We start from the raw sequence: 71,181 nt of genomic DNA on the forward strand, positions 1-71,181 counted from the left end.
TTTGGAGTCGCTGCTTCCTCCTACTGCTCTCAGTTCTAGAGAAGTTCTAGAGAAGTTTGGCTGGGGGCATAGCAGAAGGGGGACCACAATGTGGCCCAGGGAGAGAGCTAGCCAGTGGAGAGTTCAACTGAGATACCAGATTCCTTACCTGAGTGCTAAGGGGTTCATTCAATATTCAATTAGAGCCCCTTCCTCCCTAGACTTCCAGTCCTCCAAGAAATCTAAAGAGATTAGAGGGTACTTATTGGAAGTAACCCCAACTTTTGGGAGACCTATAACTAAACCTTTCCAGAGTTCAAGCTTCCAAATTTCTTGTCTGGAAAGTGTGAGGGTCATCTTGACTCATGTTCATTCAATATAGCACACCAGAATCGTCTGGGCAGGGGGAGCCTCAGACTTGCAGATGAAGTGACAAAGAGCATTCTGGTAACCTGCTGTTGCAAAAGAGGATGATGGCAGCTCTCACCAAGAGAGAGAGAAGTGGCTGTACCCTTCCGCAGAGGCCATGGAGATTGGGCTTTACTTGGGGAAGGGGGACGGAGGCAGAGGTGACTTCCAGAATTTAAGCCTGTGCCTGTGGCCTGAGGCCCTGGAGCAGCAAGTTCCAGGTGTTGAAATTAGACCCCTGGTGTTTGAGAAGAGAGCTTACCCCGTTGTGATTTTATTATCATCTTTGCTATCATTGTGGGAAGTCTGAAAAAGATATAATAACACCCCCTCCCTCCATTTTGAGGACCTAGCAGTGTCTAGGGCTTACTCCTGGCTTTATACACAGGAGTCCTAGTCCTGGCAGGGGACCATATGTGGAGTTCAGGATCAAATCAATACCTTATCCAATGTATTAGCTCTATGGCCTCTCATTTAATTTTTGGCTTGGAGGAACACACCTGATGGTGTTAAGGACCTACTACTCCAGGCTCTGTGCTCAGGAAATTACTGTTGGTAATGAGATCACTGGTGTGTGTGTGTGTGTGTGTGTGTGTGTGTGTGTGTGTGTGTGTGTGTGTGTGTGTGTGTGTGTGATTAAACAGGTCAGGCAAGTGTCCTATGTCTCTGGCCACTCGGTGTGAAATCTCCTAGAATTAAGCAAGGCCGGCCTGATTGATTGCACGCAGAGCCGAGTTGGGTGCCCGCTAAGCGCCTCGGGGTTCCCGCCGCCCGTGTGCCCTCCGGGGTCCCGGCATCTCATCACCCCCACCAACCCACCCACCCACCCACCCATCCACCCATCCACCGTCCCGTCGGTCCTAAAGCCCCCCTGGCTTCTGTCTGTCTTCGGCACTCGGGCTTCGCGGGGAATGAGGGGTTAAAGCCCCGTGGCCCGGGTGGCCCCTTCCCCCGCGCCAGCCCCCTCGCCGCCTCTCGGCGCCGCGCCTGGAGCGTGCGTCCCGGCGAGCCCTGGGCAGAGGCGGGGGAAAGTGGGCCTGGTGCTCGGGTGGCCAATCCACCGAGCCCGCGGTGCCCCAGAGGAGGCGCCAGCGCCGGGCCAGCGCCAGACGGGGGCTGCCTGCTTCCCGCGGCAAAGTACAAATGCGCCCGAGCGCCCTCGTTGCGCACCGCCCGCCCGCCCGCTCTCCGCCTGCCCGCCCGCCCGCGCGCCTTCGCCTCTCCGGGCCCCCGCACCGCACCGCACCGCACCGCACCGCACCGCGCGGCCGGAGCCCGAGCCCCGAGCGCCGGGTCCCGCGCCCTGCTCTCGCCTGCCTGCCCCGCTCACCCCCTCGCCCGACGCGCCCGGCTGTGCCTGCCCACCTGGCTGTCCAGTCCTGCGCCTTCCCCGGACTCGCAGCCCACTCGTGCCTCAGTGTCCCCCCTCGTCCCCCTTGTCCGGGTCGGGACGCCGCTCCCGGCTCGGCCCCGGCAACGGCAGGATGGTGCCCGAGGGCAGGGTCCTCTCCTCCTGGCTGGGACTCGCGCTGCTCTGGTTCCCCTTGGACGCCCACGCCCGAGCCCGTAAGTCGGGGACTGGGTGGTCTCTGCGGTGGGCAGAGGAGAGATGGGAATGGATGTGTTTTGTGCTGAGATTTCGAACCCTGGACCTTGGTGGCCGCTTCTGGGACAGCACCTGTGCCCGGAGGGTGGAGATTCGGGGAGCTCTCCACGCTGGAAGGAATTCGCCAGGTTCAACCAAGGGGTCTGCTGCCCAGTATCAGAAGATGGGAAGAACTCGGGAGAGAACCCGGGAGAGAGGACGGCGGGCTGTGTTAGGGGGAAAGTGGGGGCTGGTCTCGATGGACCCAGTGGAGAGTATTTTTGAAAGTGTGTTTTCAAGGGTTGCCACAGGTAAAAGGTTTATTGCGTTTAAAGGGTTCCCCGGGTAAGAACTAACTCTCCAGGGAAGCCTCCCCCTTACTCCATCGCCTTTGAGCCTCACAAGACTCCCTTGAGGTGGGGATCTGCATTTGCATCGGACTGTGGGGGAGATTTCAGGCTGAGAGAAGAAATATACTGCAATCTCTCTAGCTAATGAACTGCTCCACGCCTGAGTGCTCCAGTCCCCAAGGTGGAGCTCTCGCCTGCCCAGCCCAGCCCAGCCCTGCTTTGCTTTGGGACTCAGCTTCTGGAAGGCAGCAAGGCTCAGAGAGAGGGAGACGCTAGGGGGTTCAGGGGGCATGTCAGCCCCTGCTGAGCCCCCTATAAGCTAGTGAGGAATATTAGGAGGGTACCTCACTGCACCTCAGTTTCCCAAAACTATAAACTAGGAGTTGGTTCCCAGGGCTCTTGTGAAGCAGCAGGCACTGTGGACTGAGGGAATGGTCCAGGGTAGTTTCTCAACCATCCCTGTCTAGATTCATCCATCACTTAGACTCAACCCTAAACAGGTTCATAATCTTTCTGAACAGACTTCCTCACTGCTCTTGCAGGAGGATGGTGGACCCCTCCCCATCCCACCAACCTCCTTAGAAGATGAGGAGCAAGGGAAGGCATTTGATTCAAACTCAGAGAAAACAGATGGATAAAGGAATAAGAGACTGAGGCAGAAAGACAGTGACTTAGTCCCATTGGTGTGGGCTAATGAATAGATCTGGGCAGCAGCTCCACTTCCACGCCCTGCCTGGCCTAGCGGGCTCTCCTGTCCACATCTCTGCATCCCCATATTGGCCTTTCTTTGGTATGTGACTTTCTGGAGACGTTGGTGCTGCATTTTGTTCCATGCCTGTTTGTGCGTGTGAGGGCGTGCCTCTGAGCGCCTTTGGGCAGAGCAATGGAAAGAACTTGGTGTTGGATTCAAGTTCTCCTGACTCTGCCTTTTAGAAATAGTAACATTTTGGGCCGGAGAGATAGCACAGCGTTAGGCGTTTGCCTTGCATGCAGCCTAACCAGGACCAATAGTGGTTTGAATCCGGGCATTGCATATGGTTCCCCAAGCCTGCCAGGAGTGGCAGAGCCAGGAGTAATCCCTGAGCACACCCCCCCCCAGTGTGACCCCAAAATAAAAACAAAAGCAAAAAAGAAATTGTAACTTTTCATAAGCCACAATGTCTCTGTACCTCACCTGAAACCCCAGGGGGTCTGGGGAAGGGTTGGGCAGCAGCTTTGGGATTTAGTGAATTTTTCCTTTTCCTTGATTCCTTGGCATTTCCTCCTAACACCCGCCTGTAGTTCTTTTGTTTTTGTTTTTGTTTTTGTTTTTGTTTTTGTTTTTGGTCACACTCAGCAGTGCTCAGGATTTACTCCTGGCTTTGCGCTCAGAAATCGCTCCTGGCAGACTCGGGGGACCATATGGGATGCCGGGATTCGAACCACCGAACCACCGTCCTTCTGCATGAAAAGCAAATGCCTTACCTCCATGCTATCTCTCTGTCCCCCCCCACCCCCCGCCTGTAGTTCTTATAGAAGATGCACTCTCTACCTTTAGCCCTCCCACCTGGCAAGTCCCTCTTAATTCCCAAGGTTTTCCATAAGGCAAGATGGGCCTTGGTACCCTAGAAACAGCTAAGTTCGAAGGCTTTTTCAACTTCTGCCTGCTCATCTCCTTGCTACTGTATCTTACCAGCCCTTCACTTCCTTCCTTAGGTCACACATCTCCCATCCAACTCTTCCTGGCCACCTGATTCTGGTCACTCTGAGCTCTCTTCCTCTGTGCCTCCATTTATCCTACCTCTCTTGGTCCTGTCAAGTGCTCCATCTTGCCTACAGCCTGAAGCCTCACTTTAGATGTGCAAGAAGGAATGACAATAGGAAAAGAGTCATTAAGAAGAGGTGGACTGATATTCATAGGAGTGTATTCAGAGTTTGGAATGTCAAAGCTGAAAGAGCTTTTGAAAATTATCTGCCTTCCCCCTCTGCTTCCTTACCTAGCCTTATACTGAAGATCAGAAAAAGAGAGTAATTTGCCCAATGCCACACAACAAAGAGAGACCAAGACTAGAGAACAAGAGCTTTGTCCCTGCCTTGTCACTAATTGGTTGTATAAATAAGCACAAACTAGTTTTCTTTTCTGAGCTTTATTTTTTCTTGTAATGACAATCTACTACTCTGAAAACAATTCTATAGTCATTTATGGAGTTAAAGTCTTTTATGGAGCTCTTCATCTTAGTTTAAGATCCCAGGCCTAGTGTGGGGGAGAAAACTCCTGGTGATGTCTGAGATGTTTTTTGAAATGGTGTCAACAGATGGAAATTCTCCTGTCTTCATGTTTTCAGGCTCCAGAGGTGGCCCGGCCCTGCCAATGCCAAGAGCCTATGAGTAGGAGAGGGCAGCTTTTTCTTCCTCCAAGTACCAGGCTAGTCTAAAATGGGTTATTCTGTATTTGGCTTTGTTTCCAGATACAGACTGAGTCCTCTTCCCAAGTAAATTCTAGCTGTAGCCTGAGCTCCAATACTCAAACCCTGATACAGATGGACACTAATGCTAGCACTAGACTGAGCCACATACATGTGCAGGGTTGGGTCACTTTGGGCATGCATTACTCAGTGGAGTAAGAACCTTCCAGATTCCGGACTCACTCTCTAGTGCTTTATTCGCCTATACATTTGGAGCTCTTCTCTGAGCTTTGAGTTCTTTTCTTTAATAATTACCTACCCACCTATCCTCCCCTGTTTTCAGTGTCCTTCAAGCTTCTGCCTTTCCTTACCTTCATTCTGTTCTGCATTTAGGAGAAAGTCAGTTATCAGGTACAAGGTAAAAACATCAGCCTTGGGCCTAAGATATAGTACAGTGGATAGAGTAGTTGCTGACTTATTGTCTTTCCCTGGCATCACATGTGGTCCATCAAGCCCTGCCAAGAGTGATCCCCAAGCACCCAACTACTGAGTTAGAAGTAAACCCTCAGGACCCAGAGAGATAGCTCAGCGGCGTTTGCCTTGCAAACAGCTGATCCAGGACCAAAGTGGTTGGTTTGAATCCCGGTGTCCCATATGGTCCCCCGTGCCTGCCAGGAGCTATTTCTGAGCAGACAGCCAGGAGTAACCCCTGAGCACTGCCGGGTGTGACCCAAAAACCAAAAAAAAAAAAAAAAAAAAAAAAGAAGTAAACCCTCATACTGCCAGGTGTGGCCCCAAAACAAACAAACAAACAAACAAAAATCAGCCTTTCAATTCTCTCTGCAAGGATTATAGGTATTAAAGCCTTTGATCTCAGGGAACAAAATCCCAGCCCCCACAAAGCAGCAAGAGAAAGAAGGTGGGGAAAAAAGGAAGGAGCATCCATGATGCTAAGCAGTGCAGAGGAAAACTTGGGAGTCAGAAGTCAGGTTTCAGCTCTGGCTCCATCACCAATCCCAACTCTGACACAAGACAGGTAGCCTTTTTCTGCCCCTCAGTTTTCTCAGTTGTAAAGTGAGATAGTGAAACTCAGACAAATCTCTACTGACCGTTTCTAGTTTCTCGACATTTCTTGATTCTAAAATTATGGGAACTGAAGGTGTTAGTACTCTTGGCTTTCTTGTCCACTGACCTTTAGGAAAGAGTGTGGGAGGTGGGGAAGAAAAATGCCTCCAAGCCTGGTCCTCCTGCCCTGTCTGTGGTCAGTACAGGAAGGCCCTGAATCCCCAAGAGAAAGTCCCTGGAGTTGTATAAAGTCCCTTTATATACAACGGGTATAAAGGGGTATTTTCCAGAGGGGACCTGTCTCTCATCTTTGTGGCACAATTATACAGGGCAGGTGGGCAGTGTCTAAAACTGACTCTGGGCCCCTCTAGGGCTTGGCAGGGTGATTCTGCACTGCCTCTCTTCCACCAGTAGAGGTCTCTGTCTCATTCACTCGCAGGCCTACTGCTAAGACCAGCCTAGTAACAGCTGCACAGTTGTTCCAGCTGTTGCACCTGTTCCAGGACTGGCCTCTCAAGTTCCCCCAGCCACAGGCCGTGGCGCCTGCTTTGAGAAGGGACCCTGAATCTCCTCTATTCCTAAAGTAAAGGAGAGGCATAACAGCAGTGTCCAGGAGGGCAGAAAGCGGGGGATATAAGTGCAGGGGTCTTTTCAGGCATCTGTTCGCCTACAAACATAACCCCATCCCAGAAAAGTCTGTTCTAGAACCTTCTCCTTTTACCCATTTTTTTGTGCTCAGGGCTCTTCCTTATGTATCACCTAAAATCCTTTGCAGTTTGTTGCCATTTCTCCTGCTCCTGTCCCTTAGGGACACCCCCCTCTGATCTGAAGTCTGGCCCAGAAGATTGTGCTCACATAAGTCAATGATCACAGACAAATTCCAACCCCTCCTTGGGATTCAGTTCCCATACCAGTGAAATATGGGGTTGGATATTAGTTTTTAGTTCTACATTTTCTAAGATTCTGTCCATCAAAGTGACTATGCCCAGGGCACTAGAATCAAGCATGTTCTGCACCCCTGCCACATAACAAAGCTACCTTTTCTAGCCTGATGATTCTCTCCTGCCAGGCCCTTCCATGCTCCTGGTTCTTTGTAATGGATTAAATAAGAAGAATCTGGCTCAGAGACACACACCCTTTACCTGGGCTGAACAGCCCAGTCTCTCCTCCACTGGCCACTGACTGACCCTCCAAGCGAAGCTTCTCTTCCAGTGCAGAGAAAGTTTATTGGTGTGAAAGGGGGACTATAAATACACATAGAAGGTATGGCTATCTAGGCATGAGGAGAGAGATATAAACATCCTCACGTTCCTGAACTTGCTTCGGCTTCCTGAGTTTTTTCTGACAAAATCCTCAGGCTTCTCTCCACACATAAGAAAGTCCCTCTTGGAACCATTCCCATGTCAGTATTCCAGCCTCCCTTGACTCTCAGAAACTTGCTTTTGGTTATCTTTTATGTTGGAAAAAATTTCACCCACAACACCCACTTCTAAACCCCCACCCCTAGAAACCTTTATCATAGCACATGGATTTCAAGGCAGATTGAGTGAGCCCACAAGGTACAGTTAGGAGACAATGGCTCAACATGAAAAAGTTGAGGAATCATTCACATTCTTACTTGTTTAAACCACTGGCTTTTGTATGCTTGGTGATAATTTGGGAACTGAGATGATAGTAACTGAAAAAGGCAAGGTGAAAGGTTAATGCCTGCTAGGTGTCAAGGTCGACTGAAGAAAGAATTTTGCCTTTGTTTCTTTCTTTCTTTCTTTCTTTTTTTTTGGCTTGCTTTTGAGCTACACCAATAGGAAAATATTCAGAGGTTACTTCTGGTTCTTCACTTAGGAATTACTAGTAGCAATACTTGGAGGACCATAAGGGATGCTGGGATTAAATCTGGGTTGGCCACATGCAAGGCAGACACCCTACCCATCATACTATCAGTCTGGCCCTAGAAGTTCTTTGTTGATAGAGCTTCTGGGATCACAGCCCATCCTTCACCCCTTCTTTACATTCATGGTTACCCCTCTCTAGTGATTATGTGCTTGGGGCTGCCTCCTTGGGGTTCTGTACAAAGCTGACTGTATGTATACTTGCTCCCCAGAAGCCCACAGTCTAGCAAGGAAAAATAACCTTCTGAATCATACTGCTAATCCCATACCATAAGAGCTGTATCAATTCTGGGCTTGGGAATGAATATGACCCCTACACTTACAGCCCCAAAGAAGGACTGGCCAAGAAGACCTGGAGGAAAGGGAGACTTTAGAGGCAAAGAGGGCATTTATTCTGGCTTTTGAGGAATTATAATAAGCAGGTTAAGCATGGAAAATAGGAGGTGAGATGCAGGTAGAGAAAACTGTGATGGAGCCTGGTAGGTGGAGAAAGTATGGGAATGAGAGATGGAGAGGTTAGGTTAGGAAACTGGGCTGAATCTGCATGGGGCCAGCTCAAGACACTGGTGGGATATATGTGTAACATGAAACTTTGGAGATCCACCTGGTAGACACTGCTATCTGACTTCAGAAGGGATCAACAAATCCAGAGCAGACCACCTTGAGCCAGGATCAAACCAGGGGTTGCCCTTGGATGTGACCTCTTCAGTGGCTTTACTTGCAATGTTAGCCCCACCTCACCTGTGTTTTTGTATGAAGGTGTTGTTTAAGAACTTATCTGTTGTTGGCCCCTTCTAACTCCTTCTGAGGCTCTTCCCTCTGAAGACCTCATGTTCAATCACCCTGCCACCCTTCCACAGTACTAGTCACCACACCCCTTGCAGCTGTCATCCTTAGGTTGTGAGCTCCAGGAGTGTGAGCACTGTCTTAGTCAGAGATCAGATCCATGACGCATATTGTACTTCATGTACAAAATCCCAGGAAGGGATTAGCAGAAAGTCACATTATTATTGATCAACAATGACAACATTCAGCTTGTGATAAAAATTTGTATTGTTTATAATGCCAAAGACCCTGCATTTAGTTGCTTTATGAATGCCAGCAACTTCTATCCCATTCTGTATTATTTATTCACCCTATCCCCTCACCTCTAGCCATATATGCCACCCAAACCTCCGCACTGTCCTGACCAACTGTTTCTTCGGTAGGTGCTTTTGCTCCTAATTTGGGTCAGGCAGCATTATCTCCAAACAGATGTCCTCAGGGGCCTCTGTCTATTCCCTCTGCCTCTAGTCTCTTCCTGCCACTGCCATGCTGAACCATGCAACTGATTCAGGCAAGCGCAGTGCAGTGTTCATAGGGTTTTTTGATTTTTCTTTCTACCAGATAAGTTATTACTAAATAGGTAACCAAGTATGCCAGAAGAGAAAAAGACTCCCCTATTCAACATGTTTCCATCACTTAAGGTCTGTGTGTGGTGGGCCATGTGTGCAAGATGCTAGCAGCCTAAAAGCACATGGCATGTTTCATGAGACTCCTTACAGACCCAGCTTCACTCTTTTCCAATGCTGCCTCTTGCAGTTGTATCTGATCTTATTACCAATTTTCATCCGAATCCATTGAGGAATGGGCAAATTTTGCTTTTGTTTCTTGGCCAGGAACCGCTTGGTCCTAAAAGTCTTGTGAGAAGACATGGCTAGGAATGGCCATGTTTGCACAGCAATAATGGCGGAGAAAAGGAGAGGAAATCATAGGGTTTCTTTGGCTCTCTAGGTGCCTCTGCTTCTCTCTAGCCAGACTTCTTTCCTCTTGTCCCTGCCTTTTTGCTCCCTCCTCCAAAGACCATGTTCCAACCATGTTTAAGTCTGGGTCTAGGTTGGTAGCTGGAAGTGGTGGAGATTTGCAGGAGACAGGGAATCTAGGGGACCTGAATATAGAGGAAGGTGATATGGGGCTCTCCCAGAGATCTGAGAATAAAGGGAAAATCACAAGAAATAGGTTGTGAAGGAAGTTTGGGGTCAATTCTCAGTTCTGCTTTAAGTCTGTTTCATGAGGATTTCTTCAACCTACTCACCCCCCCCATTTTCTTTTTATTATTGTTTCCTTATTGTTTTATTTTAAGGGCCATACACATCAGTGCTCAGAACTTATTTCTAGCTCTTCACTCAGGAATTACTCCTGCTTAAGGGACCATATGAGATGCTGGGAATTGAATCCAGGTAGGCTGTGTACAAGGCAAGTGTCCTACCAGCTATAATATTTCTCTACCCCAAACCCCATATTTCCTTTATGTTTTTATGGCAACTCTTGGGGTCCCATGTGGTGCTAGGAATTAGAAGCTGAACTAGGGATTCATTATACAAAGCACACATACACACTCTAGCCCTTGAGCCACCACCTTGGTTCCCTTAGCTACCTGTTAGCTTGACTGTTGTCAGGCACAGACACGTCAAATATATTATTTGATTTAATTTAATAATAATCACAAGAGTAAGAGATATTACTAAGTCCACTTAATAGAGGTGGAAATGAAGACTGGAATGAAGTAATTTGTCTGAACTTGGGTGCCCATGAAGCCAAATTCAGGGCAAACTTGGTATATTCAGTGCCAGAGCAGGGTCTTTAGTCTATATCCACATGTTTCTAAGTGAGGATGTTTTGTGGAAGCTTTGAGGGGTCTAAGACTTATCCATCATTAATTCTTCCTTATTTCTCTCAAGCTGGGAGCAGGGCCAGTGGTCTTTCTCAAAGACAGATGTTCTCTAGTAAAGTCTTTCCTGAGTTAGCTGCCACTGTGAAAGGTCATTAACTCAAAAAGATTCCAGGAAAAAAAGGTCTTTTGACCCCCTCAATTTGAGGAATGAAATATGGGCACAGGTGAGTAGGATAAGATATGGGGAGAAGGATGGGGAGAGGCAGGGCAGACTGGATCAAAGAAAGAGTGCAAAGACCACAGAGAGCAAAAAGATGTGAGATGCAAATGTTTTATGCAAAAGTTTTGGGGGTGCATGGGTCTCTCAATACAATGTAGACCACTGAAGCTTGAAGTGAGCAAATCTTCAAAGTATTAGTCATATAATTCTAGGAGTTTTGTAACCTAAAGAAATATAGGTTCTCTGAAATGAATTTTCATGTCATTAGCCTTAACAATTCAGAACTCTGAAGTGTGGGTCGGAGAGGTAGCACAGTGGTAGGGCATTTGCCTTGCATGTGTGGCTGACCCAGGACAGACCTGGGTTTGATCCTCAGCATCCCATATGATACCCAGAGCCAGGAGCGATTTCTGAGCACAGAGCCAGGAGTGACCCCTGAGCAGGTGTGCCCCCCCCCCCCGCCAAAAAAAAAAAAAGAAGAACTCTGGAGTCTTAGAATTTTGTTTTTTCTTTTTCCTTTCTTTTTTGTTTTGTTTTTGGGGAGGGGGGTTATACCCAGCAGCACTCAGGGGTTACTCCTGGCTCTATGCTCAGAAATCGCCCCCAGCAGACTCGGGGGATCATATGGGATGCCGGGATTTGAACCACCGTCCTTTTGCATGCAAGGCAAACACCTTACTGCTGTGCTATCTCTCCAGTCCCTAGTCTTAGAATTTTGAAACCATGGTTTCAGAAATCATCTGTATAGGAAGCCCTTGAAAATGGCATTTCACTCTTTCCTCCTTTATTTACAGAGGAAAAACAGGCTCAGAGAAGGAAAGAGTCTGAGTATCACACCGTGGGTTTGTGGAGCTGGACCTCTTCCTCCAGGCCATATGCAGGGAGGGCTCTGGGTTCCAGACCCACAGGGCATAGGCACCTCTGCAGTCTTGACTTGGCTTCAAGCAGTAACTCAACTCCCTGGAGTAAGAAACTTTCTGAAGAAGGAACTTCAGGCCATGCCACCCTTCCATGTGCCCCTCACCTTGGAAGGTGTGGGGTGGTGTGTTGTGGTTATAGGTGGCCTACAGGAAAAGGGGGTATGAGAGGTAGCCTGCCAGGCACCCCACATTCCCAGCCTCTCCAGACCTTTTTTGTGGGGAGAAGAGGGAGGGAGCTCCTGCCCTGGGCAGCAGCTGAGACATTCCCTGTCTCTCTGCTCTGAGCAGACAGTGAGATGGGAGGAGAGTGCCAACTGGCACAGGGGCCAGGCTTTGGGGCTGCCCCAAGGAAGGTGGGTCTGGGTTTCTTCACCAACTAGGCTGAGACCTAAGGCTGTAGTGTCGCAACTTCCCACTCCCTGATGGGGGCGGGGCTGAGGGAAGAAAGACATTATTCAGTCCCTGGAGAGTGGGGTTGGCTCACAGCACCCAGCTGGGCCTGTCCCGCCCTCCCCACCAGCAGAGGAGGCCTACAGATAAACACAGCATATTTGATATAGGCCAGCCTGGCACTGCTGGAAGGGCATGTAGGGGGTTGGAGGTGGGGAGAGACAGGGGACTACTAATCCCTATGTTCCTCCCACAGCCATTGAGCTGCAGATTCAAAGGTTCAAGAGACTAAGGATCTCACAACTTTTTTTTTCTAGGAAGCCCATGATAGAGGGAAGATCATAGGGCAGACAGAGCCCAGTGCCTTCCATAGAACTTTACTAAGTTTAGGAATGCCCCCATGGTGAACTGGTAGTGACAGTGAGGGATAGTCAAACACTTCGGTGGTGGTAAAGGCACAGATACAGGGGTCCTCAAACTTTTTAAACAGGGGGCCAGTTCACTGTCCCTCAGACCATTGGAGGGTCTGACTATAGTAAAAACAAAACTTATGAACGAATTCTTATGCACACTGCATATATCTTATTTTGCAATGAAGAAACAAAATAGATACAAATACAATATGTGGCCCGCGGGCCATAGTTTGAGGACCATCTGTCTTCTCAGTAGATGATAATGTGCGACTTGCAGCATCATTGCTATCATCATTCTCATCCTAATAGCATTGAGTTTGGTGTCAGGAACTAGGTTAGAAAAAACGTTTTACAAACATCCTCCAGTTTCATTCACAGAAATATGTTTCACCCAAAAAGTTCCTCTCGGAGAAGATAAACAATAAATGTTGGTTTCTTTTCCATAGTTTAACCTCATTTCATCCACAAGCCCTTTATACACTACATTTGTGCTGGAACTTCCAGGTCTTCCAAGAAAGTTCAGCTAATTCTTTAAATAGGAGCCCTTTTCTTGGGGGAGCAGAGAGCATCTGTTTGGGATTGTGTGTGCCTCAATACCTATAAGGAGGGGAATAGTTGACCAAGACTTTTGGACAGAGTCAGAGGAGTGAAGGTTCGAGGGTGCAAAGGGGCTGCCAGGCTAGACCTGAAACTCTAGTGTAGTTGTGGATGGTAAGATGAAATGATGGAATGTTCTAGAGCAGGGGTCTCAAACTTGTGGCCCGCGGGCCATTTGCGTCCCTCCATACAACATTTTGTGGCCCTGCCCTAGAGAAATCTTTTTTTGTTTTGTTTTGTTTTAGTTGTTTGGGTCACACCCCCAATGTTCAAGGCTTACTACTGACTTTGCACTCAAGGATCACCCCGACTTTGCCTCCTGCGGCCCCCAGGTAAATTGAGTTTGAGACCCCTGTTCTAGAGAGACTTGGAAAGGCTGGACGATTGGCCAGTTATGGGGGATGATAGAACGATAAAGGTTTCCAGAAAGCAGGTATCTACGACCTTAAGAAACTATTGATTTAGGGCCCGGAGAGATAGCACAGCGGCATTTGCCTTGCAAGTAGCCGATCCAGGACCAAAGGTGGTTGGTTCGAATCCCGGTGTTCCATATGGTCCCCCGTGCCTGCCAGGAGCTATTTCTGAGCAGACAGCCAGGAGTAACCCCTGAGCACCGCCGGGTGTGGCCCAAAATCCAAAAAAAAAAAAAAGAAACTATTGATTTCAGCCATTCTTAGCCTCATCTATCTATATTATTGATTTCAATATGACAACATCTTATCATATTGACAACAAAATTTCAAAAGTGAGCAGTCACTGTCCCTAGTCCACGTTGTGTGACAGCAGAGGTCTAACCTGTCCCCTATGCACTTGGTGTTATACCCACTAAGCTCCATCCTGGGTCCCTGCCATTCTCAAGGACAATGAAATGTCCATTTTCTAATAGTGTCTCATGAGGCAACTATTTGGTTTTTTGTTTAGTTTTTGTATTTCTGGCCACACCTGGAAGTGCTCAAGGAGACTCCTGACTCTGAACTCAGTAATTATTCTAGGGAGTGGACCAGATGGAATGCCAGGGATCAAATCAGGGTGCAAGTCAAACACCCTATCCACTGTACTATCTCTCTAGTCCAAGACAATTCTTTATTTCCTAAATCAAGCACTTTCTACTCTTGCTTGTTCACTGTGGTATGAACTTCTGAAGGATTGGAAGGGAGCCTTTGTTCCGAAGCATGACACAGCATGAGAGACAGACTGACAGATAGATGGGAAGGGGCAGTGAGGGAATGAGGTAAGTTAATTAATTAGCAGGGGAGGGGGAGAACAGGGTGATTCTGGGGACAGGAGGAGAACTGGAAAAGGACTCGGGGCATCTAACCCATCATTGCTGCTTATACTTAGTGAAGTTTTTTCTTATGGGGACTCCAGTTCTTCCTCTATCTCATCGCTAACATTCAGACCACAATTTCTTTTTTTTTTTTTTTTTTTTTTTTTTTTTTTTTTTTTGGGCCACACCCTGTAACGCTCAGGGGTTACTCCTGGCTATGCGCTCAGAAGTTGCTCCTGGCAACATATGGGGACCATATGGGACACCGGGGGATCGAACCGCGGTCCGTCCTAGGCTAGCGCAGGCAAGGCAGGCACCTTACCTCCAGCGCCACCGCCCGGCCCCAGACCACAATTTCTATCTGTAAGGTGCCCTCACTACCTTGAGGGAGAAGGGTTAAGATTCAGAGATGACTATTACCAGCCCAAGTCACCCAAGCTTGGTCAAAGTCAGATGTTTTGGCCCCTTGTCCTGGGCCACATTCCCTGATTCAGCTGTCTGTCCTGGACTACATACCCTGATTCTCTTTTTTTCACTGAGCAATGTCCAATGGTGTCTGATATAAAACTCCTGCACTGATAAAGCATGGATTGGTTTTCCAGGTCCGGATCTATTCTGCCTTTTTCATGGGAAGAGATACTCCCCTGGCGAGAGCTGGCACCCCTATTTGGAGCCCCAGGGCGTGATGTACTGCCTGCGTTGTACTTGCTCCCAGGTAGGTTCCTCTAGCTACCTGTGTCAGGTATGTCTGGGGTTTCTAAAGAATTCACCCCCAGGATGGTAGAGGAGATAGCTTTATCCTGAGGTAGGAACACACCAGAGCCAGGTCCCCTTGCCAGCAGCTGAGGGAATTGGGGCCAAGGCATTTCATTCCTGAGTAACCAATACCTGCTTCTTCCCACCTCATACCTCCTGGAGATGAGCAAACCATTGGCTGGGCTGGGCTGAGGACCAGTTTCCATCTCTCCTCCCAGTCTCCCTTTCTCCTCTGTGGCAGAGTTTCCTGCTCTTGGCATTTCCCCTCTCATTCAAATATTTTGCTTTTCAGGCCTTAGATTCATGCTCTTTCCACCATAAACCTTACTTGGATACCTGCTTGGGGTTTCTTCCTCTGGGATCCCATGTTCATTTCTTTGTTCTTTTCTCCTAATCAGGATGGCCAGACAGTACCATTTTCTGTCAGTGTCTGCTCCACCTGGACCAAGTACTGAGACTAGATCTTCCTTAGTATGTCAGGATCCAAGATAGGGATTGGGAGAGTGATGAAAGAGGTGTCTGTATGGACCAGAGGAGAGGCTGGGGGTGGGAGTGAAGGGCTTTCAGAAGTGTGAGGTCTATTTATGGGTGATATGCATGGATCCAGCCCCTCTCTTTCCCTGCACAAAGACCATGAGGAACTCAGAAGGCTTCTTTTAGGCACCCCTGGTCAGCCCGTCCTGGGATGGGAACAGAAAAGAGCTTGAGGAGGAGGCAGTAGGGGAAAGCTATGGGCTGCCTCATTCCTGACACTTCTCCCAGGTCTCATGCTGCACCCCACCCCATTTCTCACTGTTATCTCGGGGCAAGGAGTAGCTCCGATGTCCACAACTTCTCCATGCCCCCCCACTTCCCCTTAACTCCGTAAGCATATCCAAGGCCCGTGCAGCTTCACTGAGGAGAATCTGATGAAATACAGCCAGAGAGCCAAAAGGAAAGCATAACAGAAAATTCCAGACATAGCTGCACTCCTGCTTGACAAGCTCCACGTTTTCTGATGCTCAGGAGTTCCCTCATGTCTCCCTTCCCAGAGCTCATAGCTTTGGTTTCCCTCAGCCCTGCTGATATCTCCAAAATGTGCCCCCAAGCCCTGTGTTTCTCTCCTCCACTGCCACCCCTTGAATCTAGATCAGCTTCATCTCTCACCTAGGCAGTCACAGCAGCCTCCCGACAAGCTGCCTGTACCCCCCTCCATCCCCTTCTCTTACTTTTGCTCATTTAGTTCATAGCATAGCTGTGACCTTCTTTTGAGGCCTTCTCTGGTAGCTGTTTCTGCCTCATTCACTCCATCATTACCCTGGGCCTGGTTGATTGTGGTCCTAAGTTTAACATCTGAAATGATCTTATTCTTATTTGCTTATGTCTACCTTCCTCCTCTTCAATTGTTATTATTTGTTTGTTTATCTACACCTGGCAGTACTCAGAGCTTACTCCTGGCTCTGTTCTCAAAGATCAGTCCTGGTATGCTCAGGATTTGAGGTGCTGGGGATCAAACCTGGTTTGACTGCATGAAAGAAAAGCACCCTACCCACTGTACTACCACTCCAGCTCCAATACTTTCCATTTTTATTTAGGCACCATGATTTATAATTCTGTTACTAATTCAGTTTTAAGCATATGATGTTCCCACATCATGTCCACCACCAGTATCAGTGTCTCTCCATCCCGTCCTGTCCACTTTTGGTGGTTGGTCTCCCACTGGTAGGATGTGCACCTGAGGAGAGCAGCAAATCAGTGGGTCTTGCTCATTGCTCTGTCCCCAGGGCTCAGAAGGGGGGCAGGTCACCTATGGCCGTGGCACCTATGGCAGTCTACACCAAGGGAATGAATGAGTCTGACTCTGTCCACCAGGGACAGTTCAGCACACACACATAATAACACACATACACACGGCATGCACAACAACATATACAACACACACAGCACACGTGGCTTGGACACTGTGCTTCCCTGCCTTACTGTGATCTCAGGCAGCTCAGGCTGTCCTGATTCTTTCCTGACCAGAAAATGTCGATACTACCTAGCATGAGCTCCAGGGCTCTGGAGAAGATGGTGTGAGGTCATGCTTTATTCTAGTAGCCTTTTAGTAAATGATAGCATGGACCTTTCTGAGCAGGCTCTTTGATGACCAAGCCCCCTCCTTCACGGTACAGGAATTGCCTCCTGCACATGTTACTGGTCATCCCAGGCCCTGGCTTCCCCAAGACTGGAATGAAGGGAGCAATTCTAACTCTCTGGGCCGCAGGGCTCCTGGCACCTCCTTGGGTTCCTCCTCTTGGGCTGAGCTCACCCTCTATCCATGCCCATAGTGTTCCATGCCTATTTGGCTTATCACCCCCTGTTTAGGAAAAACAATCACTTGGTGTTCCCCCTGGAAATTTACCTTCTTTATTTACTTTCTCTTGGACATACAGAAAGTACCCACTAATTGCACCGGAAGCTCTCACTGCCCCCTATGGTTCCAGCACCCCCAAGGGCTGTATGACTCACTTTGGGAAGCCCCTGCCTGCTCTCCACACTCAGCACTCCTGTGCAAAGGTCTCTTGTGCCCCTACCCTTAGAGTTGCCTCTCCACTTACATTAATCCATGTGGTCCCCTCTGCCCCCTTTGGAAAAAGTGAGCCCAGGACCCAAGGTTCTAGGGTTTTCCATGGCTATTAGGACACTCAGGTGGGTAAGGACTGGAAACAAATGAGCCATTTTCCAAGTTTGAACAAGGCTGCTTCATTCATGAGAAAGACTATTTTTCCCTCCTCTCCTAGATCTCACTCATTCGTTCATTTATTCATTTATTTCAACTTTAGCAGACACACAGAGTCCAGCTCTAGGCTGAAAATTCCAGAAAAAGTCTTGGTGCTTGTCCTTTGAAAAGTATATTCATGATTAAGTAGATGAGACTGATGTAACTGTTTGTTCCAGGACAGAAGGTCAGCTCTTCTCAGAAAGGATGGAGTGAGGTGCGCTGGCTCAGGCAGGTTGTCAGGCTAGTGGGGAGCAAGGAGAGTGTCCTGGAGGTGGTAGCCTCTGCCTGCAGCTCCTGTCTATGCTGTCCTCCATCCCTTCCCTCAACCTCAGTCCTCAGACAAACAGAATAGCCAGGGGTGCCTCCTTTTCTGGAGCCATTGCCAAAAATCTATTTATGCCCCCTAGGGATTTAGGGAGTGGATACCCAGAGCCCTTCTTAGACTTCCAGTTGTGTTTCTATCTCTGTCCTCTGCTGTGTGTCCCATCCTGGCTCACAGATGAGGCCCAGAGTTAAGAAAGAGCAAAAGCCCCACTTTCATTATCCCATCACCATTCATGATAAAAGAACTCAAGTTTTTTGGTTTTGGTTCACACCCAAAAGTGCTCAGGCCTTACTCCTGACTAGGCTCAGAGAACCCTATTGAGTACCAGGGATCAACCCCATGTTGGCCATAAGCAAGATAAGTGAATCACCTATTGCTCAGGTCCCTCAAGGTTTTTACTTGTATTTCTTAATACAACAAAGGAGATATAGGCCACCATGAAGAGAACAGACTATCCATAACTCCATGGACTCTGCCACCACCACCCATGCTCCTCAGTGGTGAAGAGGCATATGGAGGAGAAGCCCAGCCTTGAAGGAGGGGATGGTTTGGGTGCCAGTATATAAGTAGTAGCTCACTGGGAAGTGGTCTGGGAGGAGGATGGTTCTGTGGGAGGGTGGTTGCTCAGGTCCCTGTGTCCCCTTCAGAATGCACATGTGAGTTGTTTCCGCCTCCACTGCCCACCTGTCCACTGCCCACAGCCTGTGACTGAGCCCCAGCAGTGCTGTCCCCGCTGTGTGGGTAAGTAGTCCCACTGTCACATTCACTTATTTCTTTCTTCTTTGGGTTGAGGAGTCTCTGGAGGGAGAAAGGTGCTCTGTACCTATCAGAATGTGGAGACTTGGGGAAGGAGGCCTCTGGGTCCCTGAGGTGGGTGGGAGCAGCTGTCTCCTCTTTGGGAATGAGCCACACAAAATAGGAAGAGAGAGGCAGTTTGGAAGGAAATTGGGGTGTACCAATTGAGTCTCAGTTGGCGTCCCATCTGTCTCTGGTTGTCTGGATCCAGTAGGATCAGGTCAATCTTGTGCATATGGGTTGAACTAATGCTGGAAGGTCCTCTGGGGAGACCCATTTGGTAGTGACAGGTGTTGGGAGCCATGTGCCCTGTCCTTTCTCCCACACTCTGGCTTGAGGACACTCTGCACCCTGAAGTGGCAGATCTGTAAATCCCTCTTTCTCAAGTTCTCAGAATCTCTGAGACTGGGATACTGGAGCAGAATTTAGGGATAGGAGGACAAAGAGGAGGTCTGAAAAGAACCTGACATATTTGGAAGCTTCTGGAAGATGGTTGGAGGGGGTTGAAGATGGAGCCAAGGCATCCCTGATGATTTGGGGCCTTGGGTGGAGAAGCATCTAACAGGAGTCCTCTAACTTTTTAAACAGGGGGCCAGTTCACTATCCCTCAGACCATTGGAGGGTCTGACTATAGTAAAAACAAAACTTATGAACGAATTCTTATGCACACTGCATATATCTTATTTTGCAATGAAGAAACAAAACAGATAAATAAATAAATAATAAAAAAATACAATATGTGGCCCGCAGGCCATAGTTTGAGGACCACAGCATTTCCCAAATGAAAGCAAATAAGGAATTGGTCCTAACTGGTATGAGGAATAGAGATTCCTGGAGCTATAGATTTCTTCGGGGAGTCAGTTCAGAGCTTTCTTTTACCCCATAAGGATCACGCCTCAGGTTGGGTCTGGGAGTCCTGGCGGTGCCTTGACTCAGAACCTCTCAGTTGTGCAGCTCTTACTTTCTCTCGAGGGACTTTAGGTGGTACCAGGGTTCCAACCAGCCAGCCTCATGCAAGGCAAATGCCTTCTCCCTGTACTATCCTTTCAGTTCCAAACATTTTTCTTATTTCATCTCCTCTTTCCCTCGTCTCTCACTATTGTTGACATTGTTGCAACGACGAGGTTGCACATATGCTTGGCAAAGGTGTCTACTGAGGGTCGGGTTAGAGTTGCACACATGGCAGTGGTAGTGCCCGCTGAGATCACACTGCTTTAAGTGTGCTGCCTGAACATGCTCTGTGCAGGGCTCCCACTGCTATTGTGTACACACACCTAAGTTTTAGTTGTTTACACAAACCTGGGAGTTCTATACCACACTGGGTGGTGTTTGGGGACTGTGCTGCAGCCAGAAACCACCTGCAGTGCTAAGGAGGATCAAAGACAGCAGAACTGCCAAGATCAAGCTCTGTGCCTATGGGCCACCAAGGCTTAAATGCAAGACACTTGAGGCAGGTGCGCAAAGCCCCAGAGTTAAACATGAAAGCCCTCTGCTTTCCCATCCATGCCCTGTTCCTCATTTCTTCACATCCGTTAAGACTCATGTCAGCCATCAGCCACCTCAGAAAGACTTCCTTGAGCCCCTCTCTCTGTACCCACTAAGTCAGAGGCTCCTCCTCAAATTTTTTGTTTGTTTGTTTTTTGGGCCACACCTGGTAACTCAGGAGTTACTCAGGTTACTCCTGACTATGCGCTCAAAAATAGATCCTGGCTTGGGGGATCATATGGGATGCCAGGGGATTGAACCGCGATTTGTCCTAGGTTAGCACGTGCAAGGCAAACATCCTACCACTTGTGCCATCATTCCAGCCCCCCCTTTTTACTCTCACTAATTTTATATAAAATCTTTATTTAAGCACCATGATTACATATATGATTGTAGTTGGGTTTCAGTCATAACAGAACACTGCCCCCTTCGCCAGTGCAACATTCCCACCACCAATGCCCCCTCTCTCCTTCCCAACCTCTGCTTGTGTTCGAGACAGGTATTTTACTTCTCTCATTCATTACAATTGTCATTATAGTGTAGTTATTTCCCTAACTGCACTCACTATTCTTTGTGGTGAGCTTCATATTGTGAGCCAGTCCTTCCAGCCCTCATCTCTATTGTCTCTGGGCATTATTACAATAATGTCCTTAATTTTTCTTAAAACCCATAGATGAGTGAGACTATTCTGTGGCTATCTCTCTACCTCTGTCCTCCTCAGTATTACCTCAAGTTCTATGCATCCCTCTGCCCTAATCCTTACTACAGGCAGGCCCTGTTCATGCTATAGCTTGTCTCTGCACACTTCGCAATTCAACTGAAGGTTTTCTGGTGGGAGAGAGCAAATCTTCCCTGCACTGGACACACAGGTCCACGCAGGCTTCTCAGTACAGTTGCCTGGAAAGAATGAGCAGGTTCTCTCCCTCCACAGGCTGAAGAACTCTCTCCTTGGCACAAGGAACAGCTCCATGGCAGGTGGTGGGAGGAAGGATGTGACAGCCAGTGAGTGACAGACTTGGACACCAAACACTGAGAGCCTATACTGGAGGCTTCCAAATTGATTTGACTTCCCTCTTCTTTTTAGAAAACAAAATCACTTAGTACTTTTCTAGAAATATCCCTTTTTAATGTAATTTAAATTTTTAAACTTTATTTAAACATGTAGTTTACAATATTACTCATAACAGTTATTTTGAGCATTCAGTGTTCCAGCATCAACCTCACCACCAACGTGATTTCTTTCCACCATTATCTCTAGTTTCCCTAACCAAATCTGCCCCCTTAGCAGGCACAAACTTTTATATTGCTGTTACAAAAAAATCCCCCCCCAAAAACAACAACAACAACAACAAAAACCCAGTAAGTGCAATTATCAAAAATAGTTCAGTTAAAGAAAATTTATGAAATTTTTGTTATATATCACAATGATGTTATTAAAGTTATTGAGAATTTAGTGAGCTTAGGACCAGAGTGAAAGCTCAGGGGCCGTGTTTGCCTTGCATGTGTCCAACTCAAATTTTTTTTTTTTTTTTTTTTTTGGTTTTTGGGTCATACCTGGCAGAGCTCAGGGGTTACTCCTGGCTCTACGTTCAGAAATTGCTCCTGGCAGGCTCAGGGGACCATATGGGATGCTGAGATTTGAACCACCGACCTTCTGCATGCAAGGCAAATGCCTTACCTCCATGCTATCTCTCCGGCCCCCAACTCAGATTTAATCCCTGGTATCCATATGTTCCCCAGGCACCCCCAGGAGTGATACCAGTGGCGATCCAGGAGTGATCCAGGAGTAACCCCCTTTTTATGTTTTTTGTTTTGTTTTCTTTGTGTGTGTGTGTGTGTGTGTGTGTGTGTGTGATCCAAAATCCTCCAAAAATTTAATGAGTTTTTTGTTGCTAGTTGAGCATTTTGTGTTATTTTTTGCTTATTGAACTTAATGGGCTTCTATGCTACTTTTCCATCTAATTTGCTATGCTCCTACTGGGCTGTCAGTACTGAGGAATTTGAAGGTGTCTGTGGTCACATATGCCCTCGAATTATAGAACTGGGACAGTTCTTGGCTTGCTCCCCTCCCAAGGAGGCTCCAGAGTTTTCAGCCAGAGACCAGTATACCTGTGAGTTTTGTTATCTTGAGGATCCTTCAGAGATTAGAGATGAAGCCTTAAAGCTGAGCCTCTTATATGGCAGACGCTATGGGATGTTGGTGTGTAACTGCAGGGGCTCTGAGGGTTGGGGGAGAGACTTCCTACCCCCATTCTGGGAAGACCGAAGTTTTCAGCCTGAAGGCTGTTGTATCAGAGAATTTCATTGGCTAGGCATCTCTTTCAATATCAATACAAAATCTCCCCTTTTTTAAAGGAAAAATACAGAAAGCAACCTCCTAATGGCATTCAAGGCTACCACAGCCCTGCCCCCATTGTTCCAGCAATCCCCAGTGGGTCATCTTAGCAGAGTCAACTCAAGTGCAGCCAATAAGGGACTTTATTTTGCTCACTGCTGTGGCTATACCTACATGACTTGAGGAGGGGGCTTCATGGTCACTTCTTGAATGTTGAGCCTGATCAAGTTTCTTCCTTGTACTACTTTTTTTTTTTTTTTTTTTTTTTTTGGTTTTTGGGTCACACCCGGCAGCGCTCAGGGGTTACTCCTGGCTCTATGCTCAGAAATCGCTCCTGGCAGTGCTCAGGGGTTACTCCTGGCTTTATGCTCGGAAATCGATCCTGGCAGGCTCGGGGGACCATATGGGATGCCAGGATTCAAACCACCATCCTTCTGCATGAAAGGCAAACACCTTACCTCCACGCTATCTCTCCAGCCCCTTCCTTGTACTTCTTGATCTCGAAGAAAAGCTTGACCTTCTTGCTATTGTAGGGGTCAGCTGGGACAGAGGCCTTAAAGCTATTGTGGGGGCCAAGGGAGGAAGTGCCATACTCAGAGGCAGGATTCTCTTGATATTTTTTTAGTTTATTTATTGATTGATTGATTGTTTTTGAGCCACACCTGGTGATGCTCAGAGATTACTCCTGGCTCTGTGTGCAGAAATAGCTCCTGGCAAGTTCAGGGGACCATATGTGATGCCAGGAATCGAACTGGGTCCATCCGGGGTCAGCTGCATGCAAGGCAAATTCCTTATTGCTGAGCTATCTATCCGGCCCCCTCTCTTGATTTTTTTTTTTTTTTATGAGATCAGGGGCATTAAAGACCAAGGCCAGAGCTTGGATTCAATGAGTAAATGGAATTAAAAACAAGATCTTTAGGTAAGTTGTTTTGTTCATCAAGCTCTGAGAGCCTCAGGAAACCTCCATTCCTTCCTCCTGCCCCTCTCTACCTGCAGAACCTCATACTCCCTCTGGACTCCGGGCCCCACCGAAGTCCTGCCCGCACAATGGGACCATGTACCAACACGGAGAGATCTTCAGCGCCCCTGAGCTTTTCCCCTCTCGCCTGACCAGCCAGTGCGTGCTGTGCAGCTGCACAGTAAGACCCTCAATTTCCCCTTCAGTGAGGTTGGGCTTGGAGGGGGCAACTACAATGCATGTGAGGGAAGAGGGTTGTGCTCTGGTCAAAGTCAAGTCATAATGAGGGTGGGGGGTGTTTGGACCATCCTACCCTAATCTAGGCTTCCACTCTCCTGAGCCTCCTTTCAGAACACTGAGATCCTTTTACTTACATTTGTTCACTCCTGGATCCCTGGTAGACACTGGAGAAGAGGGAAGATACACAATTCATTCCGTACTCTCTATTGCTCTGTACCTAGAGCCTGACATAGAGAGAGGATGTTTATAATAAATAAATGATGGATGATGGAAGGATGGAAGGATTGTGGATGGATGGATGGATGGTTAGGTGGGTGGATGGGTGGGTAGATGGGTAGGCAGATGGACTTACAGAAGGATGAATATCTGGCTATCTGCATAAGTGAATGGACTGACTGATGAATGGGTAAATGAATGGATGGGTAGATGGATAGTTGTGTGGATGGATGGGTGGGTAGATGGATAAGTTATGAATGAATGGATGGATGATGGATCGATGATAGATGAGTAGATAGAGAGATGGATGCTGGGTGAATGTATGTATGTATGGGTGATGATCAACATTGGATCACAGAGTCATTTGTAGCCAATTTAGAGCAGCCGTAAGTGGCTTTAATCCCTGAAGAGTGTTGGGCTGCTGGACCAGTAGCATATGACCAAGGACTGACTGCAGCCACGTGGAGTTGGATCTAGAAATCTTTCCCTCTTCCCCATGGTTAACTGATAAGGTCCTGAGTATGACTGTGTAGGTAAACAAGTAACTTTTAGCATCTCCTCCTTATCCTGGAGCTGAGCCCTTTGCCTCTGTCTTGAAAGGAAAAATCACTGCACCTCACCTTCCTTACTTCCTGCTCATATCTTTTTCTGACATTAACTCATATTGAGAGTAAGGGGCTCCTAGCAGCTGGCCCCCAGTGTTTTCTTTGTTTGTGACAATGATCTGATTTAGCAGGTAGCAGGGACGGGAGGGTCAGAGGCCTGGATTAGGAGTCCATTACCCTTGTTCAAGCTCCAACTCCACCGTGGCTTCCTGGGTGATCCAACTCACTTCTGCCCATGGAACAGTTCTTCCCTTGAACCTACCTCTCCATCTTTTTTCAGTGAGAGGATCCCAACACCTAAAACCCTGAATCTTAATGTGCCTGCTGTCATGCAAACCACTTAGAAACTAGTGCTGCATGCTCTGGCTTCCTTGGCCTGAGCCACTGGTAGGAGACAGGTGTATAGACCTACATACAGGTCAGGGAGGTGCCATGGGTTGGTAAGGTGCCTGGTAAGAGAATGAGATGAGAACATGGAGGCATAGAGCAGTTGAACAATTTACCTCAGGTCACACAGCTAACTTAGTGGGAGAGCCAGATTCCAGAGCCAGAGTCAGGGCACCCCACGCCCCCCCCCCACACACACATTTCATGTTGCTCTCCTCACATAGTGCTGCTGTATCTGTAGACTGTGGCCTGTACTGGGGTACAGGAGAGAGATCAGGTTGATACCCAGCCACATCTGAGGGATCCCTGAGACTCCCTGGGAGAAGAGTAAAGGAGCCCTCCAGGAGAAATCATCACCTCCTCCATTCACAGGTCTTCAGAAGCAAGCAGGAGCCCAGTTCCCAGAAAGGAAACTGAGACCCAGAGGCATGACTCACCAAGGATCTCTCCCAACTTCCTGACACCCAGAAATCCCTCTGTCCCACCATGTTGCCTCTCTAGGAGGGAGTCATAAGAGAGGGATCTTGGGTTCCCAGTAAGGGCAAGACAGACCTAGCTGTCTTCCAGCCAGACCTCCTCCATAAGGGTTCCCTGGCCTGGCCTGTTGGTGTTGGGAAGACAACAGCATAAAGAACAGGACTCTGTCCCACTGTTCTCACATGCCACCCTTCAGGCCCCACTCCTCATTCTTCTGCTCTCACCTTTGGGGAAGCCTTGGGATGAAGGGGATGAAAATACTCTAAGACTGAGATGGATAATATTTCAGGCCCTGTGTGGGCCTGGCAAGCAGACCTCTGCTCTGAGCTGCCTAGGCCTTGCCTCTGCTGCTTCCCACCCTCAAGGAGATCTCAGGCCATTTGCTCCCAGCCCAGGGCTGCCCTGGCTTCCTGGGAACTTTATCTTCAGTGAGTGTTGCTGTGTCTGCCAGGAGGGACAGATCTACTGTGGCCTCATGAGTTGCCCGGAGTCCGGCTGCCCGGCACCCCTCCCACTGCCTGCCGCCTGCTGCCAGGCTTGCAGAGGTGAGTGATTTGGCTCAGCCTGGGTACCCACAGGGAGCCCACAGCACAGGGTGGACCCTGACTTCCCCAAGGCTGGTGGCTTAACCTATCCCTTCTCTCCCCAACATTGAGCCTGGGCCAGAGACCACAGTACACTTAATTTTCTAGGAAGTAGAAAGTCAGAGAAGGGGTAAAGGAGAAGAGGAAAGGGCAGCTGACTAGGAAGGAATTGGTGTCTGCTCAAAAGTTTGGGGTGATACAGGAAGAGGAAGAATTTATCCAACATCCTGTAGCTGTTAATAGTTACAGATAGAAAGTGGTAGGGGGTCGGAGAGATGGCATGGAGGTAGAGTGTTTGCCTTGCATGCAGAATGATGGTGGTTCGAATCCCGGCATTCCATACGCTCCCCCATGCCTGCCAGGAGAGACTTCCAAGTGCAGAGCCAGGAGTAACCCCTGAGCGCTGCTGGGTGTGACCCAAAAGCCAAAAACCAAAAAAAAAAAAAAAAGTGGGGAGTAGAGGCCAGAGCCATAGTATAACACATAGGATGCTTGCCTTACACATGTCCAATCCGAGTTCAATCCCCAGCATCCCATATGGTCCCCCAAACCCCTCCGGCATTGATCCTTGAGCATAGAGCCAAGAGTAAGTCTTGAGCATTTCTAAGTGTTCCCTCTCCGCTAAATAAATAAATAATAAAAATGGAGGGCAGAAGATATAGACAGACAGGCCTGAGGGAAGGTACTAATGATTGAGCCTGGGGAAATTAGCTATAAGCTCCCCCACCCATGGAACAGGTTGGAGTTGGGGTATAGCTGCAGAGTCTGCTCAAAGACAAAGCCGAGAACACAGATAGTCAGGAGTGGCTGTGATGCAGCTCAAGATGTACAGTTGCATGTACTGGTCCTTGCATGGGAGGTATTGGCTGAACTGATTTCACTTTGGGTTTCCAGATGGATCCGGTGAGAGGTCAATGGAGGAGGATGTTACACAGACACAGCACAGGGTGGTGAGTCCCCTTTGGTGAAAGGTGGGAAGAGGGAACAAGTTTGGTAGCAGTTCACTACTACCAGTGACATCAGTTCTGTTCATGCCTCCACACTGGTCTCTGGGTCATCTCCATTGGACCTACCATGTGCCTGCCCCTCTCCCTAATGTCCCACCTGGGCTGATGGGCCTGCAGGGATCCCCAGTATAGCCCCACTCTGGAAGAACCAGTGCCCAGACTTCCCAGATGCTTTCTTGGTAGCTCCCTACTTTCATTGTGGCCAGAGCCTTTTGTCTACCTTCAGCCCAGGAAATCACCAAGAATGGCCTTTAATGTGGATAGGTCACAGCTCCTGGCATTCCAGATCCTTATCTGAGGGCTTTCTTTCTCCTCCATGCTACATTGGCCTGTCTTGATTTGGGTCTAGAGTTAAGTCGGGCCACACTGTTCACCCATGGTTAGAGCAGATGGAGGAATCTAGATGGACTCCAGGCAAACATTGGTGGACTTAATGGTGTCCACCATCAGCTGAATGCTGTGTCCATTGCCAGGTCTGCCATCTGTGCTATCTAAATGAGAGTCACTGTTCTTCTTCAGTCTGAATCATGGGGTGCCAGGGGACTGATGGATGCAGGGATACCCTCCCAGACACAACTCATGGGTCAAACCTAATGGCCTCTCCCTGCACTTTTGCCTGGAATTGTGCCCCTCACTACTCTCTGGGGACCAACATTTTGAGTGAAATTTTCAAAGCTCAGTTATAGTCCCTTAACAGCTGTAACTGTTGTCCCAGATGACAAGGGCAAGTCAGCTCTTGGCTGTTGGGTTCTTTGGTTCTCTCTGTCCTCTTTCCTCTTGACAAGCATCTCCCTGGTGCCTCCTCAGGGCCTAAGCCTAAGCTGGGGCCTGGTGCACTTTCTGCTCTAGAAGCTCTTGTGGGCTCGTCTCTGAGCTGAGAACTGGCAGGCCAAACAGGGCAGGAAGGGCCCTGGAAGAAGGGCTGAAAGTACCCCAGGCTCAGCAAAGGGTATATTAGCTCTGCCCCCACCCCATCCCCACTCTCATCCAACTTGTTCCTCTCCCATGGTCTAGAATTTCCAATGCCCAAATTCTGAGTTACAAAGCTCCTGTCCCATTATACTTCCTGCACCACTTATCCTTCACTATCACTTGTATCCCTCCCACACCTGTTCTGGGATTCAGGATCTTACATTCCAAGGACTTGGGAAAGCTTAGAGACCTGCTTATCTGCAAATGGGACTTACTCTGAGTCCTTCTGCCCTTTGAAATTGTCTTTATACACCTCTTGGCTCATCACTTAAATCCCCCAAGATGAGGAATTCCCTGGCTGCTCCATATGGCACCCTCCCCTTCTGTCCTTATCTCTGAGGTCCCCTAGCTCTCTGCTCACTCTGATGCAACAGGATCAAGGCTGCAAAGAGCAGCCCTATGCCCTTGTTCTGACAGCCAATTCTAACTGGGCTTGATGGAGGCAAGATTTCTATATTACCAGACTGGAGTTTTCCAAGCCCCATAGTCTGAGTACATCTCAGATCCTACAGGGATCTTTCTGTTCCTCCCCCCAAACCTGCACACCCCACCCTGTGCTCCTTCCATCCTGGAAGGTAACACCGTCCTCTCCCCCACTAGGTGCTCACTGCAGCCACTAGCTCACTGCTTTTCCATGGACAGGTCCCCCATCATCTTCACCCCCTGACCTTTGCAGAGATCTCCCCAGGATCCTTGTGCAGGTGACAGTGTAAGAAAGAGAAGCCTGGGCACCCCAGCTCCCACCGGGCTCAGCTCCTCACTGGGCTTCATTCCTCACCACTTGCGGCCCAAGGCAGCAGGTGGCACCACGGTCAAGATTGTCCTGAAGGAGAAACACAAGAAAGGTGGGTGCTGGGACCTCCCTGGAATTCATGGCTCCACCAGCCTTCCATGCACATCAACTCAGAGCTGCCCCATCACCACTTGGCCACGAATATGTAGATTCAGAACATCCAATCTGAAGGGGTAGGGAAAGAACTTGAGGAAGGGATCCCACTTTAACAGATGATGACCTTAAGATGCAGAGTGTTGAGTTGGAGGCAGAACTAGGTCCAGGAACAGGAACAGGGGTCAGGGAATATTTGTTTGGGGTGCCTGCCATGTCTTCGGTGGAAATTGGACTATATTGAACAGAGGGGTGAGAAAGGATCCCTAACTATGGGAAACTCACAAGGAAGATCCAGGCCAAGGGGTTCTTAAATGCTAAGAGGAGGCAGGGAAAGGGCAGCAGAGTTGTGCTATAGCAGTTTGGAGGCTTCCCTTCTCCACTCTCCTTGGTGCTAGCTCTTTTGTGCCACTTGACTCTGAGCCTGAGAAAAGCCTGTGCCTTTCTGCCAGGCCTGTGCTTTCCAGAGGGACTCTGATACTTGGCAAGAGGTACAGGGGGAGATCCCCCAATGTCTCATGCAGAGAGAGGGAAGTGGGGATGAGACCATTTTACTTCTGGCTGGGTCCAGTGGGAGTTAGGGGCACCTTAGGCCCCTTCCCACCTTTCCTGAGCTCTAAGTCTGTTCCCTGTGGCTACCTGCCCCAGCCTGTGTGCACAGTGGAAAGACCTACTCCCATGGGGAGGTGTGGCACCCCACCTTCCGTGCCTTTGGGCCGCTGCCCTGCATCCTGTGTACCTGTCAGGACGGCCGCCAGGACTGCCAGCGCCTTACCTGCCCTGCTGAGTACCCCTGCCACCACCCCGAGAAAGTAGCCGGCAAGTGCTGCAAGATATGCCCAGGTACAGTGGGGCACAGGGGCGGGCACTGCATTGGAATCCACTCTACAGGCTGTACGTGCTTGGAACCTTTCCCAAAGAGGGATGCTGGCTTAGGACATGGGTGCAGGGTTTGGGGAGGCAGAATCTTTGAGATGCACCCAAGGAGATAATGCCAGATTTACAAATTAGATTTAGTAGCCATTTGTGTGACAAGGACAGATTCAGAGGACCTTGGGATACAGATGGAACTAAATAATATTCTGTGTTCTACAAAGTTGGGATGTCTTGGACTACTAGACTTTATTGATGCTGGCACATATCACATGTGGCTCCCAGTTGGATGTGGCTTCATAAATGGCAACTCTGGTGTGAACATGTTAAGAGGCAGTTCAGGTTTGCCTGAGCACCTGATGTGTGCTTGGTTTGGATCTTGCCTGAACGGACTAGGGTGATTCTTACTACAGTGCACCCTACCCAGATCTTTATCTGCATTGAGCAGAATGAGAAATAAGTCCTTTGTCCCAGGTTACTCATCTATAAGTGATTGGGCTGGGATTTGAAGCCTGGTCTGTTAAAAACAGTGCTCTTGACCACTTCCTTTGACCCTCAACTAATGAAAATTGTATGGGCTTTCCCAAATTCATCTGCAAAGGAAGAGATGCAATTACTATTAGAACTTAGGCTTCTGGGTCCACTGAGTTCTTTCAATACGGGGCCAGAGCGACTGTATATCAGGAGCCAGAGTGGGGCCAGAGCAATGATACAGCAGGTAGAGTGCATGCCTTGCACACAGCTGAGCAAAGTTCAATCCCTGAGTTCATCCATTCTCATATGGTTCTCCAAGCCCACCTGAAGTGATTCCTGAATGTGAAATAAGGAAGCCTTAAGCATGGTCAGATATGGCCCCTATACAAACAAACAAACAAAAAAAATGAAACAAAAAATGGACAAAGGGAATCTTCCAGAAAAGAGTAGCTTGTGATGTGGACAGATGCTGTGAGGGAGGCCCTGTTTCTCAGGCCCTGAAGGAAGAAGGTGGGTGGCATAAAGGGAGAAAGATGAATATGGGTCCTGAATTTATAGTTAAAGAGCCAGGCTAGAGAAAAATTAAAGACCAGGGAAGAAAAAGAGGAAAGAAACATCAATAGAGAATCAGCAGTGGGGCCGGAGAGATAGCATGGAGGTAAGGCGTCTTGCCTTATATGCAGAAGGTTGGTGTTTCAAATCCCGGCATCCCATATGGTCCCCTGAGCCTGCCAGGAGTGATTTCTGAGCATAAAGTCAGGAGTAACCCCTGAGCGCTGCCGGGTGTGACCCAAAAACCAAAAAAGGAAAAAAAAGAAAAGAAAAGAGAATCAGCTGTGCTGTGATTTCCTCTCTTTCTTTTCATCCTTACAATGCCTCTGTTTTGCATGAGGTCACAGTGGTGACAATGACTCTCAGCCTTGCCCACCTGTCCCAGAATTTCAGGGTAGGAGATTTGAGTTGGCTTAGTTTTAATGATCAATCTAGCTAAGAGAAGAAAGTCTACATAGTGTCCAACATAGAGTTGATAAAAATAGTTGATGAACATAAACTAAGTTCCAGTAGGTCTTAAGTAAGGTCACTATGTAAGGTCACTCTGGGAAAAAGAGCAATAGTATAACAAGTGGGGCATTTTCCTTGCATACAGTTGACCTGAGTTCAATACCCAACTCTTTATATGATCTCCTGAGCACTGCCAGAAGTGATGCTGAAATGAAGAGCTAGGAGTAAGTTTTAAAACTGCTGGGTATGACACAAAAACAAAACAAAAAAGTTTTTACTTGCTTATTTGAGCGGCCTGCTGCTGGCAACAGGGCCACAAGAATCTGATGGTAGTGTGATGCCAGATGCATGGGCATTCAGGCCTAACCTGAATTCTCCCTGAGACCTACTGAGACTTGCTCCTGTGCATCTGCACAAGCATGCCTGATCTGGCGTTCTGCTAATAGGGCACTTCTAAAGATAGTGGGACTCCTGTAGGCTAGAGAGATAGCACAGAGACCAAGGTGCTTACCTAGCATGGGGTACAGCAGTGGTGATAACACCTTTTTTTAAAATAATGTTTTAATTGAATCACCATGAGACACACAATTGCAAAGCTACTCATGAACAATTTTCCATCAATGTACCAATACCCTTTCCTTCACTAGTGTACATTTCTTACCACCAATGTCCTCAGTTTCTCTCCCCCTAGCCTGCCTCTATGGTAGATTTTCTTCTCTCTCTTTCTTTCCTTTTAGACACTGTGATTTCTAGTGCTATTACTGAAGGGGTATCACTTTACCTCTTTTCATCACCCAGTTCTTGTCCAAAGTGATAATCTCCAATTATAATTGCCATAGTGGTCCCTTCTCTGTCCTAACTACACTCTTCTGCTCTTTGTGGCAACCTTTCTACCATAGACTAGTTCTCCTGGTTCTCTTCTCTATGGTCTTTGGGTATTATTACTGTGCAATGTTTCTTTAAGCTCACAAATAAGTGCAATCAATCTTTGTGACTTCATTTTTCCTAGCAGCTCCATAGTATTCCATTGACAGCTCTGGCTTAAACCCCCAATTATATAAAGTTCCTCAAGCACTGCTAGGTGTGACCCTGAGCATAGTCAGGCATAGCACCAACACACACACACACACACACACACACACACACACCAGACTCTAGTCTTACAGCACTTAGATTTTTTTCACAGGGTTTTTATCACTAGTAATCTCAAAGGTGGTGGGATAGAGTATTTTGGACTTAATCCATCAGTCCTTGAAAAATCATCAAGAAATGTTTCTTGGTACATGGAATGATCCTGGGAATTTTTGAGAACTTCATCATGTTAGGGTTTTCTTTTGGGGGGGAGGGGAGGTTTGGATCACACCCAGCAGTGCTCAGGGGTTACTCCTGGCTCTCCACTCAGAAATCGCTCCTGGCAGGCATGGGGAACCATATGTAATACCAGGATTCAAACCACCATCCTTCTGCATGCAAGGCAAATGCTTTACCTCCATGCTATCTCTCTGGCCCCATTAAGATTTTATTTTATTTTGGTTTTTGGGTCACACTCAGTGATGCTTAGGGGTAATTCCTGGCTTTGCACTCAGGACTTACTCCTAACAGTGCTTGGGGAACCATATGGGATGCCAAGGATTGAACCTGGGCTGACAGCGTGCAAGGCAAGCATTTTGCAGCAGGTAAAATCCCAAAGGGATTTGGGCCTAGCTCCAATTCAATCCCCACAAATATTCCACCATTGGCCACTATCGTCCTCACCACTGTCATTGTTTCCACCTTCCCCACTATCATCCCCATCAGCCCGGCTTACTATAGTCACCTTAATCTCCAGTGTCTTTGCATCTCTGCCACACTGTCATTGCTTCCAGCATCGCCTTGACACCACTCAAACTTTTCATTCTCTATGAACTTGTCAAGAGCCTGTGCTTGGTGGCTCTAAGCCTCAAAAGTCATGGAGGGTGAGGTTTCTGTCCTTCACCTGCATCTCTTAGACAGAACCACATCTATGAACAATTATGTGGCAGGGCAGGGCAGGAAGGGACCTAGGGTGCTGAGGGTTTTTAAAACTCTGAGCAGAGGAAATGAGGTGGTCTGAGCTGTCCAAGTGGGTTCCATGGAAGAGGGGATGGGAGTCGCCCTAAAGGGACAGGGATTTTCTGATATGTTCATCAGTTGGGGGTGCTGGGAGAGATACCCCCTCTCTTACCCAGAGACTGCCCTTCTCTTCTTAGGGTCACCAGAACTTTCCCTCTGGGGGGGAATGTCAGACCAGTGGTCCCTGGGCTGACCGGGGTGGAAGACAGACCAGTCATGAGCTCCCCATCTCTCCTAGAGGACAAGGCTGACCCTGGCCACAGTGAGGTGAGCGCCACCAAGTGTCCGAAGGCACCAGGCCGGGTCCTTGTCTACACATCCATCTCACCAAGCCCAGACAACCTGCGTCGCTTCGCCCTGGAGCGTGAGAGCACTGAGCTGGTGGAGATCTACTTCTGGAAGCTGGTGAAAGGTGAGCCCTGGTTCACTTAGCAGGGTGTTCCTCCCCCTTCCCTCACCCCAACACATACATCTGAAGGGCCTGAGTTGCTCTATTGGCCTGGAATCTCTGGCCCAGGCAGACCTCTAGCCATCTTTCCAGGTTTCAGAGTCCCTGACTCCAAGACAGAGGGAGACTGTGGTTCTGACCAGGCCTCTGACAGTTGATAAGCTCATCGAGAGTCAGAGCCCGGCCCTCGAAGTGCTCCCTCTCCTGGAGGGAAGAGGTTATTGCGTCTTGCAAGGAACCAAGATCGAATGATTGACAGATAACCTCATGAATCTGACATCTAATGGCAGGAGCTGTAGTATAGCAGCTTTGCACACGGCTGATCAGGATTTGATCCCCCACATCCCAGATGGTCCCCTGAGCATCTCCAGGAGTGATTTCCTGAGTGAGGATCTAGAAGTAACCCCTGAGCATCACTTGCTATGTGTCCCCTCCGAAAATAGAAAGAAACCGACATCTAATTGCAGAATCTCATTATCTATAAAGGGGTCTCCCTTCTGGCAGGAAGGCCCCCACAGCATCCTCTGATTTGAAGGGGCTAACAGTGAGTGTCATTCATATTTTTTCATGTGGGAGGATGCACATTGGCATCAAAATGAAGTCTTAAAGACCAAAGAGATAGTGCAGTGAGTAAGGAGCTTGCCTTGCACTGTGGCTGACCTGGGTTCAAATCCCTCAGCACCATATATGTAAGTGCTGCTCAGAAGTGATGCCTGAGCAAGAACCTGTGATGTGAGCATTGCCAAGTGTGGCCCCAAACAAAAAGATAACAATGGAGGTCAATATGGGTAAAGTGCTTGCTTTGCATGAGGCCAAACTGAATTTGATCTCCAGCATCCTATATGGTCTCCCAAGCACCAGGAGTGATTTCTGAGTGCAGAGTCAGAAGTAACCACTGAGCATTGTTGGCTCTGGCTCAAAATCTAAAAAAAAAAAAAAAAAAAAGTTGAGGGGGGGAGAATAAAACAACAAAAAACAGAATTTCTTAGTTTTCATTCTGAAAAGCACATTCCCTTCAGCAATGTCCAATTCTGAAAGTCAGGAAGAATTTTTTTGATAAAGGATTTTTGAGAGTTTAAAACTAAACCCCTAGGTATAATTAGCTCCATGATCTAAGTTCCCTTTTTCCTGATGCATTTGGCTTAAAGAGGTGGGAATGGGAGAGGGAATGGTAGAGCAATGACAATGATAATAACGGATATGTGAAGCACTTTAGAGCTTCCAAAGTGCATTCATGCTCATCTCAACAGTAATCATGCAAGTTAGGAATTAATATCCCCATTTTACAGATGAGGAAACGAAGGCTCAGAGTGGTGAAGTCCCTGGCTCAAGGCCACACAGCCAGTAAGTGAACAGGAGCTAGAGCCGCTGTCTGTGGTGTCAGATGTGGCTCTTTCCTTGTTCTGCCTTGCCCCTGTCTTAGGAATGAACGAAGAAGAAGGCGGAATTGTTCACAGAAGAGAAGACTCAGGGCAGAGGGACTGCTCTGAAGGACTTCCCGGGCAGAGGGAGCTCTTGTGTTCTGTGTGACTAGCAGGGTCAGAACAATAGCAAAAACTTGGGAATCAGGCAGAACTGGATTTGAAACCTGGCTCTGTCAGTTTTAGATGTGTGGCCTTGGGCAAATACTTGACCTCTGGACCTCAGATGTTTCTTCTGTTTCTTGGGGAAGTGGGGCATGGGAGAATTAAATGAACTAATATTGAGACAATCCCTGATCTATCATAGGCGCTAACAATATCAGGGTTCTCCCTCTCCATCAGGTCCTAAGTGTGTTAGAATGACAGAAAAACAAGTTTCGGCCAAGGGAAAGGGAGCACTTTCCCAAGCACTCCTGTGGCTCAGGGTTGGGAGGGGTCTGCTATGGCGCATGAAGCTCAGTCAACTTTACAATAGTTTTGTACCATGAGATTCTACCAGTCCCTGGACAGGTATCAGCTGTCTATTTAGTCCTGGCCCTGGGCCCCCAGAGAGCAAGTGGTCCTTCTGTCCTTAGAAATTCAGAGTGGAGGATCTGGAGCAGCAGCCCCTGCTGGGAGTGGAGTGGACAGTGAGAACTCAGTGGTGAATGGCCTGTTGATGGCCTGACCCGGAGATAAGCAGGGCATCAATAGCTATCTACCATTCCATGGTCCCAATCCTGAGCAGGGGAATGGAAAGCAGACTTCTGGTGGCCTTGGTGGGCCCTTGGCATTCCTTGGCGTTCCAGGAGTGGAATAAAGTTGGCTTAGGGTGCCTGGCCTTCAAGATGCTGGTGTTTTAGAGCAGAAAGGTTTTCAGAGTCTTGCTTGTTTTCAGTTCCTGAAGCTCCCCAATAAGGGCTCCATATATCTCTGGCCCTGCCACTGTCTCCCTCATACCCAGGGAGCTGTTTCCCTTCTAACATGGAATGGCTCCCCTCAGAGTTCAAGTTTACCTCAAGCTCACCTGGGACTGACTCTGCCCACCTGCTCCCCATCCCTGATAACCCTCAACAAGGAGCCAAAGACCCAGCTATTGCCCCAGGCCAGCTCTTGATTCCAAGCCCTGATCAAGGTCATGAGAACCTGCCCTCTTCCCTGTGGATTCAGTACAGTGGTACCAAGACTTCACTGTGCTTAGCATGTTTCCTCTCTTTGTGGCAAGTCTCTGCCCCTTCCTGGTCTTTGGCATCTCTCTGTGCCAAGAGTCAGTTCTGGGACTTCCCAGCCACCTGCACAGGGCAGCCTGTCCCCTGCTAGCATCTGGCTCTGGTTCCCACACCAAGGCCAATTCTAACAGGCAGAGGCCTCAATGCTCATCTGCTCTTTCTGGCCTCACAGCCCACAGGTCCAGGACCTCTGAGCCATATGAGTTGCTGTGCTCCATTTCCCAGGAGATGCAGACATCAGGAGACTGATTACTGCCTTATTCCCCTGATGGCCAGGTCTGAATCAGCATGAACAATTCCTCTGGCCAGCTGACCATTAAATGATTAAATAATTCATTCAACTTGCCTAATTGGTTAATTAATTTCACTCAACTTGCCTAATGCAGGCCGAGTTTCAAGAGGAAACCCACCCAAGGTCCCCATTCTTATAGGGAGGTAAGAATAGACTCATGATAGTGCATTAGAAATAGTTACCCCCTCCACCCTATCATCTCCCAGGGCTGAAGCAACAGCACATCCCATAGGGCACTTGCCTTGCATGCAACAACTGAGAAAAGTTTGATCCCTGGCATCCCATATGGTCCCCTGGGCATGACTGAGAGTAATTCCTGAGTGAAGAGCCATGAGTAACCCCAGAACATTGCCAGGTGTAGGCCCAAAACAAAACCAAAACAAAACCCAAAAAAATGATAAAAGAAAGAAATAGCCCACCTAAAACAGGAACCAAGGGCCCTGAGCCCCAGGATGATCTATAGGGTGGGGGGAGGAGGGTATAGAAGAAGACTTCCTGGCTGACTAGGAGGGGATGCTATAGAAGTCCCCTCAGGATTTGGCATAGCTATTTGAGGCCAGACCCTTCCGGGAGTTGTATGCAGTGAGACTTATGCCAGTGTGGGCTGAACAAGCACATCTGTTGATGTGTAGCCACTTTATCTGCCCAGAAAAGAGTGTGACCCATCCCTGTCAATGGTCCTCAAACTACGGCTCTGGGGCCATATATTGTATTTATTCCCATTTTGTTTCTTCACTTCTAAATAAGATATATGCAGTGTGCATAGAAATGTGTTTATAATTTTTGTTTTTACTATAATCTGGCCCTCCAACAGTCTGAAGGACAGTGAACTGGCCCCCTGTTTAAAAAGTTTGAGGACCCCTGCTGATGGCCTTCCTCCAGGTTAGCATTAGCAGTGTGAGAGCTGGCAGGGCTGAGGACAGGAGCAGGGCCAAGGAACTGCCACATAGGGGACAGAGAGGGTGACCAATGATTTTGTGTGACTATTTTTGAGGGTTGCTAGTTAGTCAAGACACAGCACATTGGAAGAGCAGGTTCTAACTATTTCAGAGATTGGGACTGGAGAGATGGCCCAAGGAATTTAGGCTTTTGCACATGGCTGACCCCAATTTGATCCCCCCATCCAGAATAGGGTGTGATTCCTGAGCACAGAGCCAAGAGTAAGCCCTGAAAAGCACAGCTGAATGTAGCCCAAACTGCTCTTCTGCACCCTTGCCATAAAAATAAAATAAAATGGGGCCGTCGAGGTGGCGCTAGAGGTAAGGTGTCTGCCTTGCAAGCGGAAGGAAGAACACGGTTTGATTCCCCAGCGTCCCATATGGTCCCCCCAAGCCAGGGGCAATTTCTGAGCGCTTAGCTAGGAGTAACCCCTGAGCATCAAATGGGTGTGGCCTGAAAAACCAAAAAAAAAAAAGTTGCAAAAAAATAAAATAAAATAAGATCACACACGACTATTTCAATGACTGAGGGAGTTGAGTTTGGCATCTGATGAGAACAGGAGAGTGGGTGCACCAGTCCTGTTCCATGTCTGCAAGCCTCGCTTCTCTGAATAGGCTGCTTATTCCTTTGTCTCTGCCACAGGAATCTTCCACTTGATTCAGATCAAGAAAGTTCGGAGACCAGACTTCCAGAAAGAGGCCCACAACTTCCGGCCACTCACCAACACCCACGAAGGTGGGACTTTGAGCTGAGGATGGGGGGCTGGAGAGGGAGTTAAACCCCAAAGCTAAGCCTCTTGGGGAGTTTCAAGCTGGCTGCCTGGTGCAAGAAGCTGGCAGGGTGCCCTCACTCCCGCCCCCCACTCAGACGTCAGTTCCCAGCACAGGAATACTGTGGGCGTCAGGGCTAGAGAACTCCCAACTGGCCTTCCTGGGGAAGGTGAAGTAGGGAGAGGTGAAGCATAACTTTGCTTTGGAAGTGGGGAGACAGGGCAGTGAGGGAAAGAAGTGGGACACTCTACCAGTGGTCCTCAAACTATGGCCCACGGGCCACATATTATATTTGTATCTGTTTTGTTTCTTCATTGCAAAATAAGATATATGCAGTGTGCATAAGAATTCGTTCATAAGTTTTGTTTTTACTATAGTCAGACCCTCCAATGGTCTGAGGGACAGTGAACTGGCCCCCTGTTTAAAAAGTTTGAGGACCCCTGCGTCTAAACCTTGGTATTGCCCACATTCTAGAACATCCTTTGGATGTTCATTTACACAATGCCAGACTGAGGGATGTGGTAAAGGTGGGGTGGGGACAGTGGTCATAGTAGGAAGGGTCAACAACAAGTTCAGAATCCATCAAAGACCCCAAGTGTTAGATGGTTGAAAGCAGGGCCATGTGTCAGAACTGTATTTTGGGGCCCTCTACCTATTCCTTCCCACCCAGTTAGTGTTCCTTGCTTGGTCTGAGTCCTTCTACTCAGTTTTATGTGAGCAAACACACACCATTCAACATATACAAACACCACAACTCACCCTCAAGCCCCAGTATACATTATAGAACATATACTGTTCCATCCCCCCTACTAACACAACACACATATCTACTGCATACACAGCACACATATATACACCTTACCCATCACAACACCCACACACATCTAAATCACCTGCCAGACACACACACACATATACATGTTCCACACACATACCTCAAGATGACTCTATCACACAATCAACTCTTGTGCTTTCCTTTGTGCAGGTCACTGGAATGTCTTCCTAGCCCAGACCCCAGAGCGGAAGGTAACAGCCAGTCCAGACAAAGCAACCAAGACCTTATAATAAAGACCTAAACAGTGGCAGATAGGAGCTTTATTGTTTTCATTGTTATATATTAATAAATAAGAAGCTGCATTACCCTCAAACATGCCTGTTGTGTTCATATCCATTTGTGGTGTTCTTGCACTGACCGCACTGGTGCCCGACTCAGGTACCAGCTTCCCTGCAGGTTGTTCCTGGTCCTACGGGACTCAAGGTCTCCCTGCTTCTTCCAAGGGGTTTATCTAGAGCACATGGAGTTTCCCCCTATCTTTTCTATCAGGGGTGGCAGGTTAAGAGACGAAACTCCTGCTTCTGGCACATGTATGACCACCTGTGCCTCTCTCAGCACCATGCAGCTGTGCCCACTCCTCAGTGATCTCCTTCCTGCACATGCTGGGTTGTTCTGGACAGGTTGCCAGGCCAGGGATCCATCACATAAATGCTCTGATCTGGGAGGTGCATGATCCCTGCACCCCCAATACTTCAGCAGGCTCTCAGACTGGAGCAGCCCTTAGGAATAAAGGAGGGAGTGACTTAAAAGGGTGCAGGGCAGGTGCCAAACAACAGGTTGTGAAAGCCAACAACTCCCTGTGGGGAGAAGCCTTCTTCTGGAAAGCTCTGGAAGCCTTTCAGTACTTGGGTGAGACTAAGGTTTGCAGATGAGCTGGTGGAGGAGCCAGTAAGGCTGAAAAGAGGCAGGTAGGGGATCATGGGCCAGATAGAGCTGTGGAGGCAGACAAGAGCTGGACTGGGAGGGACAGAGTGAGGTTGGTGACACCTATGGTAACAGCAAAAGGGGAAACTCAAGTTTCAGCTGAGTGTACCTCACTAGTCTCAAGAGGGATTTCTTGCCCTTTGGGTCCACTCTAGAGAGAATGCTGGGCTAGAGACAAGGATTCAGGGATTGGTGATGACTGAAGCCAGGAAATGGAGAGCCAATGGCCAGGACAGATCAGAGAGGAAGAAAGAGGCCTGCAGACAGAACTCTGCAGTTGCAGCAAAGATCACTCCTCTTGGAGGTGAAAAGTGGGAACTGTGGGGCCAGGAAGTTGGCGCTAGACGTAAGGTGTCTGCCTTGCAAGCACTAGTGTAGGATGGACAGCGGTTCGATTCCCCAGCATCCCATATGGTCCCCCCAAGCCAGGGGCAATTTTTGAGTGCATAGCCAGGAGTAATCCCTGAGTGTCAAATCGGTGTTGCCCAAAAACCAAAAAAAAAAAAAAGTGGGGGCTGAGAACTCACAAAAGCATCCAGAGCAGGCTCCCTAGGGGCTCAGGGTCTGGGGGTCTGCAGGCTTCTGGCCATGTAGGCAAACTGAAGGGCATCATGAACAGGTTGGAAGGCTGAGGAGGTGTGACAACACACATCTGTTGGTAAAGAAGAGAAGTGAGGTGTGGAAGAAAGGGGTCTCCCAGAGAAGAGAGATGTCTCAGATGAGGTGGTGCTTCAGGAGAGGAAAGAGCAGAAGACAGGAGGATAGTACCTGTACAGTCAGAACAAATACAGATCTGTTCCTCTTCCTCCTCTTCTTCTCCTCCTCCTTCTCCTCTTCACTGTAGCCTTCCTGTGGTGTGAGAAGAGAGAGGGGAGTGAGGTGAGTGTTCAGTGGCTGCCTAGTTCTGCTTTCATGCCCCACCACCATGGCTTCAGTGAGGAGTTCCAAGCTGTCCTGTTTGGTGTCCTGGCTGGTGTCCAAACTCCAAATTTGATGTCCAAACTCCCGCATACCTGCCTGGTAGTTAGTTAGCAAAGCACATGCCAGCCCCTTGTCTCATGGAAGAGACAGCTTGAGAGGTAGGAACTGTGAACTGCACTGAGAGATCAGAAACTAGGTTCACCCCAGTGAACACAAGAGGCCGTACATTACACCTTGTAAAGGCTCCACATGCTGTAATCCCACCCCTGGGAAATGGGTCTGGAGCAGGGGTTGCCGCAAAAAATAAACTAAAGGCTGAGGAGATGAAACACTCCATGGTCAGATAGCTTTCGGTCTTGTCAAGAAAGAGAGAGAGACACACACAGAGAGAGGGAGGGAGGGAGGGAGGGAGAGAAAGGAGAGAGAGACAGAAAGAGAAGGGAAAGAGGAAAGAGAAGAAGAGATGATAGAGAGAAAGGAGAGAGGGGAGGGAGAGAGAGGGAGACAGAGACAGAGAAGAGACGCCTGCCAGAACTACAATTTTTATTATTGAGTACAGAGATTACTCCCAGCGGAAGTAAGAACAGAAGGACTATCCTGAGCCAGGTTTGCTTGATACATGCTAAGTAAATATCTCTGTTTGGATAAAACCAAGTTGTAAACAAACAGATACAAAGAAACCAGGGATGATCTTCCTTTTGGAAAAAAACCAAGTTTTAAGTTGTGAAGCAAAAGCACCTGATGGGGGCCAGAGAAATAGCACAGCTGTAGAGAGTGTTTGCCTTGCATCACAGCCAATCCAAGACAGAGGGTGGTTTGAATCCCAGCATCCCATATGGTCCCCCAAGCCTGCCAGGAGCGATTTCTGAGCTCAGAATCAGGAGTAACCCTTGAGCATCACCGGTGTGACCCAAAAACTAAAACTAAAAATTATATTAAATTTTTAAAAAGATAGATAGCATGGAGGTAAGGCATTTGCCTTGCATGCAGATGGACGGTGGTTCGAATCCCGGCATCTCATATAGACCCCCGTGCCTGCCAGGGGCGATTTCTGAACATAGAGCCAGGAGTGACCCCTGAGTGCTGCCGGGTGTGACCCTATAACCAAAAAAAAAAAATTAAAAATTAAAAAAATAGGGGCCTGGGGGGGGGCGAGGTGGCGCTAGAGGTAAGGTGTCTGCCTAGCAAGTGCTAGCCAAGGAAAGATCAGACCGTGACCTGGTTTGATCCCCCAAGCCTGGTCCCCCCAAGCCTGGGGCAATTTCTTAGCACTTAGCCAGGAGTAACCCCTGAGCATCAAACGGGTGTGGCCCTGGGGGTGGCAAAACAAAACAAAACAAAAACAAAACAAAACAAAACAAAAAAAAAAACCAAAACGAGTGTGGCCCAAAAAACCAAAAAACAAACAAAACAAAAAAATAGGGGCCAGAGAGATAGCACAGCTGTGTTTGCCCTGCAAGCAGCCGATGCAAGACCTAAGGTGGTTGGTTCGAATCCCAGCGTCCCATATGGTCCCCCGTGCCTGCCAGGAGCTATTTCTGAGCATATACTGCTCTTGTTTTCTGAAACACCTTTGCCTATCCCTGCCTTGTCCTGCAAGCCCTCATCGTCTTGCCACTGAGTAGGTACTGTATGCTCTTTTACAACAGAGTAACCCCTGAGCACAGCCAGGTATGGTCCAAAAACCAAAAAAAATAAATAATAAAAAATAAAAGTAAAAATAAAAAAGGTACCTGATGACTGAGAGGCCTGGAAGGGCTAGGAAGGGGCCCAGCCATGCACTACTCCCTGAGCTCACACTGTCTGCCTGCCCATCCTTCCCAGGTAGTTCCCCCATAAATGGATCTTCCTATTACAACATCAAGACTGACTTTCAGACTTCCTAGAAAGACTTCCTCTTCCCTTGCCTCCTCCCCCTGCTCTTCCTCCTCCCCTCTTCTTCCTCTTCTTCCCCCAGTAACTGTGAAACCTTACATACATACACACACACACACACACACACACACACACACACACACACACACACACACACACACACACTCTTCTGAGAAACAAGCCATGGCTTGGGGGTAAGGAAGGCCTAGGGCCCTGGTGGAAACAAATGAAGTTCTTTGTCTTACTGGAACCTCCTCCTGCCTTCTGCAGGGCAAGTTTATGGGTGATGGGTAGGAATGTACTTTTGGATGTGGGTGTAATGTAGGCCATCCTGATAAGTGGCTTATCCCTAGTCTTCTGGAATGGGAACTAGAACCTGTCTCTCTGCATCGCAACTCAGAGCTGTGTGAGTGAACACATGACAGTGAAAATCCCTCAACCACCCCACATTCATGGGCCCCAGGCATAGCTCAGAACAGACATAACATGCTCAAGTCAAGCTACCTCCCTCCAGTCTCCCGAGAGCTGGGCTGCAATTGGAACTCCAGGATGGGACTCCCACTCTGCCCCCTCATTTGAAGTCCACCTGCCATAGCAAAGGAGCCTGTTCCCCTATTCTCAGGATGGCAATGAAGTTCTGCTTCCTGCTCCTTTAGAATCTACCTAATGCTGCTTCTTCAACCCAAATTCTTCTACCAGTTCTCCTAGCAGCATTCCAGTATCCAGTTGCTGCCTCATCTGACCAAATTGAAGTGAATCTGGGCTCCAAGATGACCAGATCACAGTCTCTGATGCCATCAGGGCGTTTGTTCCATGCATTTCACTATTCTCTTCCTACCACCTCTTTCCAGAGCACAGTGCACTGCCAGTATCCTAATCACTTTCCCAAGAGAGACCATGAATGAAGGATCTGACTGTCCAATGCCAATAGAGAGTTTGGGGGAATAATTCTGATCGACTCATTGTGGGTGACACATAACCAGTCTCAGGCGGTTCAAAATGAGGCAAGCATGTAAGCATGATGCTGAATTTAAGGTGCTTTCTTTGTGTGTGGCCAACTCTGAATGAATCCCCAATAATGCATGGTTCCTTAAACACTGCCACGAGTGAACCTTGAGTACAGAGCCAAGTGTAGAACCTGATCACTGGTAGATGTGGCTGACATTGCCAACAAGAGGAGAAAAGAAATGAAGTGCTAGAATCATGTGATTGGACTAAGGTGAGGGCAGGAGGAAACATGCTTACTACAAGTACCCGTGGTTCTAGACCATATCTCTGTGACTTCAGACCATTTCTGAAGCCAATGTCCTCTCCTCTGTACCTTCCATATACTGCTCTTGTTTTCTGAAACACCTTTGCCTATACCTGCCTTGTCCTGAAAGCCCTCTGGAGGGAAGCCCTCCATCGTCTTGCCACTGAGTAGGTACTGTATGCTCTATTACAACAGGCATGTGCTGAGGTGTTGTTTGGATCTAGGACCCAGGAGTTATATGGGGTCACTGCATACTCTCAGCCGCTGTCCTGGTACCCAGGACACAGTGTATGCTGAGTAAGTTCTTACTCAGGAGATGTGCCAGGACTGAGACCATTCCCATAACCCTCTCCACAACCAAGACAACCCAACTATTTGAATTGTTATACAGATAGAACCTCTGTAGTGTAGTCTAACGTTCTCAAAGTTTTAAATCAAACTAAGAAACTATCAAATCTATATGTTCCTTTTGCTCTCTTGACACATACTCATTCTTTTTTATTTTAGTTTTTGGGTCACACCCAGCGGCGCTCAGGGATTACTCCTGACTCTACACTCAGAAATTGCCCCTGGCAGGGTCAGGGGACCATATGGGATGCCGGGATTCAATTCACCGACCTTCTACATGCAAGGCAAATGCCTTACCTCCATGCTATCTCTCTGGCCCCACATACTCATTCTTAATTACTTTGAAAATCGGCTGGTCTGAGTATAGTGGTGTTTACAATTAATTGATCACAACCAGTTAGATTTCTTTGCTTCTTAATTACTTTGAAAACCAAGTTCAACTTTAAATTCTAACTTGAGTTGCCAAAATGTGAAACCCAATTGAGGTATAGACATTGGAAAGCAGAGAAAATCACTCCTTTTGTGCCCCACCCAAGATCCTAACTAACAGAATTCTTGGGTTTTAAACATAGTTGTTTTTCTTTTTTTTTTTGGCTTTTTGGGCCACACCCAGTGGTGCTCAGGGGTTACTCCTGGCTGTCTGCTCAGAAATAGCTCCTGGCAGGCACGGGGGACCATATGGGACACCGGGATTCGAACCAACCACCTTTGGTCCTGGATCGGCTGCTTGCAAGGCAAACACCGCTGTGCTATCTCTCCGGGCCCCATAGTTGTTTTTCTTACCTTGCATGCAGCCCACCCTGGCTGGATCCTTCGTACCCCATATGGTCCCAGGAGTCATCCCTAAACATAGACACAGGAATAGTCCCTGAGCACTGTCCCCAACCCTATTCAAAATAATAAAAAAAGAAATCATAGCTGTTTCAAGCTTCTGTTTGAGAGTAATGCGTTATATAACAATAGTAACTAAATTTATGTCTACATTTCTGGAATAATCCAAGTCTACTTCCCTCCCTGTCATCGTTCCCCTGACATACATACTTTAGACCCCATAAACCTTAGACTTAGAGACCAGATTCAAGAAACAAATTTGTGCAACCCAAGAGCTGATGGCAGAGGGCCCTAGGGCCCTGAAACCCTTAACCAAGATGCTATGGCCCCTTGATCCCATGGAATCCTTGCACTCTGGGTAGGGGTATGGATGAAAGAAGTCACAGTAGGGTTCTGACAGCCTGTAGCCCAGGCTGGGGGACCCTTTGCTGGTATTTAAGGGTAGCTCTGCCTACCACCATTTTCACTGCCATTCATCAGTGTTTCTTCCCAGATACCCACACTATGCCCCCACTGCCTGAAACCAGGATGGTGGGAGAGAAAGAGACACAAACACTGAAAGTTGTGAGTGACAGGCACACCAATAGCAGGCAGCACAAAGAGACTACAAAAGACCCAGTTGGTGAAGGAGAGTGGATAATGGCATACTGGTTTTAGAAAACATTTCAAAGGCCTAGTGACAAAAGCAAAGGGGTGCATTTGGGGAAGGGCAAGCAGATGAGCTGGGTTGGAGAAGCAGGCAGCAGGCAGCCCTCCTGGCCCATAGAACAAGGTTGATGTTCAGGGATGATGTGCTGGCAGAGCTGCCAATGTTTGGGTCTATTCCTATTGCCTAGGGCTAATTCCAAAGCAGCAGTTATAATGAATATCACCCCTCCTTTTTATTTTTAAGCCTGGAAATATTTTCAGCAGGAGACGGATCGAATCGGATTTGTGTTTTACAAAGCTCCCTCTAGCTCCTGTGGGAGAAAGTCTCAGAAGGAGCCAGGAATGGAAGCAAAGCAATCTGGGAGGGTGTAAGGCAGCTCTCAGGGAGAGTGAAAGCTGCAATCATGATGGATGTGATGGGCAAGGAACACTGATGAAGAGACACAGGGAGAGGTGGAAAGATTACAAGCAAGGATGAACCCTGCCTTCTATGAGCTCAGTGGCACAAAATTGTGGCCACACACAATTAAAATAAGCACATTTAAAGCTCACCACAAATTTAAGAAGCATATATGCATTCTTCTTTCACAAATGAGCACAGTTGTTGACCTGTTGGGCTGGAGGGATAGCATAGTGCTTAAGGTACTTGTCCTGCATACACAGTTTGCTCCCCAACACTATGTGTGGTCTCAGCATTGTTATGAGTCACTGCTAAGTATGGAGCTGGGAATAGACCCTGAGCACTTCCAGGAGTGATCTCCCCCCTTCCTCTTTTTTTTTTTTTTTTTTGGTTTTTGGATCACACCCGGCGGTGCTCAGGGGTTACTCCTGGCTGTCTGCTCAGAAATAGCTCCTGGCAGGCATGGGGGACCATATGGGACACCGGGATTCGAACTAACCACCTTAGGTTCTGGATCGGCTGCTTGCAAGGCAAACACCGATGTGCTACCTCTCCGGGCCCCCCCCATTCCTCTCTTAAAAAAAAAACGGGGGGGGGGGCCGGGAAGGTGGCACTAGAGGTAAGGTGTCTGCCTTGCAAGCACTAGCGTAGGACCGACCGCGGTTCGAGCCCCTGGCGTCCCATATGGTTCCCCCAAGCCAGGGGCGATTTCTGAGCACATAGCCAGTAGTAACCCCTGAGCATCAAATGGGTGTGGCCCTAAAACCAAAAACAAACAAAAAAAAAAAAACAAAAAAAAAACAACTGATGACCTATGACAGCCACTGCTAATTAATTGCCTACCCAAATCTCACCTCTCAACTTCCCCTTTGTCAACAGAACCTCACTTGGATGCTCTGCCCTGAAATGAATCAGAACTGACTCAAGACAATCTTGAAAATTTCATCTCTTCTTTACCAGTGACTGGGTATGTGACTCCAGTCTAGGATTGGGTACATAGCCTGTGAAGGTGAGCAGGAGAATTTCCTCATCTCAGAAGGAATCACAGGAAGGGAAAGCAGTTGTCTTCCCTCGGCTTCTTTCATAAAGTGTTAACAGTTAAGGATAGAAAACCTGGAGCTACAGTAGCAGCCTTGTGCCCATGAAGCCAATGGTACAGGCAAGCCAGTGATGCTGAGGGAGCTACAGAGAACTGTGTCCTCGTGACTCACTCTGAGCTAATCTGGTGGACCACCTCCATTTTTTGCTCAGAAAACAACAGATGTCCTTATAGTTTACGTGATTGTAGCTGCTGGTGACCCTCCCATAATCCCTCTTATCCCTTAACATTTTCATGGGCGTGGGCTCCCAGGGCGCTTGTTCACAACAGCCGGCACCTGCTTCTCCTTGTCAGAGGCCTGCCCAGGGGCGGCACGAAAGCCCAGTGAGCCTGGAAATTCACACCCTGTGCAAGGAGCACTTGCTTCACCAGTGCCTCTGGATCTGAGCTATCAGCCTTGCCAAAGCCTAGTGCAAAGCAGGACAACTCAGAAAATCATTTCCCAGCTCTCCTCTGCCCGGTGCATTCAGAGCTCACTTTGCCAAAATTCGGTTTGCCACAAATGCTTTCAAACAACTCCTCACCTCACATTCTGCTTCTAGAAATCTCAGCCTAACACAGGCACTGGTCAAATTCTCTGTACTTGGAGCCTCAAGCACTGTAACATCATGATCATCATGATCATTATCATATAACAATTATAGCATAATAATGAGGACACAGTAATCCCCAATTATGTGACATTATTACTGAAAGTTTGTCAGAGGTTCACAACAAATCTGATGAAAAAGTTGTGGAAAAGCTCAACAAGCTCCGTGACTGAAAACAATAACATAGAAGACTTGGTTAACTCCAACCAGCCCAGGAAATGCTCAGACAATAACTCTAGTAACACCATTGTGAGGTGTAGTATTTGTCAAAAATTGACTTTTTTTTTCTTTTTTTTTTTTTCCTACACCTCCGCCACGGAGGCGGGGGTGGGGGCGGTTCGAGAAGACCACCACGCGAGGGCTGTCTGCTGCATCAGAGGAACCCCGGCCCTCAGCGAAGAGAGCGAGGTCGGGCCAGATTCCTCACCCCTGCGCCCATCCACGACACACCCGGTGCAGGGAGAAGCGAGGGGCCCGCTGGCAGAGCGAGTAGATCGGTCCCATTTGCCATGAATGTCCATCCCTCGTCTGGCGCGGCTTAGGCCCGGCCCAAGAGAGCGCGACACCACCACATCGATCCAAATCTATCTATCTATCTATCTATCTATCTATCTATCTATCTATCTATCTATCTATCTATTATTTGATGATTCTATTTGCTTTGTGTTGTTACAAGAATATGTAATAAAGTTGTGTCTGTTAAGGGATGCTGGGTGGAAAACTGGGAAATTGGTGGAGAGACGGTCACACTGACAGTGGTGTTGAAATATTGAATGCCTCAAACAACTGTATTATGAATAATTTGGGAATTCATAGTGTTATAATAAAAACAATTTTTTAAAGATTGCCAGAGGTTCAAATGTAGGTTTCCAGCTTACATATCTTGTCTTTTTTTTTGTATGTTTTGGGGTCACGCCCTGCAGTACTCAGGGGTAACTCCTAGCTCTGTGCACAGAAATCGTTCTTGGCAGGCTCAGGGGACCATATGGGATGCTGGGATTTGAACGAATGTTGGTCCTGGGTCAGCCACTTGCATGGCAAATACCCTATTGCTGTCATTTTTTAAAATACTAATTGATAAGCTAATAATTAAAAACTAACTTTTATAAAGTGCTTTCTCAATATAAGAACAGTGACTACTGATGAGTGGTTAAGTGTCCCTGTGAGCCAGAGCTGGGCTTTCCTCACCTCCTTCCTCTTTATTACAAACCTCTAAGGTCAGACACAATTTGTGTGAGTTTCCTTTTTGTTGTCACAAATTTCCACATGCTTAACAATGTAGAACACATCTCTTAGTTCACAGTTCATATAAGATCAGAAGTCTGGGCCCAGCTTGGCTGAGCTCTCTGAGTTATGGTCTTTCTCACCAGCCTACAACCAGGAGTCAGTAGGGGTTAAGTCTGAAGATCTCATCAGAGACTTGATGGGCAGAGTTCCTTCTTGCTCCCATAAGTAGTTAGAAAAATGTGTCTCTGTGTAACTATGACACTCGGGTGTCTTTTTTCTTGTAGGCTGTCAGCTAGGAGCCATTTTGAGTTCCAAGCAAGGACTATTCGGCTTATTCGTGAGCTCTTGCTTCTCCCAAGTTCAGAACAAGAGTATCCAACTCTGATAGAGGACCGAGTTCCTCTTTATGGCTTTCTACTGATTAAATCAGGCCCACTCAGGAATCTTTTTCTTTGGAGCCAGTCAAAATGAACTCCTTGGGGAATCTTCATTACAACTGAAAACTCTTTCATCTTCACTCAATTCACTAGGTAGAAGCAAATCAAAAGTTCCAATCCCTCTCAAAGAAGAGATTAGTTCCCCTACCTGAGAACAAACACAGGACTGGGGAAGAGTTAGAATGCGGCACTTTCTGGTGCTCTGAACTTGTTCTCTTAACCATAACACTCATTTGGACGCTGCTCCCAAATATTGCACTGTTCTTCTGTTCCTAAATCACCTCAATATTTGGGAGGAAGAATCAGAGGTCCAGCAAGGTAAGAGACTTGACCAGGATAACATATTGATTGAATCAGGGAAAGACCCTTCACTAAATTTTTTGAATCCCCCAACCCAAGATCTTAACCAGCATAAAAGGTAGGTAATATTCTAACAGAGGTAAGAGAGTACTAGAATGTGGGATTAATCAAATACCACCCCACTCAATTTATGCCTTGTTACTCATTGGTTGGCAACATCTTTGGTAGTACCTTGGGTTGGCATTTAGACGACCTAACCCCACTTAGGGGTGTGGTCTGTTCCTTCCTAATAAATACTTTGGGTTTCAGGAAAACACTCTCTTGCATTTCTGGACTTCCCACTGAGCCTCCTGCTTCTTAGGTTCTGAAGGCTTATGTGTTGGAACCCCTAAACTCATCTCATCCTTTTCAGTGTGTGTGAATTATTTCCTACATTGACATTTGCTTCCAGACCTGTGTCCCTCCAGTGTCCTGGCTTTGGAACTTGAGGCATGATCAAACACTGAAGGAGTTCAGAGGAGACAAAGAATGTCCAGGGGTGGACAGGAAAGGAGGGTGTAGCCTCTCATCAGGTCATAAAGAAATGACCAAATGTGTCACTTGGAGAGGATTGTTGGAAAGATAGTACAGGTGTTTACCATTACATCTGTGCAGGCACCAATCCTGGTTCAATCCAAAGCATCACATACCGTCTCCTGAGCATTGATTGGGTTCCCTCTTTAGCACAGAACCAGGAATGGCCTGGCTGAGTACACACACACACACACACACACACACACACACACACACACACACACACACACACACACACGCATGCACAAGAAAGAAATAGAATGGGGTAGGAGAGAGAGTGAGGACAGGTCCAAGGGCAGCTTGATTAACATCAAGGAAATAGGAAATCTCAGAGATCGGAATGAGGTGGGCATGAAGGCTGTGTTAGCCCAGGAGTGGAGCAGGGACTGAATGAGAAAGGAAGCTGGAGAGATGGTCAGAATCCAATATGGACACCAAGACCAGGAATCAGAGCTTTGTTCTAAGCACAATGCTGAAGGATGTTGATCAGAAGCTACATTAAAAAATGCCTCTTCACATTAAAATAGAAAAATACTATACATACAAATAATTTCCTATCTAATAGAGATAGGAACACAGAAATCTTGTAGAGTGATGGGTCCTTACACCCTGAACATTGACATAATGACCTGGTACAGGCCTCAGAAGAATGGGCATTCTCCATTCACCCCTGCACCAGGGAAGCTAACTATGATACATCTAAGGTCATTTATAACATCATCTGGAAGCAATCCTCTACCAGGGAAGACCCTACTGCTGCTCTGACATTGACCTGCTCAAAAGAGACTTCCCTCAACACTAAGAAGACTTGACAACAACGACCTGCTTACAGGACAGGGCTCTCTGCATTGCCCTTTTATTGTGAGGTGAAACTAGAGGACGCTCTACACCATCCTGACTTCAATTTAGGATATGCAGATTCCAGGATCTTTAATACAGAAACATGATACCAACAACAGGGACTGTGAAAAATAAAAGTGTATTGGCACTACAGACAATGACTTGGATTGGACAAACTAGTTTGCCTGAAACCTAGAGTTGGTCTTCTGCCAGGAAACTTCAGGGGTAGGGTCTCCTTGTATTTAGGCCAAGGCTTTTCTTTTCCGTGTCCCTCATATTTTGGTGGGCCTATGCAAACAATAGCTGCAACTCTAACACCGTTTATATGGTGCTCCTTTGACTCTAATCCTTAAAAAAAAAAAGAAACCATTTAAACTTTTGTGATTAACTTAAACTAATATGCATGGGCAAGGAAATGTAAGAAAATACTATATCTTCAATGTTTAAGGAGTTACATAAGTTTTATGGCCTTAGATTGCTTTGTGTACTGCTAAGAAATGTTATAATGTACTACAATCTGGGGACTTGAGGGACAAAGTAATTGTACATGAGTTCTATTTTATTTTTCTTAATGTTCTTTGGCTGAAAGTTCAAAATTAAGGTATCAGCAAGGGGTTTTCTTCTAAGAATTCTGTTTATGGGTGATTGTCCTTCCACTGTAACTTTACCTTTTCCTCTTTCTTTGCATCTTTGTTCTCATAATTAAAAATAAATTTATAAAAAAAATGCCATGGGCCTGAAGAGATAGCACAGTGGCATTTGCCTTGCAAGCAGCCGATCCAGGACCAAAGGTGGTTGGTTCGAATCCCGGTGTCCCATATGGTCCCCCGTGCCTGCCAGGAGCTATTTCTGAGCAGACATCCAGGAGTAACCCCTGAGCACCACTGGGTGTGGCCCAAAAACCAAAAAAAAAAAAAAATGCCTTTAGAGGGCCAAAGTTAGTATATCAATTAAGGCACTTTCCTTACATTCGGTAAATCCCAGTTTGATCCCTGACAACTCATAGGGTTCTCTAAGCCCTACCAGGTTGCTTCCTGAGCACAAAGTCTGGAATTAGCCCTGAATACTGCTTGATATAGACCCAAAACCATTTTTATTTTTGGGCGCACCCAGTGATGCTCAGGGGTTACTCCTGGCTATGCGCTCAGAAATGGCTTCTGGCTTAGGGGGACCATATAGGATGCCAGGGGATCGAACCGCAGTTTGTCCTAGGCTAGCACAGGCAAGGCAGATGCCTTACTGCCTGCACCACTGCTCTGGCCCCCAAAACCATTTTTTTTAAAAAGGCCTCTATTCAAGCCCACCCAGGGACGCCAAAATAAAAATAAATAAAAATAAAAAAGCCTCTAAAAAATGTATAGCAGTCTGTGGGAGGTGGAGTGGTCTGTTTAGGGGTCTCCTGCTCAGGGTCAGATATGTGAGGTCAGTCTCAAAGGCCTCCATAGCAGCAGTAGCATCCTCTTCTCCCTGTCCCAGTACCCCATCTGTCCAAGTCTTCCTGCCTCTATTTGCCTTTTCCATGTAACCCTTGGATTCTCCCAAAGGTAAGAGGGTGGATGAGTGAAGTTGTAGCAGTTTATGCATAGGGACACTGGGGTCCATTAATGATGAGGTGCTCTAGGAAGGAAATGAGGCTCAGTTATGGGGCCAAATATCTGACACCATCCATTATATCAGCTGGATGGGATCCAGGGATTCTCTGTTCCTCTTTACTCATCCTCTAGATAGCCCATTTTCATGCATTCAAGATAAGGGTGCCCCTCAACTCTGAATTCTGGGGCCCTGAGCCCAGAAGCTCTGGTTTAGCAGATATGGCGTGACTTTACCCTGAAAACAAGACCACATCAAAAACAGGAGCCAGCTCTACGAAAAGGTGAGATCTTGCCATTTGTTGTGACTTGGGAGCAGCTGGAAGGCATCTGACTGTCTGTGTCAGAAGAAGAAGCACAAAATCTAGTTATGCTCACTCATCTGTGGTAGAGTGGGGATAGATAAGGGATTAGACAACATCAGGTACTAAAAGGCCTTTGGCCTTTGCTTGCAAAACCAAGATTTCCAAGCAACAGGGATGGCAGTAGGGGAGAGAAAGAGAGAAGAGATGTAAGGGCAGTGTTGGAGGGTGGTGGTGGTGATGGTGCCAGAACTATGAACATCAGAACCATACTGTTTACACGAGGGTAACCAGGTACCCTGAATTACAATGAAAATAACCTAAGACCCCAGCTAAATAGAAATGTCCAGACTACATCTTCAAACCCTTCACTTCTGAGGGTAAAAATCCAGGTGGGAACAGATAGACCCTGCTCACTGCTGCCCTGGCCCTGCAGGTTGCTGTCCCAGTTCACAGCACATTCTCCACCACAGATAATTGTCTCCAGTCCCAACCCTTCCACCCACCCTCGTACCAAGCAACCCAAGAAGCAAATTTACCTTCTCTCCCCTGAACTTGAATATGATGCTTAGTGGTTAAAGACCACCTTCTTCTAATTGCCAGGCTCCCTGTGTGTGTGTGTGTGTGTGTGTGTGTGTGTGTGTGTGTGTGTGTGTGTGTGTGTGTGTTGGGGGGGGTGACAGCCAGCCTTTTGTGACCCTGTGGGCCTGCCCTTTCCTGAGCCCCTGGAGACCACCTACTTCCCTAGAGATTCATCATCCTCTAAGAAGAATTTTGGACAGGGCTTCCAAGTTAGCCCCCTATTTTCTTCCGTAAACCCTCCCAACAACCCCGAAAGGGCTGACTGCGTGGGGACGAGATTAACTGCTAAAGATGGGAGAGTTCTGACAGCTACCAGGACTCCGTCCGTCGCCTAGGGGCCTGCGCGTCATGGGGGAGATTCGAACTTGCGGCTGCGGGGTCGACGGCAGACCCGGGAGGCGCCGCTTCCCGCCACGGCCAGCAGGGGCCGGCGCGGCGCTGCGGAGCAGACGGGCGGCGGGGTCGGGGCCGCGGCGCTGGAAGAACGCGGCTTTGATTCGCGGCGCGCGGCCCAGACCAGACGCTAATTAAAATCGCCTGGGCCGCGGGGGCGGCGGCGCGGGCACAAAGCCGGCTTTGAGCAGGCGCTCGCGCCGCACAGGGCCCGCTTGTGGGACGTGTTTGTTTTTGCTCGTAAAGCGCGGCGGCCGAGCGGTGCCCGGGTGGCGAGGGGGGCCGAAGGCGGAGAGGGCCCCTGAGGCCACGGCCACCGCCCCGGCCCCGCCGGCCCACGTCCCACGGGGCCTCGATTGCTTTCTCTGTGTTTTAGGGGTCCCCCTTCGTTGGATCCTTGTATTCCTGCGTGCAAAGCTTTCCCATTTTCCCCGTTGCTTTCTCCCACTTCTAAGCATAGCCCCATTTCTCAGATGGCCTTTGCACAAGAAGGGCCCAGGCTGGGGGAGAAGATTCCCCAATGGGAAGCTGCCTCCCAGGGCCAGGGTTGGGGTGCAGAGGGAGTGTCCAAGACAGGTGAAGGGGAGGGGCCCTCAGGAAGAGCCTTTTGTCCTCCCTGCACACTGGGCTGGACTGTTCAGTTGCAAAAAAACAATGTCCACACCCAACGTGGGGCTCGAACCCACGACCCTGAGAGTAAGAGTCTCATCATGCTCTAGCCGGGCAGCCCAGTCTCAGCTGTTCTAACAGAACCTCATGCACTGCTAGAAGGATGCTAGAATTGTGCTATTCTGCAGGTATATGCGCAAAGGCACAGGGGTGAAGCTCCTGGCTCTGCAGGGCAGGTTCACCTTCCATACCCGGTCTTAGGTCAGGGTGGGGTCTTGTTTGTATTTCCCTGTGTGCATTCATTCAGACAGGTAAAGATGCGTGGGCACCACCTTAGGGCCCCAAGCTGGGAAGGAGCCCCTGGACTCTAAGATCAATGTGGTCTTTCCTCTCTGCTCAGGCCCCCAGTGTGAGAATGTGCCCGCAGCGTGGCTCTCTTGCATGCTCTATCCACCTGACGTCGCCTCATCTCTCCATGGTCAGCCGGAGAGTCCACCCTCCAGCTATGGGAAGACAGGTTGGTTCAGAGGGAAGGATGTTCCTAGGTCAAGGCCTTCTCTGGCAGATTGAAGCCCTGAGGATGGGGCTTTGCACCTTGCTTCCCCTCTGCTGCCAGCTGCACCCTTCAGGGCTGGGACAATGGAGGTTCAGAGGAGGCCTACCTGGGGACTTGGGAGGGCTGCATCTAATCAAGTAGTGGGGCTTGAGTTTATTACTGGAGAGACAGACCAGGAACACCAGTTCCCATCTAAAGAATGGTGTATACGTGTGTATGTGTGTGTGTGTGGGGGGGGGGGGATTGCTGCTCTTCTAAGGCTGGGCCTGTATACCCTGAGCTGGAATCCCCACCAACATCACCATGATCCCTGCCCACTGGGGAGAGCTCTAGCCTGGACCTAGGCCCCCACTGATTTCAGCCACCTGCGAGGAGGAGGAGAAGAAGGACAAGGAGGCTGTGAGGTGGCAGCTCGCACTCCCTCAGCCTTGCGAGCCAGAGCTTGGACAGAGACACTATTAATACAAAATCTGCAAACACGGCTTCTAAAAATAGCCGGGGCTGGCAAGGCCCACCTGGCACGAGCTGCACCTCTGCGGCCGCTGGCCTGCGCCCCTCAATGCGTTGCCTCAGCCTGTCAGCAACATGTCACTCTGCCTCTCCCTGTCCATTCGTCTGTCCATCTCAGGAGCAGCCACAGGCCCAGACACAGCCTGGGGAAGAGAGGAGATGCACAAACTGTCCTGTCTAATTGGGCAGGGGGGAGATGGTGCTCCCACTAAGGTGGGGACAGGGGAGACTCTGAACCCCCCCTAACTGATGAGGATGAGGAGGATGTGCATGGCCAAAATGGCCAGGATAGTGTTTCAACTCCTGCAAGTGAAAATAGGCCAATCAGTTAACAATAAAAAGGCAAGAAAACGAAGACTGGTTCTCTCTTGGGAGCAGAGAGGCCTGAGAGTGATTCCTGCTCTTCATGATCATGATGGGGGTACATAGATAGTTTCCTTGTAGCAAATAAATCCTCAGGACCTTGGAGCCAAGTACAATGTGACTTATCGTGTGCAACCCTTTCTGTCATTGAATAAGGGAGGAAATGGAGGCCCTGCATGGTGATGGGGCTTATATTAAGTCCCTCAGCAAGGTGGTGGCATAACTGGGCTAGAATTCTGTTCTTTCACTCATAGTTCTTTCTGAAGGGCCCTCCAGCCCTGCTTCTTTAGAAATCCATATAGAGGGTTCTCAGGAAACCGACTAAATGCACCACCTGACAATTACCCATCTCAGTATGTGTCTGAAGAGTAGAAAAATACCAATTCTAAAGGAGAGATTCTTTGTAGGGCTACTTACAATGATCACAAAATGGAAACATCTCAAGTTCCCAATCCTGGATGAGTTTCTAAAGAAGATGTAGGATACCGACTCTGGATTACTACTCAGCCAGCAAAAAAAGAGGAAATCTTGACTGTGCAACAATGTGGATGGGGTTGAGGGTGTCGTGCTAAGCCAAATAAGTAAATAAATCAGAAAAAGAAATATAGGTACTGAAGGATCTCATGCATTTTGTGGAATATAAAGAAACAAAAGCAATCCTGCATAACTGAGATTTCCAGAGAGGGGAGAAATGGAACTCAAAGGATGGAAGAGTGGTATATGGTAGCCTGGGGGTGAAGAAATATCTGCATGCTGATGATAGTGTGATGTGCCAACTAAATTTTTATTAAACGTTTTAAAATTAAGGTTCTGTAGTTTACAATGCTGTTGATGTTGGTTTCCCATGCACATAATTCCAACACCATACCCGTCACCCGTGTATCCACCTCTCTCCCCTCAGAACCCCAAGATCCCTCCCTTTCAAACCCCTCTCAAACTCGGTTTTATGGATTAGTTCTTTTGATGTGTTTCTTTTGGCCTTTTGTTATTATCTTACTGTGTATCTTTAAATCCCATACTTTGGGAGAGATAATTTTGAATCTATTCCTTTCCTTTACTTATTTTTGAAGAAAGGTAAAAAGCATTCCTGAAATATATATATACACATATATAAAGATGTCAAATTATTGGTATCTCAATTTAAATATATAGAATAATAATGAATCTCAAAGCACTTTATTGTTTGCTTTTGTTTTTATTTTGGTGTGTCATACCTATGATGTTTTGAGGCTACTTTTGTCTCTACACATGATGAAGGGCAGCCACTCCCTGCAATGCTCAAGGGACCATCTGGTGCTGAGAATGGTATCCAGGGTTCTACATGCAAAGTCTGTGCTTAACCCATTGAGCCATCTATCTGGTCTTCTATTATTGGTTTTGTTTTGAACTCAATTATGGTGAGATGCTTGGGGACCATACTGTGATGTAGTTCCAACTCAAGGTGCCCAATTGCCAGGCAGGAACTCCAACCTTCTGAGCCATCTCCCAGTCCTCTATTATTTTTGTTTGGGGGACCACAGCTACCAGTGCTTAGGGGTTACTTCTGGCTCTGTGCTCAGAAATCACTTCTAGCAGGCTTGAAGAACCATATGGTATGCCAGGGATTGAACTCAGGTAGGTGGTATGCAAGGCAAATGCCCTAACCTGCTGTACTATTGCTTCAGTCCCCTGGCCCTCTATTATTATTTTCCTTTTTTGGGGGGGTCACACCTGGCATTCAGGGGTTGCTGGTTTGTGGCTCTGCTCTTAGGAATTGCTCCTGGCAGGCTCAGGGGGGGACCATATGGAATGCTGGGGCTTGAACCTCGGTCAGCCACGTTCAAGGCAGATGCCCTCCTCACTGTGCTATCTCTCTGTCCCAAGCACTCTATTATGACTGAAGAAATACTTATTGAACAGTCTTTGTTTTTTGGGGGGGAAGGGAGAACATTGTATTTTGGAGGTCGTACCCAGCTTTCTCAGAAATTAGTCCTAGCTCTGTACTCGGATCATCCTGACAGGGCTTGGAGGACTAGATTTGGTGCCAGGATCAAACTCAAATCAGTTGTATGCAATGCAACCCACAATACTATCTCTCTATTCTGCTAAGCATCTTTTTTTATACTAGATATTGCATTCACAAAGGCAAATTGGACAGGCCCCTGATTTGTGGCAAGTTCCATTATAGCATAATCAAAAGTTCTGCTCATATGTGCACAGAGTGCTGCTGTGTTCAAGGTACATTCGTGAAAACTCACAGGACTGGCTGTTATGATGGCCAGGCTGCTGTTGCAGAAGCTGAGGTTCAGGGCAGGGAACAGCTTGTCTGAAGACACCCAACGATGGAACTGGTATGTCCATATGTAGCAGCAGGGAATCTTAGATTCCTTCTAACCCAGAGGAGGCAGCTTGCAGCAGAAAGGCCACTTGCTCCTGGAAACCTCTTTTCCAGATTTTACCAGGGAGCAGAGTTAGGGAGGCATTCAGAGGCCTCTGCAGCACCTTGGATAGGGTTGGATTTAGGGCATCCCCTTGACCTCCTACATGGACACCACTTAGCCACTCATGAGATCCTGGCTTCATTCGGTAACTTCTACCCTGCTTTCCCATTAATCCCTCCCATTTCCTACAGACAACTGTCTCTTCCTGCGATAGGGCATGAAAGCAGAGCTGTTCTCTTGACCCCAACCTCCTCCTAACATCCTCACTCAACCCCTTGGCTCTGCTCATGGTAGACTTGAGATTCCCTATTTCTTCCTTTGGGGATGCCACAGTGAATAGAACTCTACAGTGGGCTCATTCCAGGTGAGCTGATCAGGGTCTTGCAGTTTTACTCCTTCCATTCCCACACCAATACTTCCATACCTGCTGCCAAGAACTTTCTGGAACCCCATGATGCAAAGCTTGCTTCTGATGTTCTTATCAATGGCACATTGTATAGAGCTTAAAGGAGGAACAAGAAAGAGAAGCAGAGATAAGGGAGACTGAGTCAGGAACTAAGAGAGGTCAAAGCTGAAGATGCACCTCTGGAGGTGCAGTTTCCAGGCTGAAGTTTTCCCCCTGATAGTCTAGAACTTGCTTCCCTACCATTCTCACATGTCCCAAACTATTTCAGTAGGTCTCTGGAGGCACCCCAACTAAGTGCCCAACCCCTACACTGGAGTGGAGGATCCCCACCATAGGTCACTGCTGGGTGACACAGATAAGTCAGTTTCTCCTCAGCTCAATTTACTCATCTGAAATTTGGGGAGACCAACTCCGTCTTCTCCATATCCTCCCAGAAGACATGCTATTGGCAGGGGGCAGAGCAAACATGAGATCACCAGCTGGAAACCACATGAGCTCAGCATCCAGTTACACGTGATTCATCATGTATGACCTCACCCGAGTCAAAGCACCAAATGGCAAAGCCTCTCTCTCTTCCCTCCCCCAGATTAGCAGCCCATTTCATAGTTTGCCCAGTGAGCACAGAAGAGTCCTCCCACTGAGGTGTCTAGCTCTTTTGGGGTCCTGGAGACATGATAGGAAATACACCCAGTACAATTCTCCTAGAGCTCCCCATCTGAGTTGATGAGCAGCACATAGAATTCCCATCTCCACTGTTCCTCTGCGCTTCTTGATGCTGCTGTGTGATACTCACAATCCACTCCATCTGTGGGGCTCCATGACCCTCCTTCTTTGGATGAGCCTGAGAGTCAAGGAGACTGTGAGAGAAGCTTGACGAATAAGACTCACTGTTCACCCCATCTACAGGGCACCATGACCCTTTGTCTATGGGGCACTATGACCCTCCTTCTATGAAATGAGCACAAGAGTCAAGGAGGCCATGAGGGAAGCTTGACCAACAGGTCCATCATTTCACTAGAGTTGGTGAAACTGGGTTAGAAGCCAGCAGGAGCTTCCTTCGAAGTCTTTGACTTTGGCTGCATCCTAAGCTGCCTGTCTGTGTTCCAGAGTCAGGTCTGTCAGCCCGGGAGGGTGCCCATTGACTCCCTCTGACGTCCATTCTCTCTTTCCCTGCCCACTCCCTCATCAGGAAATGTTACTGCTCCTAGGCTAGGGAGGCACTAATGGGGGCTGAAGCACATGCTCTGCATGTGGGAAATCTGGATTTGAACCCCAGTTCCACTGGATCCTCAGAGCACTTCCAGAAGTGATTCTCAAGCACCACTCCCTGGGTAACCCCTGAGCACCATCAGGAGAGGCCAAAAACTAAACAAAAAGCAGTGGCTCTTATGTGAATGCAACTAGTTCTTCAAACAGTGAGAGAAAAATGAAGCTCCACCACTTTGGACCTTCTTGGGGATCAGGCCCATTTGGAGAGCTTATCAGAGTCAGTTGGGTACAATACACTGTGCATCCAGACCATGGCAGTGGGAATACTCTGCTGCCATTTACCCAGGGGTCATAAAGGTCCAGACCTGCACAGTTACCTTATCATAGGGTTCAGTCTGTCTGAGCAACTGGTCTGGTTTCCTTCCTCACTTTTCTAGCAGCTCTGCTCCCTCCACTAGCAAATGCCCTCACTCCTCTCATTGTTCCCCTAGAGAATGGGGCAGGGAATGTAAAGGAGAGTTAGGAGGGGAAGAAGGACAGAAACCAAAAGAGAGTGTTGGAGGAATACCAGAAACATAGAAAGAGAGGCCAAGGTTTCTTCCAGGCTATTGGGGTCTTTTCATCCCTAGGTTTGCAGGCTATGACATAACTATTTCATTGATGTGATGCCATGGACAAAGCCTAACCTCTCTGAGATCTTCTCCTGCCTGCAAAATGGGACTTTGGCTGAGTTTTGAGATGATACATCATTCTAAACAAATACAACCCATAGGTTTTCACCTGTCCTGTCTTGTCCCTGCTCCCTGATGCCAAAGGCCAATGGCTGTGACCATCACCCCCTGTACAACCCACTAGGAAACATACTTATTGTCTGTGAGCAGGTTTGGGGGAGAGGACTACTCTGAGGGTAGCTGCACATGGGAGGCGCCTCACAAAGCTGGATTTATGAAGGAAGATAAGCATAAGCTCTGGGCTGCTCTGGTGCCCTGCAAAGGGAGGACAAGCAGAACAGTTTTCTCTACTATATGGAAAACAAAAGGTAATCTGGCAGGATGCTTCCAGCCCTGCCTTCTTCAGCTGCTACTTGGTCTGACCCATACCAGTAGGTAGAGAGAGAAGAGATGGGAGAGGGAGGGAGGGAGAGAGAGACAGAGAGAGAGAGAGAGAGAGAGAGAGAGAGAGAGAGAGAGAGAAGAAAGAAAGAGAAGAAAGAAAAGAAAGAAAGAAAGAAAGAAAGAAAGAAAGAAAGAAGAAAGAAAGAAAGAAAGAAAGAAAGAAAGGAAGTGAAAGAAGAAAGAAATAAAGAAAGAAAAAGAAAGAAAGAAAGAAAGAAGAAATTAAGAAAGAAAAAAAGAATGAAAGAAAGAAAGAAAGGAAGAAAGAAAGAAAGAAAGAAGAAAGAAAGAAAGAAGAAATTAAGAAAGAAAAAAAAGAATGAAAGAAAGAAAGAAAGAAGAAAGAAGAAAGAAAGAAAGAAAGAAAGAAAGAAAGAAAGAAAGAAAGAAAGAAAAAGAAAAGAAGTAACACAGATGAGGGGATAAGCGGGGCCAGGCAGAGGCTGTTCAGAACCAGATTCAGAGCAGTTCTCTGCACCTGGAGCCATCAAGCCTAGACTGCCATCCTAGGGGTGGCAGATCCAATTCAAAGGAGCTTCTTTTATTTATTTATTTATTTATTTATTTATTTATTTATTTATTTATTTATTTATTTATTTATTTATTTATTGTAAGAAAATTTCAAAACCACTCACTGGGGGAGATTTAGGAACTCTCTGAAGCCTCTCTGGCACTTTTGAGAGACTCTTATACAAGAGATTCTTGTAAATTTATAGTAACAATTGTTACTCCACCCTGGATTTACGTGTAGCGACCTGAGACCCACCCATTTCTGGGAGGGGTCTTGGGAACCGGATAATAGGTGTAACCTTACCTGCAAGACCCTCCCATTCCTGGGAGGGGTCTTGGAAAAAAGAGATAAGGCTGGAACCGAGGGAATTCGGGCGCCTTTTTGGCCGTTTCCTTTGGCCCGGAAGATGGCTGAAGTGAGTTAAGACGCAGGGCTAGCCAAGAATGGCTGAATGCTTAAAAGGTTATGAGTAGGCCACACACATGTGGTGGATAGGGCATGAATAAAGTTAATGCTTCCTGATGCCTGTTTCTGAATGAGTCTGATTTCCGCCTTTTTTTTTTTTTTTTTTTGGTTTTTGGGCCACACCCGTTTGACGCTCAGGGGTTACTCCTGGCTATGTGCTCAGAAATCGCCCCTGGCTTGGGGGGACCATATGGGACGCCGGGGGATAGAACCGCGGTCCGTTCCTTGGCTAGCGCTTGTAAGGCAGACACCCTACCTCTAGCGCCACCTTCCGCCTTTCACCTGGGCCTGGAACTCGCCGGCTAGATGGGGGATAAAGCCACGTGGCTGGGGCCTAAGCACAAAGGCCTCCATCCATCGCCATCCAGCCACATCATTATTTATTTCATACAACAACAACAACTATCCAACAACAATGTGCCCCTGTGAAAGAGTGGGGAGACAGCTCATGAATAGTAGACACCAGGCCCTGAGTTTGATCCTCAGCATCCAAGGACTCTGAATACCAGGCCCAAGCACTTGTGAAATGGCCTCATGTCATAAGCCCACTTGAGGGTACCCCTACATATTTTTTTAATTTATAAAAGAAAACAACAGGAATCAAGATAAGTCTGAGAGGACATGCTGTCTGGAAGGGAGGGAGGAAAGGTACATGGATTTCAGTGATAAATGCTAATGATAATTTCCGGTCATTTTGTTTTAGTTGTTTATTTTAGGGTGACACCTGACTGTTCTCAGGAATTACTCCTGGTTCTGTGCTCAGGTATCATTTCTGGATATCTTGTGGAATTATATATGATGCTAGGTATAGCTTTAGAGTCTGCTTCAACAAGGCAAATACCTTAATTTACCCTGTACTCTCTCCTGCTGTAATTGATGATTTCTTAATCTGGAAGGTGGACACATGAGTATTGAGGATATTCTTCTACTTCTTCACTATGTTAATAAGTTATTTATTTTAAATTTTTCATAAGAAAATTTGCCAAAATATCCTCCTTGAGAGGATAAAATAATGATAGTCATTATCTTTTCAATTTTGATTTTTCCCCAATGTTCCATCTTTGATAAATATGGGGGAAACCTCCAAATCTTTTATAATATTTATAATTCTCCATCTAGGATCATCATTTTACAGTTCAGTGGATTTTCTGACTGGCCTCTTCAATCACTCTCCATCACTACCATAATTTTTTTTTTTTTGGTTTTGGGCCACACCCATTTGACGCTCAGGGGTTACTCCTGGCTATGCGCTCAGAAATCACCCCTGGCTTGGGGGGGGCCATATGGGACGCCAGAGGATCGAACACGCTGTCCGTCCTACACTAGCGCTTGCAAGGCAGACACCTTACCTCTAGCGCCACCTTCCTGGCCCCACTACCATAAATTTGATGCTTCCCCAAAGCAAAGTTTCCGGTCTCTCAGTTTCCAAGTCCAGATACCCTCGAAGTATAGAGGAAAAACAATATCTTTATAAGAAAGAACTGGTTCAGAAACTCAGCTCTTGTATCTGAGGAGGGGGTATAAATCACTCTAAATTTCTGTTGCCATAGTTGTAAAATGATGCTAGATCAATAGTACTAAAAACACAGAAATTATTTAATTCATTGTCATCAACATCTTCATTTTCTTCACTGATGCCTACCACTTCTTTCAGGAAGCTTTCTTAACTCGATGAAAGAAATATCTGTCTGAATGGGACCCCAAGCTGGTCATCTCCTGACAAAAGATCTGTCTTCTAATCTCAACTCTCACTACAAGTTTTAACATTGGGAAAGTTTCTTTTGCTACACTGTGCCTTGGTTTCCTCATCTACCAAATTGAAGCCTGGGGACTCTTTTTCTAATAATAAAAAAAAAAGTGGTGGAAGTAATTACATAATTTACCCTGTAAGCCAGAGGGAGTGGACATGGTATTTATGAATGCCTCAGAATCACTGATGCTTCTGGATTCACTGGCAAGCCTGGTTAACCCCCTCTGGAAAGACCCATGACCTCATTGCATGCCAGTGTAGAAAGCAGAATACTGTCCTCCCCTCATCACCAAAACTATTCCCTAATCCCTAAAACATGAGGATATGTCAGATCACATGACAAATGGAACTAAAGTTTCACACCAGTTGCCCTTGAAATGGGAATATTATCCTGGATTATCTGAGTGTCTCATAACATAACCATAAGAATCCTAATGACCATAAGAATAACCATAAGAATCCTAATAACCATAATAGCATAACCATAAGAATCCTAATAACTTAGGGCTGGAGAGATAGTACATAGTAAGGCACTTGCTTTGCATATGGCCAATCTGGGTTCAATCTCCGGTATCCCGTTTGGTCTCTCTTAGCCCATTAGAAATAAAAACACAGAGCCCAAGAGTAAATCCTGAAACCACAAGTTGTGCCACCTTCCCTCCTACCCCCGCCAAATATCATAATAAATAAAAGCAGGGACAGAGAGGGAGGCTTTTTGACCAGCCATTGGTGACTTAGAAAGGAGAAAGAACAATGAATCAAGAGGTGAGAGTAAATTCTAGAATCTGAGAAGTCAAGTAACTTCCAGAAAAAAAAAAAATTCAGATCTACTGATGCTTTGAATATAACCCAGTGAGATCTATATTGAAGTTCTGGTTTCTACGACTATAAAAATAACAGATATATATTATTTTAATTTTATTTAATTTGGGGGGTACTTTGGTAGGGCAAAGTCAGTGCTGCTCAGGGGCTTGGCAGTTGCTCCAGAAGTGTTCTGGGGGTCATAGGATGCCAGAACTTGAGCCCAGGCATCCTGAATGCAAAGCCTGCACTCAGCCTCTTGAGCTCTCTCTCTTTAGCCCCTTCATATGTGCTACTTTAAGACACTAAGGTTGGGGCCAGAGCGATTGCACAGCAGTAGAGCATTTGCCTTGCATGGTTCAATCCTGGGCATCCCATATGGTCCCCTGAGCCTGCCAGGAGCAATTTCTGAGCTCAGAGCCAGGAGTAACCCCTAAGCACCATCAGGGTAGCCCCAACACCCCCCCAAAAAAAAGACACTAAGTTTGTGGTGATTTGTTAAGCAGCATTAAAAATGAATGCATTCAATATGTCTCAATGAGTGTTTGGGAGCCACGCCCTATGGTGCTCCAAGCTGATTTCTATTTATGTATTCAGTGATAATTCAAGGGACCATATGCAGTTCCAGGAATCAAACTAGGGCCATCTTGGATGCAAGGAAAATGCCTTAATCCCTGTACTAACCCCAGGAAAACTAATCTTCAGTTTCATGAGAGCTAGATTCTTGTCTAGTCGGACCTTGAGCAGGTTGAGTAACTTCTTTTTTTTTTTTTTTTTTTTTTTTTTTTTTTGAGTAACTTCTTTTGGACTCATTCTATGTATGTAAAATGGGGGCTAACTATCTTGATGGGGAAGGAACAGAGTGAAAAGGTAGTGCTGACCAATAGGCAAAGACTTCTCTGCTCAGCTCTATTATGGAGTCTGGGACACCACCATGAACTAGCAGATCTAGTCCCAATCATTGCCTGTTTGTGAGAGAGGTAGAAAAAAGAAAACAGAAGTTTAAAGAGATCATTCAGAAGCAACATGATAAGCATAAAAACAGTAATATATGGCTCAGAAGTTGGGGGGATATCAGAGAAAACTTCTTGGAAGAGACAACAACAGAGCTGGAACCCAAAGAATGAATGAGAGACAGTGAGACAGCACAGTGGGTTGAATATTTGCCTTGCATATGACTGACCCAAGTTTCATCCCCAGCACTTCCTATGGTCCCCTGAGCTTCAATAGGAATAATTCCTAAGCACAGAGTGAGGAATTATCCCTGAGCACGGCTGGGTATGGGCCAAAACAAACAAGCAAACAATCCCAAAACAACAACAAGATGAATAAGAATTGGCAGGTGAAGCAAATGAAGAGGGTAGGGAAGGCTGGCAAAAGAAGAATTTAGACAGATGAGGTAACAGAAGCAGAGAAATGAATGATCAGAGCTGGAGAGGAAGCCCAGAGACTGCAAAGACTGCAAAGCTGTAAGGGAGATTTCAGTGGGTCTATGCACAAGGTATGATGTGAGCAGTATTGATGGTTGTGATGTTCTGTTTGTCCCTCAGAACAGAGCAGGGTCAGGAGATAGCCTGGAACATAAAATTCCTTTTGACCGGGTTGGACATAATCCCTTCAGTTATCTCATCTCCCCTACTCCCCCCACACCAACATGTGCCAAGAGTTGGGTAGCTTCCTGGGGAATGGGGCCATGCGAAATTATAGCTTCTGAAGAGAGGCCGAAGTGACCTCAGGAGCTAGGTTTCATCATTCTGAAATCATGTTCCTGGCCTCAGTTAGAGGCAGAGAGATGGAGAGGAGAGGGTGGGAAAACAAATGGGTGGCAGCAGGTTTGGGCCAAGTGCCGAGGCTGAAGGAGAAAGCAGCTGGGACCAGCAGTGGGTGGAGAGTCCAGCTTGGATGCCATCAGTGGTGCAGTGTGACCTCAGGCTCAGTTCTTGTCCCTCCTGAATGTCTCAGGCAAAATGTGGGTATCTTTAACTTTGGGGTCACACCTAGCAGTGCTCAGATGTTACTCCTAATGGATGCTGGGGATTAAATCTGGGTTTGCTGTGTGCTTGGTAAGCACTCAACCCACTATACTATAGCTCCAGACCCAGCAGTGTAGGTCTTTGGTACCCCTCAGAAAATCTCCTTGTGTTGGGCAAGTACCCTCATATTCTTTGGTTGTCCCCGGATTATGCCTATAGAGTGAACAGAGAGGTCTGTGGCAGACCAGTCAGGGTGGAGGGCAGGAATCCAGAGGCACAGAAGTTTCCATGTGCAGTGAATGCAACCATGCTCTGGAAGAGTGGGAAGAGTGGAGGCTGACTCCTGTCAAGGTCAGATACACAGGAATAGCTCAACTCTGGAATTACACAAGCTCTGCAGCTCGCTCAGTCTCATCCTGTGTCTTCAGCCCATTCTCAGAAATGGTTTTGGGTGAGCTGGATGCCTTTGTTTGCTAGGGAGGCCATGACTAAGTACCACAAACAGGGGGGTTTAAACAAGGGACCTTTCTTTGGTTACTCACTTGCCTTCACAGTTCTGGAAGCTGCGAGTATGCTAACAAGTGATCACAGGGCTCTTCTGAAGCACCTCTCTGTTGCAGGTAGATCACCTTCACCTGCATCTGCAGAGGGTCTTTCCTCTGCATCTGTGTCCTACCAGCCGCTTTGAGGGAGATTGTTCCTGTTGAATTGGAACCTCATTTAACTCCCTAGATTCTGCAAAGAGCCTGTCTCCACATACTGTCACATGCTGTATGTGATTGGGAGATGGTTTTTTAGGAAACTGAATTCAGCTCTCAGCACTGGGCTTTGGAGTCCCAGTGAAGCTTTTCAGCATTTGTGTATTTGGGACTGCACCCCAGGAGAGGTGAGGTTTCACCTACTGCTGTGTCTTTCTTACCACAACTGTGTCCAGGCTGGAGCCTGAGCTCAGTAAACATTTGTGGAATGAAGGAATGAATGATTTAGTAATCTTGGGATGGGGCCCATGTGTTTGTCATTTAGAAGTTCCATGGTTGATTCTGATTCAATGAGGGGTGAAATCTCCATAGACATGATTGGGTTTCATCCTTCCTATTGCTGGATAGGAAGCTGAAGGCTCAGGAAGGAAATGAGGAACCAGGCCTAGCACTCCACAAAGATATGGAGTCCTTGACCTGCCTCCCTCAGAAGCCAGGACATGAAGAGGACTGGACTTGACACCTCTAGCCTCCTCACCCAGCTTCCTGACCTCTGGCCTTTACCCTATCAGCCAGAAAGTGTTTCCTGAATGTACGTTAGATCATTTCTTTCCTCAGTTCAAAACTCTCCCATGGCTTCCTCATCATCAACAAGATGAAGTCTACCTGCTAGGATGTGATTTGAAATCAATACAAATTTTGTCCTTGTTCCATTTCTGCCACAGAGCTCCCACAGTTAATGGGCTTTACTGACAAGAGTTTAAAAGATGCATTTTAGTATTTACAACAATCACTATTTGGATTGTTGTCAGGAAGAACTGAAGCTGGGATCAGAAGGTTGGAGCTCTCAATTCCACTTCCAATCTTGACTACCCAGAAAGGAAGACGGGCTAGGAGTTGAGACTGTCACCAATGGCTTATGATCTAATCATGTAATGAAACTCCAAGTAGTGAAGATCCCATAAAAAAAAAAAAAACCCTGGGTTTAGGTCTGGAGAGGTAATACAGCAGGTAGACCACTTGCCTTGATTAAGACCATCAAGGCTCAATACCTGGCATTCCATATGGTCCCCAAGTTCTGGCAGGAGTGATCCCTGAGCTAGATCTAGGAGTAAAACTTGAGCACTGCTGAGTATAGACCAAAAACTACAAGAAAAACATCTCTGGGCTGGGAGAGCTTCCAGATCAATGAATGTCTCTGTCAGGAAGGTGAGGTTCCCAGATCCGGGGATTCTGTCCTAGGAAAGCTTCTGGCTTCTTCTCTTTATCTGACTGTTTAAGTGCTTTATAAAAAAAATCTTGTAATGGGAAGTGTTCCTTTCAGTTTTGTGAGCCACTCTAGCAAATTCATAGAACCTGAGGATGAGGTGGCAGGACTCTCCAATTTATAACCAACTGGTCAGAACACAGGTAAGCAGTCTCATAGGACTGTACCTCTAGTGGTGGGATATGACATTGTCTCCCAATAGCCAGACTCCATATCTGCAAACATCTTCTGGGTCCCATAGTACCCTGTGCTTTTTTTTTTTTTTCCTTCCACACCCAGCGTTGCTCAGAAGTTACTCCTGGCTCTGTGCTCAGAAATCACTGGTGAGCTTGGGGGACCATATGGGATGCCTGTGATCAAATTTGGGTCAACTGCATGCAAGGCAAAAGCCCTATACACTGTGCTAGCACTCTGGTCCCAGTGCCCTGTGCTTTTATTCCATGTCCGGCCTCATAGAAATTTCCCAGTTTCTGACATGTAGGCTCATCCCTACATCTCTATGCTTCAAGTACTTCAATTTAAAATGGGGGTAGAGTAGGGTTGGAAGAGGATAGAATGACAGGAGGGGAAACAGTAGATGGTAACTCTTAAAGTTTCTCTCTAGCCATGGGCCCGGGCCTTGGTCACCTTAAAGGTACTGTCAGAAAGAAACTGCCTTGAGGTTACCACAAAAATTGTTGGATCTCCCATCTAGTCAGGCATCGTTGAGAATGTGTCTTGGGACCTGGAAAGAAGAGGAAACATCTTCCCTATGGTTCCTGTGCTAGATCCTGCCCCCACAGTTCTGGCAGGCTCCATGTGGTCCTCAGCTCTAACAAGGTTGGTCACCTAGAGAATGCAGTTATTGGGCCTGCTCTGCTCTGTGGTATTGCCATAATCCTGGCTTCCCCTGAGTCTGAGGAGATGAATGTGGCTGGGGGGACTGAGCCATATCACCCTTCTCTGACCGTCTGGGGTTCTTACAAGTCCATTGGCCAGGCAAAGCCTAATGGAAGCTCCATGCACAGAGCCCCAGGAAACAAATCCCTGGCCATGTGGACAACTCTGTTGGCCCCACACTCCCTAAAGTCTTCCTGGCTGGAACAGGGACTGCTGACCAGGCTTGTGCCTGCAGTGTGTTCTGGGCCATGTTTTCAGATGCTATTGGTAAAAAATGGCCTCTTGGGATGAGCCAGTTGGCCCCTTACTGCTATTTGCTTCTCAAAATTGGAAAAAATAGTCTGTCCACCTGGAAATATTTGCTGATGCTTTTCTTTTTTTACTTCTTTTCTCTTTTTAAGAAGTAGAAATTAACTCCTGTTCTTACTATTGCCAATTGCATTTTATGGGTTTTCTGCATGTCCCATGGCTATAAAATCATCTTAAATTTAATAAATCTTTTACAGCTTGCCAAGCATCCTCTTATGCCTCCTCCCTTTTGGTTTATGCAATTTTTGTGAGAAAGCTCAGGAAATGGCATTATTGTCCCAGATGATAGGTGAGGAAACAGTCTCAGATGGTAAGATTAGCCATTCAGCATCACATAGGAAGATGAACTGAAACAGTGAACCTGAGGCCTCCAACTCAGTACTCAGCTCTTCTCATGGCTCTACATTCCTGTCACATTATATCAGTGCTTGGCCTCTCAGCACCCTTTTCAAAAGACAAAGGACAGTACATGCAGATCCCCTTTGCTTCTTCTTTCTGAGCATAGTCATTGCCTTCCCTTAACTCACCTCAAAGCCAGTAACTCAAAATCTACTTGTCTATGGGCCTGAGAACTATAGCATCTATTCTTCCTTCTCCAACTGCTAGATGTAGATTTTCATTTAGTGCCCCCAGATGACTAGTTGTTGGGACTGAATATCCAGCTATTGATTTAAAAAGCAACATAAAACCAGTGCTGGAGAGATAACATGGAGGTAGGGCATTGCATGCAAAAGGACGGTGATTTGAGTCCGGGTATCCCATATGATCCCCCAGGCCTTCCAGGAGCAATTTCTGAGCATAGAGACAGGAGTAACCCCTAAGAGCTGCTGGGTGTGACCCAAAAAGCAAAAAAAAAAAAAAAAAAAAAAAGCAACATAAAACCTAAAATTGGGCCAGAGACCTAGTATAGAAGTTAAAGCACTTGCCTTGTATGTGGCTGATCTAGGTATGATCTGCCACATCCC

The 71,181-nt window shown here is 47.4% G+C and overlaps 2 protein-coding genes across 3 annotated transcripts; one reads left to right on the plus strand and one right to left on the minus strand.

Moving 5' to 3' along the window:
* Nucleotides 1–1,860: 1,860 nt before the first annotated feature.
* CHRDL2 (chordin like 2) lies at nucleotides 1,861–39,551 on the plus strand. 2 transcript variants are annotated; one of them, XM_049780307.1, is made up of 12 exons: nucleotides 1,861–1,953; nucleotides 14,723–14,835; nucleotides 18,592–18,685; nucleotides 23,556–23,698; nucleotides 25,894–25,987; nucleotides 26,921–26,976; nucleotides 28,682–28,850; nucleotides 29,540–29,734; nucleotides 33,570–33,743; nucleotides 35,069–35,123; nucleotides 38,282–38,374; nucleotides 39,395–39,551. In XM_049780307.1, exons 1-12 carry the CDS (start codon nucleotides 1,872–1,874, stop codon nucleotides 39,483–39,485), a joined length of 1,359 nt encoding a protein of 452 aa, XP_049636264.1. In that variant the 5' UTR covers nucleotides 1,861–1,871; the 3' UTR covers nucleotides 39,486–39,551. The 2 variants fall into 2 exon arrangements, with proteins under 2 accessions (XP_049636264.1, XP_049636265.1); XM_049780308.1 differs by lacking the exon at nucleotides 35,069–35,123.
* LOC126018335 (60S ribosomal protein L39-like) lies at nucleotides 9,199–9,354 on the minus strand. Its single transcript, XM_049780486.1, has one exon. It carries the CDS (start codon nucleotides 9,352–9,354, stop codon nucleotides 9,199–9,201), a length of 156 nt encoding a protein of 51 aa, XP_049636443.1.
* Nucleotides 39,552–71,181: the final 31,630 nt, after the last annotated feature.

This window comes from Suncus etruscus, chromosome 9 (assembly GCF_024139225.1).
Source record: "Suncus etruscus isolate mSunEtr1 chromosome 9, mSunEtr1.pri.cur, whole genome shotgun sequence".
Classification (NCBI taxonomy): domain Eukaryota; kingdom Metazoa; phylum Chordata; class Mammalia; order Eulipotyphla; family Soricidae; genus Suncus; species Suncus etruscus.

Excerpts from the sequence above, each read along its gene's own strand:
- CHRDL2 (XM_049780307.1), top strand. The coding sequence starts at position 1,872 with ATGGTGCCCGAGGGCAGGGTCCTCTCCTCCTGGCTGGGACTCGCGCTG. Across the intron at positions 1,954-14,722 it reads GGACGCCCACGCCCGAGCCC|GTCCGGATCTATTCTGCCTT; the intron begins GTAAGTCGGGGA and ends TTGGTTTTCCAG. Across the intron at positions 18,686-23,555 it reads GTGCTGTCCCCGCTGTGTGG|AACCTCATACTCCCTCTGGA; the intron begins GTAAGTAGTCCC and ends CTCTACCTGCAG.
- LOC126018335 (XM_049780486.1), bottom strand. The coding sequence starts at position 9,354 with ATGTCTTCTCACAAGACTTTTAGGACCAAGCGGTTCCTGGCCAAGAAA.